The 71,609-nt window shown below is 47.8% G+C and overlaps 3 protein-coding genes across 5 annotated transcripts; 1 reads left to right on the top strand and 2 right to left on the bottom strand.

The window, feature by feature from the left end:
• The first annotated feature begins 27,152 nt into the window (after positions 1-27,152).
• On the top strand, positions 27,153-31,565 carry LOC123062283 (pentatricopeptide repeat-containing protein At1g69290). 3 transcript variants are annotated; one of them, XM_044485736.1, is made up of 3 exons: positions 27,153-29,596; positions 30,685-30,832; positions 30,901-31,243. In XM_044485736.1, the coding sequence occupies exon 1, from the start codon at positions 27,270-27,272 to the stop codon at positions 29,304-29,306; it is 2,037 nt and encodes a 678-aa protein (XP_044341671.1). In that variant the 5' UTR covers positions 27,153-27,269; the 3' UTR covers positions 29,307-29,596; positions 30,685-30,832; positions 30,901-31,243. The 3 variants fall into 3 exon arrangements, with proteins under 3 accessions (XP_044341671.1, XP_044341672.1, XP_044341670.1); XM_044485737.1 differs by lacking the exon at positions 30,685-30,832 and having other exon boundaries at positions 31,227-31,565; XM_044485735.1 differs by having other exon boundaries at positions 30,685-31,243.
• LOC123062281 (homeobox-leucine zipper protein TF1) lies at positions 31,565-36,738 on the bottom strand. Its single transcript, XM_044485734.1, has 12 exons — positions 36,542-36,738; positions 35,274-35,413; positions 35,076-35,193; positions 34,651-34,836; positions 33,953-34,294; positions 33,771-33,872; positions 33,405-33,599; positions 33,142-33,307; positions 32,789-33,048; positions 32,593-32,694; positions 32,074-32,489; positions 31,565-31,988 (listed from the first exon to the last, which is right to left on the bottom strand). The coding sequence occupies exons 1-11, from the start codon at positions 36,575-36,577 to the stop codon at positions 32,085-32,087; spliced, it is 2,052 nt and encodes a 683-aa protein (XP_044341669.1). The 5' UTR covers positions 36,578-36,738; the 3' UTR covers positions 31,565-31,988; positions 32,074-32,084.
• A 2,354-nt stretch (positions 36,739-39,092) lies between these two features.
• On the bottom strand, positions 39,093-40,576 carry LOC123058673 (early nodulin-like protein 1). Its single transcript, XM_044481379.1, has 2 exons — positions 40,308-40,576; positions 39,093-39,658 (listed from the first exon to the last, which is right to left on the bottom strand). Exons 1-2 carry the CDS (start codon positions 40,489-40,491, stop codon positions 39,228-39,230), a joined length of 615 nt encoding a protein of 204 aa, XP_044337314.1. The 5' UTR covers positions 40,492-40,576; the 3' UTR covers positions 39,093-39,227.
• Positions 40,577-71,609: the final 31,033 nt, after the last annotated feature.

The following is a 71,609-nucleotide window of genomic DNA, read 5'->3' as shown; positions in this document are numbered from 1 at the left end:
GAACAGTCTGTAGTAATATGTGACTAACACAAACTTATGGGACCCCAATAAATCTAAAATAAATTGCTAGACTTTAGGAATTTATCTATTAATCATTTGAAAAAAGAATTAACTAAATATCACTCTCCAATAAAAAATGGCAGCAATTCTCGTGAGCGCTAAAATTTCTGTTTTTTACAGCAATATCAAAAAGACTTTCCCCAAGTCTTCCCAACGGTTCTACTTGGCACAAACACTAATTAAACACAAAAAACACAACCAAAATAGAGGATAGATAAATTATTTATTACTAAACAGGAACAAAAAGCAAGGAATAAAAAATAAAATTGGGTTGCCTCCCAACAAGCGCTATCGTTTACCGCCCCTAGCTAGGCATAAAAGTGAGGATAGATCTAAGTATTGCCATCTTTGGTATGCAATCCATAAGTGGCTCTCATAATAGATTCATATGGTAATTTAATTTTATTTCTAGGGAAGTGTTCCATGCCTTTCCTTAATGGAAATCAGAATCTAATATTCCCTTCCTTCATATCAATAATTGCACCAATCATTCTAAGAAAAGGTCTACGAAGAATAATAGGACATGAAGGATTGCAATCTATATCAAGAACAATGAAATCACGGGCACATAATTCCTATTTGCAACAATAAGAACATCATTAATTATTCCCATAGGTTTCTTAATGGTGGAATCCGCAAGGTGCAAGTTTAAAGAACAATCATCAAATTCACGGAAACCTAGCAAATCACACAAAGTTTTTGGGATCGTGGAAACACTAGCACCCAAATCACACAAAGCATAGAATTCATGATCTTAAATTTTTATTTTAATTGTAGGTTCCCACTCATCATAAAGTTTTCTAGGGATAGAAACTTCCAACTCAAGTTTTTCTTCGTAAGATTGCATCAAAGCATCAATGATATGTTTAGTAAAAGCTTTATTTTTTACTATAAGCATGAGGAGAATTTAGCACGGATTGCAACAAGGAAATACAATCTATCAAAGAGCAATTATCATAATTAAATTCCTTTAAATCCAAGATAGTGGGTTCGTTGCTATCTAAAGTTTTGACCTCTCCAATTCCACTTCAATTTTTGTATCAAGATCTAAAAACTCCAAATTTTTGGGACGCCTTCTAACTAAAGTTGACTCATCTCCAGTCCCATCATTATCAATATTCATATTGCAAAACAAGGATTTAATAGGGGACACATCAATAACTTTTAGATCTTCATCATTATTATCATGGAAACTAGAAGAACATGCTTTCACAACGCAATCTTTTTTTAACACGCATCCTAGCGGTTCTTTCTTTGCACTAATCAATGGAAATTCTCATGGCTTTGAGAGACTCATTGATATCATGCTTAGGTGGAATGGATCTAAGTTTCAAAGAATCAACATCAAGAGAAATTCTATCCACGTTCCTAGCCAACTCATCAATCTTAAGCAATTTTTCTTCTATCAAAGCATTGAAACTCTTTTGCGAACTAATAAATTATTTAATACTAGATTCAAAATCAGAGGGCATCTTATTATAATTTCCATAAGAATTGTTGTAGGAATTACCATAATTATTAGAGGAATTACTAGGAAATGGCCTAGAATTAAAATTACATCTATACGCGTTGTTACCAAAATTGTTCCTACCAACAAAATTCACATCCATAGATTCATTATTATTCTCAATCAAAGTAGAAAAAGGCATATCATTAGGATCAGTAGGAGCACTCTTATTAGTAAACAATTTCATAAGTTCATCCATCTTTCCACTCAAAACATTAATCTCTTCAATTGCATGCACCTTTTTACTAGTAGATCTTTTAGTGTGCCATTGAGAATAATTAACCATAATATTATCTAGGAGTTTGGTAGCTTATCCTAAAGTGATTTCCATAAAAGTGCCTCCCGCGGCCGAATCTAAAAGATTTCTAGAAGCAAAATTCAATCCGGCATAATTTTTTTGTATAATCATCCATAAATTCAAACCATGTGTAGGGCAATTGCGTATCATTAATTTCATCCTCTCCCAAGATTGTGCAACATGCTCATGATCAAGTTGCTTAAAATTCATAATATTGTTTCTAAGAGAGATGATCTTAGCGGGAGGAAAATACTTAGATATAAAAGCATATTTGCACTTATTCCATGAATCAATACTATTTTTAGGCAAAGACGAAAACCAAGCTTTAGCACGATCTCTAAGCAAAAACGGAAATAGCTTAAGTTTAACAATATCATTATCCATATCTTTCTTCTTTTGCATATCACACAAATCAACAAAGTTGTTTAGATGTGTAGCGGCATCTTCACTAGGAAGGCCAGAAAACGGATCTTTCATGACAACATTCAGCAAAACAGTATTAATTTCACAAGATTCGGCATCGATGAGAGGAGCAATCAGAGTGCTAATAAAATCATTATTATTGGTATTGGAAAAGTCACAAAATTTAGTATTATCTTGAGCCATCGTGACAAGCAAGCAATCCAACACACAAGCAAGCAAGCGAACGGAAAGAGAGGGCAAAAGGAAAAGATGGCGAATAAAACGGCAAGGGTGAAGTGGGGGAGAGGAAAACGGGAGGCAAATGGCAAATAATGTATTGCGAAGGATAAGGGTTGTGATGGGTACTTGGTATGTCTTGACTTGGCGTAGATCTCCCCGGCAACGGCACCAGAAATCCTTCTTGCTACCTCTTGAGCATGTGTTGGTTTTCCCTTGAAGAGGAAAGGGTGATGCAGTAAAGCAGCGTAAGTATTTCCCTCAGTTTTTGAGAACCAAGGTATCAATCCAGTAGGAGACCACGCGCGAGTCACCTCGTACCTACACAAACAAATAAGAACCTCGCAACCAACGCGATAAAGGGGTTGTCAATCCCTTTGTGGCCACTTGCAAGAGTGAGATCTGATAGAGATAATAATAATAAGATAAATATTTTTGGTATTTTTATGATATAGATTGAAAGTAAAGATTGCAAAATAAAATAAATTGGAAACTTGTATGATGGAAAATAGACCCGGGGGCCATAGGTTTCACTAGTGGCTTCTCTCAAGATAGCATAAGTATTACGACATGTGAACGAATTATTGTTGAGCAATTGATAGAAAAGCGAATAATTATGAGAATATCTAGGTATGATCATGTATATAGGCATCACGTCCGTGACAAGTAGACCAACTCCTGCCTGCATGTACTACTATTACTCCAGACATCGACCGCTATCCAGCATGCATCTAGAGTATTAAGTTCATAAGAACAGACTAACACTTTAAGCAAGATGACATGATGTAGAGGGATAAACTCATGCAATATGATATAAACCCCATCTTTTTATCATTGATGGCAACAATACAATACGTGTCATTTCCCCTACTGTCACTGGGATCGAGCACCGCAAGATTGAACCCAAAGCAAAGCACTTCTCCCATTGCAAGAAAGATCAATCTAGTAGGCCAAACCAAACTGATAATTCGAAGAGACTTGCAAAGATAACCAATCATACATAAAAGAATTCAGAGAAGATTCAAATATTGTTCATAGATAATATTGATCATAAACCCACAATTCAACGGATCTTGACAAACACACCGCAAATGAAGATTACATCGAATAGATCTCCAAGAGAATCAAGGAGAACTTTGTATTGAGATCCAAAGAGAGAAAAGAAGCCATCTAGCTAATAACTATGGACCCGAAGTTCTGAGGTAAACTACTCACACATCATCGGAGAGGCTATGGTGTTGATGTAGAAGCCCTCCGTGATCAATGCCCCCTCCGGCGGAGCGCCAGAAAAGGCCCCAAGATGGGATCTCACGGGTACAGAAGGTTGCGGCGGTGGAATTAGGTTTGAGGGGCCCACGAGGAGGTGGAGGGCGCGCCCAGGGGGTAGGCGCTCCCCCCTGCCTCGTGCCCTCCTTGTTGGTTGCTTGACGTCCACTCCAAGTCCTCTGGATCACGTTTGTTCCAAAAATCACGCTCCCGAAGGTTTCATTCCATTTGGACTCCGTTTGATATTCTTTTTCTGCGGAACACTGAAATAGGAAAAAAAACAACAATTTGGGCTGGGCCTCCGGTTAATAGGTTAGTACCAAAAATAATATAAAAGTGTATAAATAAGCCCATTAAACATCCAAAATAGAATATATAATAGCATGGAGCAATCAAAAATTATAGATACGTTGGAGACGTATCATGAATCACTTGGTACTTGCAAACCATGCCTCATGGGCAAGATGACTAAAACGCCGTTCTCCCAAACAATGGAGCGAGCAACAGATTTATTGGAAATCATACATACTGATGTATGTGGTCCGATGAATATTGAGGCTCGCGGTGGGTATCATTATTTTCTCACCTTCACAGATGATTTGAGCAGATATGGGTATATCTACTTAATGAAACATAAGTCTGAAACATTTGAAAAGTTCAAAGAATTTCAGAGTGAAGTGGAAAATCATTGTAACAAGAAAATAAAGTTTCTATGATCTGATCATGGTGGAGAATATTTGAGTTACGAGTTTGGTCTACATTTGAAACAATGCGGAATAGTTTCACAACTCACGCCACCCGGAACACCATAGCGTAATGGTGTATCCGAACATCGTAATCATACTTTACTGGATATGGTGCGATCCATGATGTCTCTTACTGATTTACTGCTATCATTTTGGGGTTATGCTTTAGAGACGGCTGCATTCATGTTAAATAGGGCACCATCAAAATCCGTTGAGACGACGCCATATGAACTATGGTTTGGCAAGAAACCAAAGTTGTCGTTTCTTAAAGTTTGGGGTTGCGATGCTTATGTGAAAAAGCTTCAACCTGATAAGCTCGAACCCAAATCGGAGAAATGTGTCTTCATAGGATACCCAAAGGAGACTGTTGGGTACACCTTCTATCATAGATCCGAAGGCAAGACATTCGTTGCTAAGAATGGATCCTTTCTAGAGAAGGAGTTTCTCTCGAAAGAAGTGAGTGGGAGGAAAGTAGAACTTGATGAGGTAACTATACCTGCTCCCTTATTGGAAAGTAGTTCATCATAGAAACCGGTTGCTGTGACACCTACACCAATAAGTGAGGAAGCCAATGATAATGATCATGAAACTTCATATCAAGTTACTGCCGAAACTCGTAGGTCAACCAGAGTAAGATCCGCACCAGAGTGGTACGATAATCCTGTTCTGGAAGTCATGTTACTTGACCATGATGAACCTATGAACTATGAAGAAGCAATGGTGAGCCCAAATTCTGCAAAAGGGTTTGAGGCCATGAAATCTGAGATGGGATCCATGTATGAGAACAAAGTATGGACTTTGGTTGACTTGCCCGATGATCGGCAAGCCATCGAGAATAAATGGATCTTCAAGAAGAAGACTGATGCTGACGGTAATGTTATTGTCTACAAAGCTCGACTTGTTGCGAAAGGTTTTCGACAAGTTCAAGGAGTTGACTACGATGAGACTTTCTCACCCGTAGCGATGCTTAAGTCTGTCCGAATCATGTTAGCAATTGCCGCATTTTATGATTATGAAATTTGGCAAATGGATGTCAAAACTGCATTCCTGAATGGATTTCTGGAAGAAGAGTTGTATATGATGCAACCAGAAGGTTTTGTCGATCCAAAGGGAGCTAACAAAGTGTGCAAGCTCCAGCGACTCATTTTATGGACTGGTGCAAGCCTCTCGGAGTTGGAATAAACGTTTTGATAGTGTGATCAAAGCATATGGTTTTATACAGACTTTTGGAGAAGCCTGTATTTACAAGAAAGTGAGTGGGAGCTCAGTAGCATTTCTAATATTATATGTGGATGACATATTGCTGATTGGAAATGACATAGAATTTCTGGATAGCATAAAAGGATACTTGAATAAGAGTTTTTCAATGAAAGACCTCAGAGAAGCTGCTTATATATTGGGCATCAAGATCTATAGAGATAGATCAAGACGCTTAATTGGACTTTCACAAAGCACATACCTTGATAAAGTTTTGAGAAAGTTCAAAATGGATCAAGCAAAGAAAGGGTTCTTGCCTGTGTTACAAGGTGTGAAGTTGAGTAAGACTCAATGCCCGACCACTGCAGAAGATAGAGAGAAAATGAAAAGTGTTCCCTATGCTTTAGTCATAGGCTCTATCATGTATGCAATGATGTGTGCCTTGCTATTAGTTTAGCAGGGAGGTACCAAAGTAATCCAGGAGTGGATCACTGGACAGCGGCCAAGACCATCCTGAAATACCTGAAAAGGATTAAGGATATGTTTCTCGTTTATGGAGGTGAAAAAGAGCTCGTCGTAAATGGTTACGTCGATGCAAGCTTTGACACTGATCCAGACGATTCTAAATCGCAAACCGGATACGTGTTTATATTGAACGGTGGAGCTGTAAGTTGGAGCAGTTCTAAACAAAACGTCGTGGCGGGATCTACGTGTGAAGCGGAGTACATAGCTGCTTCGGAAGCAGTAAATGAAGGAGTCTGGATGAAGGACTTCATATCCGATCTAGGTGTCATACCTAGTGCATCGGGTCCAATGAAAATCTTTTGTGACAATACTGGTGCAATTGCCTTGGCAAAGGAATCCAGATTTCACAAGAGAACCAAGCACATCAAGAGACGCTTCAATTCCATCTGGGATCAAGTCCAGGTGGGAGACATAGAGATATGCAAGATACATACGGATCTGAATATTGCAGACCCGCTGACTAAGCCTCTTCCACGAGCAAAACATGATCAGCACCAAGACTCCATCGGTGTTAGAATCATTACTATGTAATCTAGGTTATTGACTCTAGTGCAAGTGGGAGACTGAAGGAAATATTGTCGGTGTCAAAACCGGCGGATCTCGGGTAGGGGGTCCCGAACTGTGTGTCTAAGGTGGATGGTAACAGGAGGCGGGGGACACAATGTTTACCAAGGTTCAGGCCCTCTCGATGGAGGTAATACCCTACTTCCTGCTTGATTGATCTTGATGATATGAGTATTACAAGAATTGATCTACCAAGAGATCGTAGAGGCTAAACCCTAGAAGCTAGCCTATGATTATGATTGTTCTTGTCCTACGGACTAAACCCTCCAGTTTATATAGACACCGGAGGGGGCTAGGGTTACACAGGGTCGGTTACAAGGGAGGAGATCTACATATCCGAATTGCCAAGCTTGCCTTCCACGCAAAGGAGAGTCCCACCCGGACACGGGACGAAGTCTTCAATCTTGTATCTTCATAGTCCAACTGTCCGGCCAAAGGATATAGTCTGGCTGTCCGGGGACCCCCTAATCCAAGACTCCCTCTATAGCCCCTGAACCAGGCTTCAATGACGATGAGTCTGGCGCGCAGATTGTCTTCGGCATTGCAAGACGGGTTCTTCTCCAAATTCCGAATACCTGTCGAGTAGTGTTCGGCTTCCCATGAATGTTGCACTCCTTGGCTTCTGTGCCTAATAAAGGCTATCCTCCACATGTTGAGCGAATGAGAGAAGTCGGGGCATTTTTACACTTTCCACCCTAACCATGTGAGTAAATTGTCTATTTAAAGATACGGGGATCCTCAGATCCAGATCACACCATCCTCCCACAGCGAGTATCCATCTGAGCGTGCCCGGAAAAGTCCATCCCATCATGGCCGGCCATCGCAGCTCCTCTTCTCGCTCCCGTAGCCCTAAACCAAGCAATTGGAAGAAGTGTTCCGTCCCCCACAACCAATTAGTAGAGTTACAGACCCAGGGGCTTCTCCCTCCAGCGTATATGGTCCCCGTTCGAGCCGGACTTGCCACTTACAATGGCGGGGAGCAAGCGGAGAGCTTTCCCAACCCATCCATGGGGGAGCGAGTATGCCTTGTCCCTTACTTATTAAGGGGGCTTGGATTTCCAACCATCCGTTCCTCCGCGGGCTCCTGGAGTTCTACGGCCTCCACCTGCATAACTTTACTCCCGCCTCCATATTACACATTGCTAGCTACGTCGCCCTTTGTGAGCTGTTTTTGGGCTGGGAAGCTCATTTCGAGCCATGGAAGAGGCTATTCTGCCTCATACCCCGTACATAGGAGGGGTCAATATATCAAGTGGGCGGAGCCAAGATATGGCGCATCACCAGGACCGGATACCTGCTGGTACTCTGAAGAAGACATCCGAAGACTGGCCTTCAGAGTGGTTTTATATGGAGGACGTCCCCCTTCCGGACCTTATTCGGATGGGCCTTCCTGAGTTCAATAACGCCCCTTTGAAGAAACGCCGCAACTGGCGCCCTCGGAGCCCCCAGGAGGAAGATAACAGAGAGGTCCTTTACCTGATGGGCCGGATAAAAACGCTGGCCAAATCAGGATTGACAGTAATCGAGGTTATGTCAATATGTATAATGCGAGGGGGGGTGCAGCCACTTCAATATCGGGGACAACCCATGTGGCACTTTGGATAAGACGATGCCACCCGTTGCGGTCATAAGGGACCGACTCCGTCGCTGCTCTAGCGACAATACTGCCCGATTTACATAAAGGAGAGGAAGATGAGTTCATCCTCATTAAGCCACGGGATGGATTCTCCATGTACAACCCCCCAAACTGGGTGAGCTGCTACTTTGTACTCCAGACCTTCCTGCATTCTTCGTCATAAGTATTTACCTTGCTATTTCACAGCAGGAACTGCGAAAAGCTGTGAGGGAGGTTCGCAGCCCATCTCCACAACCAGAGGACCCTGACCGGGCCCTCGACCCCAGACTCAAAGATGATCTAGACACATTTGTGGAGCTCATCGATAGGACGTTCTATCAGTTAAGCTGCAACGGTGCCCTGGTGTCCATCATAGCCGATTATCCTGGACTGCTCCCTGCATCGCATGTAAGTAAAACCAGAGTCCCAACTTGCGAGAAGGATCCCTTTTTCGCACTTCACCTACGCACACATATGGTGTCTTACAGGGAAGGCCCTCGGGACGCCATGCCGAACCTGTAGTGACTCACCAACAAGGGGCACCGAAGCCGGGTAGGCTTAAAAGGAAGGCGGTCAAGACTGAGACGCCATCACAGAGGTATGAAAAGAACCCCGCTCCGTGGTTGTCGTCTTTTAAAATATAATAACGTCCATGGTTCCTGGCAGGAAAAACGCTCGCTGGACCATATCCGGAGAGCCTGCTGGCCAAGCCTCCACCAGCTGGGCTCCAGAGCCAGACTTAGAGGCAGACGCTAACGTGGGGCCAACACCGGATGTTCCTCCTATAGAGGATGTGGATAGGATGTCCTCTACGAATTTCGAATTGGAGAGTGCCATGAATCACAGGCGTCGTCGGGTCGTACTCTGTGATGCTTGTTTCTCTGAAGAGGCGTTCGATGCCTTCAACTCAGGAGACGCGTACATCTGAGCTGCTCAAAATGGTCTTGCCCGAGCCACAGACTAGTATGTAAAGGATATACAGGTAAGAAAATCTAATAATTATGTATATCAGTAGCCCCTGAGACTTGAAATAGTTGGCACAACTGATTTAAGGATCATTATTTGCGTAGGTTCTTACGGAGAAGAATACCCAGTTGTCTCAAAAGCTGGAGGAGTGAAAAGCCCAGCTACGGGCCGCAGTTGCCGCAATGAAGGAGTCCGAGAAGGCCCCATCTGGTAATAGTTGTTTCTATCTAAAAGAGTGACATGTACCAGTTAGTGTTCGGCATGCATGCAAATCTAACAATAGATTCTGCAGATGATCCCGGAGTGAATCCAGAGGTCGTGCGAGGGGATGAGCAACATGCTTAACGACATCTAAAGGCTGGCGAGCGCGTGCTTATGCAGGTTAGGCGGGAGAAAAACGATCTCCAAGATGCCAATACCCGGCTGGGCGTTGAACTGAAAGATGTTCGGGCCCAGCTTGCCGACTCCGTAAAGGAGAATAAGAGGCTTCGACGTGACATTTTTAGTAAGTGCTTGAATGAACTTTTATAGAGTTCGGCGAAGAAACTGGCTAACAGAGTTGTATCTGTAGGTATGCTGACGGGTCGTCCCGCAGAGGAGATGCCCGGGTCTACGGGTGATCTTCTGCCAGAGCTCTCACAACTGCACGAACAAGTTCGGCCGGTGATGCAAGGCATTGCCCAAGCCTTGTGGCCATCCGCCTCCCTGCCAGGAGGCATGGGGGAGCTTGTAGAGATGCTCAAGGGAGCGCGACGGCACTTCCGATTATGGAAGATATCAGCCTGCCGACTAGGTGCAAGGGAAGCCTGGGCCATGGTGAAGACGCGATATACCAAGGCTGACCCGAACCACATGGCCGAGGTTGGACCTGCAGGGTCTGATGGGAAAGAGATCCCCGTCAGTTTGGTGTATGACCAGGTGAAATTAGCCGCAAAGTATTCCCAATAGGATTGTAGGCTAGACAGCTTGTTGGATGGTATAGAAGAAGAATTTAGTCAGTCTAAGTGACTGTGTACTTCAAGTGACATATATTGTCCCTAGCCAGATTGTAAATCATTTGTCATGGCAGACCTTTTCGCTTCGACCTCCGGACCCGACAGTCCAGGGTGTATTCGAATACCTGCTCAGTTATGTAAAAACCGGGGTATGCGTGGAAACTAGGCGTAGGGGTCATAAGTGCTTGAACACACAAGTACCCAACTAGCTATGTTATATTACATGGATAGTAAGAAACATCTTCCAGGGAGAATAGTTCCATTAAGGGTTCCTTTCCCTAGGTACGCATGCGTTAATGTGCATGTCCGAAATGCGAAAAGAGACGCAGGATATAAACATCTGGGGGCATGTATTACAATAAATAAAAGTCATTTTTTGTTCACCGACCGAATATTCCCTTAAGAACGCTAGCTTTCGGCTTCACCCAGTCTGAGGTACACATCCGGCTGACCCGGCAGTAACAATCGCAGAGGTGCTCCCCTTATGCCCTAGCCGAATTAATGGGAACGTAGGGCATAAACACAAGAGCCAGGCAACCCAGCTTGGCCAAAACTTAAGTCATATCGATGCATATAATGGCGAAGAAAAGGTACATGTGGAAAAGTAACACATGTGCTGGGGGCATAGAGCCCGGAACATAGTTATGTTAAGCTTCTGTATAAGAAGCCCCCAGGTATAATGAGCACGCCTAGCGTGTCAAGATTGTGTAGTCAAGACACATTTTAACCTTTTAAGGCCGTGAAGAAAAAGGGAAGAAAGAAAGAAAGAAAAGACAGATAAAGGATATATATAAAATTGACGGAGGTAAGGAGACGAACACAGAGTCCGACACTAGGCGTAGAACCTTCGGAGTCTGGTTGCGTTCCATGGGTTTGGCTCGAGTCGATTGTCCGATGCATCCCGCAGACGGTACGCTCCACCGGTTAGAACTTTGTCAATAATGAAGGGACCTTCCCATTTGGGCTTGAGCTTGTTCTTTTTCTTCTCCGGTAGGCGTAGAATGAGTTCGCCAACATTATAAGTTTTGGCCCGTACTTCTCTACTTTGATACCGCTGAGCCTGTTGCTGATAGAATGCGGAGCGGGCTTTTGCCACGTCACGCTCCTCCTCCAGGGCGTCCAAACTGTCCTGCCAATCAAGCTCGGTTTCTTTCTCTTCGTACATGCGCACTCGAGGTGAGTCATGAATGATGTCGCAGGGCAGTACCACCTCTGCGCCGTACACCATAAAGAACAGTGTGTATCCGGTAGTGCGATTCGGCGTCGTCCGCAACCCCCATAGTACGGAGTCAAGCTCCTCCACCCAGTGCGTATCTGATTCCTTCAAGGATTGCACTAATCTGGGTTTAATGCCGCTCATGATAAGACCATTTGCTCTCTCGACTTGACTGTTAGTTTGCGGGTGATAGACAGAGGCATAATCGAGCTTAATGCCCATGTTGCTGCACCAAGTTTTTACATCGTCGGCTGTAAAGTTCGAGCCGTTATCGGTGATGATGCTATGGGGGACGCCATAACGGTGTACAACCCCGGATATGAAGTCTATTACTGGTCCGGACTCGGCCGTTTTAACTAGTTTGGCTTCTATCCATTTGGTGAATTTATCCACCATGACCAATAGGTGTTTTTTCTTATGGCTTCCCCTTTAAGGGGTCTGGCCATATCAAGCCCCCAGACCGCAAAAGGCCAAGGAATGGGGATTGTTTGGAGAGCAGTAGGTGGCATATGGCTTTGGTTTGCAAAATGCTGGCAAGCGACGCAATGTTGAACGAGGTCCTGTGCGTCTGCTCGGGCCGTCGGCCAATAAAAACATGTACGGAAGGCCTTCCTTACAAGGGCCCGAGCTGCGGCGTGGTGGCCGCCAAGTCCAGCATGAATTTCTGCCAAAAGTTGTCGTCCTTCCTCTTCGGAGATGCACCTTTGAAGTACTCTGGTAGCGCTTTTCTTCACTGTTCAAGAACTTGGCCGAAGTACCATTTAAATGCCCATTTAATCGCTACTTAGTGCCTAACCGAGGAGAATAGCACATAATTTGATCGATGCGGGGGAGGGGGAAGGGATCCTTGGGGCAAGCCTTGTTAAGGTCCTTGAAATCGACACATAGGCGCCAGGATTTGTCCTTCTTTGGTACCATCACCAGGTTTGCTAGCCAGTCCGGATATTTTATTTCTCTAATGAATCCGGCCTCGAGTAACTTGGCTAGCTCTTCTCCCATGGCTTGTCGCTTAGGCTCAGAGAAACACCGAAGAGTCTGCTTGACCGGCTTGAACCCCTTTAGAATGTTAAGGCTATGCTCGGCCAGCCTGCGTGGGATTCCTGGCATGTCTGAAGGATGCCAGGCGAAGATGCCCCAATTCTCGCACAAGAACTCCCGCAGTGTGGTGTCTGTTGTGGGGTTCAGCTATGCCTCGATGGATGCTGTTTTTGTAGGGTCCGTTGGGTGGACCTGGAATTTGACTATTTCGTCCGCTGGTTTAAAAGAGGTGGACTTGGGTCTTTTGTCGAGTATCACGTCGTCCCTGTCCACCATGGAGCGCAGCGCAGTTAGTTCTTCGGTTGCAAGGGCTTCGGATAACGCCTCGAGGGCTAGTGCGGTGGTTTTATTTTCGGCGCGGAGTGCTATGTCTGGATCACTAGCCAGAGTGATGATTCCATTGGGCCCGGGCATTTTGAGCTTCATGTACCCGTAATGGGGTATAGCTTGGAAGATCGTGAATGCCTCCCGCCCTAAAAGGGCGTGGTATCCGCTACTGAACGGGGCCACTTGGAATGTGATTTCTTCGGACCAATAATTCTCCGGCGTGCCGAATACCACATCTAGTGTGATTTTTCTCGCACATCGTGCCTCCCGACTAGGGATGATTCCTCTGAAGGTCGTGCTGCTTTGCTCAATGCGGCTCTTGTCTATTTCCATTTTGCTAAGAGTTTCCTCATAGATGAGGTTTAATCCGCTGCCACCGTCCATGAGCACTTTAGTAAGCCGTAAGCCGTCCACAATTGGACTAAGGACCAAAGCGGCTGGTGCTCGGGCTGTTCGGAATTGAGGTTCGTCACTGGCATTGAAGGTTATGGTCGTGTCGTTCCATGGATTTATTGCTGCAACGTGGCAGACTTCGGCAAGGCTGCGGAGTGTTCGCTTGCGCCTATTATTTGAGGCGAAGGTCTCGAAGACTGTTAATACTATGTTGTTATTTTCCATGGGATGGTGCTCTGTTGTATTGTTGATGAGGATATCCTCACTGCTCTTGGCCACCTGCCAGAGTATCCAACATGCTCTAAGGCTATGTGTTGGCATGGTATCCTCTATACTGTGAATTTTGCATGGCCCATTGAGCCATCCCTCCAATACAGTTCTACACCCTGTAGTGGGCTTTTGTTTCTTTGTAATTGGATCGGGTGACTTACGAGAGTACACCCTTTTAGTTCAGACGGGGGGTTTAGTGAGAGCTGGAGGGTCCCAGAATTTTGTTTGGGTTTTCCAGGCGCTTTCCATCGCATAGTACTTCCGCACTATGGCCGCCAAGTCAGCAAAGTGTGCTATGTCACGACTACTTATGGCGTTAAGGATTCCCTTGTCCGTGCAATTTTTGCAAAAGAATGAAATTGCATCTTCCTCACGACAGTCCTTGCCCTTGCTCATTACAAGGAGGAATCTAACCCAATAGTGATGTACTGTCTCTTGGGCCTCTTGTCTAATGTGGGGAAGATCACTTGAGTCTGGGTGGGTGGGCAGATTTAGGTCCGAAACCTGACCTGATCTGAGACCCAGGGGCGGAGGAGTTTCCGAGCTTGGCAGTTCGGACTCCGGGATGTTGCCCAATAGTTCTGGCCCGCTGTCTGATTCTAGGTTCAAAGCTTGGGCCATGTCCTCCCATGGACGGGTATCCGGCTCGGAGAGCTCAGGAATCCGGACATAGTTTGTCCTCAAAATAGAGGAAGAATTGCTACATTGCTCCTCCACCACCGCTATCTGATGGGTGACCGGTGGAGAGTTAATCTCCCTTTGGTCGGGTTTAAGCCCGATCCGATCATAGTCCATTGCGACCCCTAGGGCGGCGATGCGATCCAAGAGCTGGTTCAAGGAAGAGAGCTCTATTGGATCCATCTGTTCGGCGAATCCCGAGCCGACGTGGAGGCTGTTTTTGATGACCCAAGAAGTCATCATCAGCGCGACGACCGAACAGGTGGTCATGACGAAGCCGCCTAGTCAAAGAGTTTGGCCTACATCCAGGGCTCCCCCCGAGGTAATGTTGTCCTTGACAACAAGACGAGCCATCAAGCCTTATCGTGGCGGCACAGTGGAACTCTCAATGAAAGCACCAATGTCGGTGTCAAAACCGGCGGATCTCGGGTAGGGGGTCCCGAACTGTGTGTCTAAGGCGGATGGTAACAGGAGGCAGGGGACACAATGTTTACCCAGGTTCGGGCCCTCTCGATGGAGATAATACCCTACTTCCTGCTTGATTGATCTTGATGATATGGGTATTACAAGAGTTGATCTACCACGAGATCGTAGAGACTAAACCCTAGAATCTAGCCTATGATTATGATTGTTCTTGTCCTACGGACTAAACCCTCCGGTTTATATAGACACCGGAGGGGGCTAGGGTTACACAGAGTCGGCTATAAGGGAGGAGATCTACATATCCGAATTGCCAAGCTTGCCTTCCACGCAAAGGAGAGTCCCACCCGGACACGGGACACGTCTTCAATCTTGTATCTTCATAGTCCAACAGTCCGGCCAAAGGATATAGTTCGGCTGTCAGGGGACCCCCTAATCTAGGACTCCCTCAAATATGCCCTAGAGGAAATAATGAAGTTATTATTTATTTCCTCATATCATGATAAATGTTTATTATTCATGCTATAAATGTATTAACCAGAAACATAATACATGTGTGAATACATAGACAAACATAGTGTCACTAGTATGCCTCTACTTGACTAGCTCGTTGATCAAAGATGGCTGAGTTTCCTAGCCATAGACATGATTTGTCATTTGATTAACGGGATCACATCATTAGTAGAATGGTGTGATTGACTTGACCCATCCATTATCTTAGCACGATGATCGTTTAGTTTGTTGCTATTGCTTTCTTCATGACTTATACATGTTCCTATGACTATGAGATTATGCAACTCCCGAATACCGGAGGAACACTTTGTGTGCTACCAAACGTCACAACGTAACTGGGTGATTATAAAGGTGCTCTACAGGTGTCTCCGATGGTATTTGTTGAGTTGGCATATATCAAGATTAGGATTTGTCACTCCGATTGTCGGAGAGGTATCTCTGGGCCCTCTCAATAATGCACATCACTACAAGCCTTGCAAGCAATGTGACTAATGAGTTAGTTACGGGATGATGCATTACAAAACGAGTAAAGAGACTTGCCAGTAGCGAGATTGAGCTAGGTATTGAGATACCGACGATCGAATCTCGGGCAAGTAACATACCGATGACAAAGGGAACAACGTATTTTGTTATGCGGTTTGACCGATAAAGATCTTCGTAGGATATGTAGGAACCAATATGAGCATCCAGGTTCTGCTATTGCTTATTGACCGGAGACGTGTCTCGGTCATGTCTACATAGTTCTCGAACCCGTAGGGTCCGCACGCTTAAAGTTTTGTGACGATCGGTATTATGAGTTTTTGTGTTTTGATGTACCGAAGGTATGTCGGAGTCCCGGATATGATCACGGACATGACGAGGAGTCTCGAAATGGTCGAGACGTAAAGATCGATATATTGGACGACTATCTTCGGACACCGGAAGTGTTTCGGGAGGTTTCAGACATATACGGGAGTACCGGGGGATTACCGGAACCCCCCCCCCCCCCGGTGGATGTACTGGGCCTATTGGGACTTAGTGGAGAAGAGGAGGGGTGGCCAAGGCAGGCCGCGCACCCCCTCCCCTCTAGTCCAAATTAGACAAGGAGGGGGGCGGCGCCCCCCTTTCCTTCCTCCTCCCTCCTTCCCTTTCCCCTTCTCCTACTCCTGCTAAGAAAGGAGGAGTCCTACTCCCGATGGGAGTAGGACTCCCTCCTTGGCGCGCCCTCCTCCTGGCCGGCCGTCTCCCCCCTAGCTCCTTTTGTATATGGGGCAGGGGGCACCCCAGAGACACACAAGTTGATCATTGATCTCTCCCAGCCATGTGCGGTGCCCCCCTCCACCATAATCCACCTCGGTTGTACTGTAGCGGTGCTTAGGCGAAGCCCTGCGACGGTAGCTTCATCAACACCATCACCATGTCGTCGTGCTAACGAAACTCTCCCTCGAGCTCTACTGGATCGTGAGTTCGCGGGACGTCACCGAGCTGAACGTGTGCTGAACGCGGAGGTGCCGTACGTTCGATACTGAGGATCGGTCGATCGTGAAGACGTACGACTACATCAACCGCGTTGTCATAACACTTCCGCTTAATGGTCTATGAGGGTACGTGGTCGACACTCTCCCCTCTCATTGCTATGCATCACCATGATCTTGCGTGTGCGTAGGAATTTTTTTGAAATTACTGTGTTTCCCAACATGTATCTCGGAAGGTTTATCCTTAGCTGGATCTTCCTTGTCATCGCAGCTATTCTCCCTTGGTGCATCCACCATGTATACATCATACAAGGAAGTGGTCGTCCAGCGTCCAGTGAACGGCGGGTTTTGGCCCTCCTCTTCTCCGGCATCGTCGTCCATACCGTCGATGTTGTCGGAGCCGTAATCGAGCATGTCAGTTAGGTCTTCGACAGTGGCTATGAAGTGGGCAGTGGGTGGGAAGTGAAATTCTCCATCATCAGCCTCCGGTTCGAGCCGGACATAATTCGGCTGTGAGCCTCCCGCTAAAGATAGTGCTATTAACGAGTTTAGCACATCGCCCATGGGCGAGTGCCGAAAGATGTCCGCAACACGGAATTCGGTGATCGATGTCCGATCATGTTCGACATGCGCAGATGCACATAGTTCGGAACTTATAACCAGAAACGAGTCCGTAGCTTCGGAGACACAGATGTTACTTGAAGTTAAGTCTATGTGCGGCTCCAACGCCGCGGAGTCTGCGGCCTCCGTGGCGGGGTTGAGCTTCCCGTCCTCGGATGGCGCGACCTGCTCCGGATCTAAGGCCAAAGCGGTTTCAGGTGCGATTTCCTGGGTATGGCCCCATGACAGATCTAAGTCACGTTCATCGTGGTAGCTGGGAGCAGCTGTCGTGGTCGCGAATCCGTCGAAGATCAAGTCCCCACGGACATCTGTGATGTAGCTCAAGCTTCCGAATCTGACCTGGTGGCCAGGGGTTTCGATCTGCTCCAGATGGCCAAGCGAGTTGGCCCGCAGTGTGAAGCCGGCGAACACGAAGATCTGTCCGGGGAGGAAGACTTCTCCTAGGATAGCCTTGTTGTAGATGATTGAAGGAGCCAACAAACCTTTTGAGGACGACACAGTGGAACTCTCAATGAAAGCACCAATGTCGGTGTCAAAACCGATGGATCTCGGGTAGGGGGTCCTGAATTGTGCGTCTAGGATTGATGGTAACAGGAGACGGGGGACACAATGTTTACCCAGGTTCGGGCCCTCTCTATGGAGGTAATACCCTACTTTCTGCTTGATTGATCTTAATGAATATGAGTATTACAAGAGTTGATCTACCAAGAGATCGTAATGGCTAAACCCTAAAAGTCTAGTCTGGCTATGATTTTTCGGGTGATCTACGGACCTAACCCTCCGGTTTATATAAGAACAGGAGGGATCTAGGGTTACACAAGTTACAGAGAAAGGAATATTCATATTTGGTCGCCAAGCTTGCCTCCCACGCCAAGGAGAGTCCCATCCGGACATGGGTAGAGTCTTCGGTCTTCGTATCTTCATGGCCCATCAGTCCGGCCCATATCCAATAGGTCGGACGCCCGAGGACCCCTTAGTCCATGACTCCCTCATCGCCCTCTTTGGCTAGAACCCTAGTTCCCAAATCACCGCTTGTCGTCGTCTCTCTCTCTCCACCCCTGCCTGTGATCCTCATCTAGCCTGCTAATCGTCGCCCTTGTTTCTTCCACCATGTCCTCCTCCAGCTCGATTAGTTTATCTCTATGCGACCTCTCTGTGGTGGTGACATTGATCACTTGCTCTATGATGAGGTAGTCACGCTCTTTATTCCGCCATGCCCTCCTCCATCTTTATCCACCATAGAGCTTCCGGGTGACCTTCCCATTGGATTTGACGAATCTGGTCAGCGAGTTCCTCCGCTTCCCTGCCAACCGCTCTGCTCCGCGCACCGCACTATGCTCATGCATGACAATACATGAGGAATCGTACTGCTGAAGCACTGGTGGAAGCATCGATGCCAATGCAGCAGATCTGGCTATTCCACATCCGATGTCACCTCCTCCCTCAAGGGGAACCTGCGAGACAATCCGCCGGCACACCCGACTCCACTGCTACAGGCATGCAATGATCACAACCGAAGTAAAGTGCTCAGCTCAAAGAAAGAAGGTGGTGGGGCTTAACTAACGAAAGGAAGATGGAACCAGATGCTTCTGCTTTCAAATTAAGTTCTGAATTAGTAGATGCTACCAAAGGGAGTGGGGGCATACATCCGTAAGTAACTTGGTGCAACATGGAAAATTTCATATCTCTTCAGAGCAACCTCTTTTGGATTCTTAAGAGCACCCTTGCAGTAGGATACCATGAGAATGCTCGTCATAGCGTTGCGCCGTAATTTTGTGATGGGTCTTTCATTTTAAAAATAGGAGTTTTCCGCCAATATATTCCTGAAAAGTCGAAAGCTAAGCGATAATGGTTTTGTGAAATCTTCCAGAAACCAGATTTGAACTGGTGACACGAGGATTTTCAATCCTCTGTTGAGAAATTCCAAGCAATTGGAAGCCGCTTTCAATGACGATGCCACATTTTTTCTATCTAAAATATTAGAAAGAATGTACCTTTCTATCCAAATTCAATTTGCAAAAGCTATGTAGAACAACCCCACGTCTGGGGAGACCGGGATAGCCGTAGTGGTCCACTCTGCCACGTGCAGTGCCACCACTTCCGAGCCACGGGCCGGTTCAACCAAATGTCGTGTACCAAAATCTGACCAATGTTCAACATCGAACTGCAAACCAACCTGTGGTTAGATGTTTAGGAGGGCAGTGGTATCCTCAGTCCACCAGAGTTCAAGCCCTAGACTTGACATTGGTGTTTGCATTATTTCTGGATTTATTTCGGGCTTCCGATGACGTTCATTCAGTGGGAGGAGACTTTCCTGTGGACTATGAGGTGCCTACGGTGACTTCGTAAAATTTTAAGATTCTATGCTGGTCCAGTCTCTCGAAGGTGCTCATCTCTACTCCTAATGGAGCAGTTGGTAGGCTAGTATGGTTTATTTTCGTCCGGTTTTACTTCGTCCCACCTTCCATCACCCCCTCCCACTGGTTTTTCTCCTTCCCATTAAAAAACCAAATCCCATTAAGGGGGGATCTTGTTTCGTGCTTCCTTTGGTAGGTGCTGATTCAATTCAATTATGTAAACAAATAGGTAATTAAGAATTCAGAAAATGCATCATATATGTGAGATCACCTTCCTAAAAGACAAATGTAAGATTTTTCTTGATAATCTTTCATAATAAAATAAGATATTCCTTCATAACAAATCACTAATCCTGCGCGCTATGCTTGACAATCACAAGTTTCATATGGGTGTACGCATCCGCGCGCCCCTGCGGAGGGACGTCGTGCACGACACCATAAAAGATGTCATGGTTGGACCTAACGTTGGCGCAATGATCGAGAATGCCAGGGCATGAATCACGACGTCGAGGACGCCCGTGGCGGAAGGCGGGTCATCAGACCGCCATGTGGACGTGGCCATATTATATTTCTTGTCAGTCAAACAGAGAGTCAAACGGCTACATTCTCAAATCAAGTGTGTCGATTTAAATGTCAAGAAATTCGTTAAGGGCATGTGTCCTACGTTCCTCGGTAGTTGCCGTCATAGTCGTTTGTAGCAGCCATTCATGCGAAAATAATTTAGAAATCGAGCACTGAATCAGTTTGGAAATCAAACCATTGATGCAACTAATTAGCTAGACAGTTAATTACGTATTCAATTAATTAGGTCCATTTGAATAACAATCTTTTTGCACCAAATCAATTGAAAAATTGAGTCATTAATGTAATTAATTAATTTGTTAGACAATTCTTTATGCCAACACATAATTAGAAGTAGGGATTTTTTACCAGTTAGACAAATAATTAATTGATTTGGTTAGCAGTTAATTAGGCATGCAAAGAATTAGGTAGGTAATTAATTTTTTGTGTACTTAATTAATTAAGCAAGCTGTTAATCATGGTGAATCATTTTGAAAGTGCTCCTGGGCAAGAACGATCAACAGGCTCTCAACTACAATGCCCAAGCACCGAGCACCACCCACTTGCCAACATGTACAACGACCACCATCCACTCGCGACATGGGCGACCTAGCGTTCATCAAGATGGATGAAGTCTATGCTCTAAAGGATGTTCACACGCTGAAGGTTGTCGAAATGTTCACGGGTGAGGACAACATGACATAACACTAGCCAGGTGGTTCATGCTATAATAAAAAGGAAGAGTGTTCGAAGAACAAGAAGGAAAATGAACTAAAGCCACCAAGTGGTGCATGGTGTTGGAGAAAGAAAGAGTGTTTCAAAAAATAAAAGAAAAGCAGAAAGAAAGAGTATTCTAAGGAATAAGTAGGAACGAGAACTAAAGTTGGCGAGGAATGTGAAAGAAGAAGATGAGGCGTCGATGAGGAACACACTAATGTTGACGTGGTGCTGGTTGGCGCCAATGAAAAGGGTTGGCGGAGAGGTGAGGATTAGAAGATGTAGGGAAAGACGAGGAAGAGAAGGACGACAATTATCCCTTCTAGCATATGTGGGATGGAGGTGGAGCTTATTGATGACAAGGAATACATCCACGTTGTCAATCTCCTCCAATGTCAATTTGCATTTGAAAAGTTGAATGGACCTTTGAGAATGATCTATATAGTTTTTGTGTCAATAGTATGTGTTAGTTTAACTCACTCTATTATATTGTAAATATGAAAATCTCATCTTTATTGCAATGCACGATGAAGACGAGGTGGACGCCATCTTCTTTTAAAGGAGGTGGCTCCAGTGAGAAAAAAAGGAGAAATGTCCTGCTACGGCGGGAAACTGGTCGAGAATGAGAGGTTCCGATAGAAAAAAGGAAAGGTGCATCATGGGATATGTTTTTTGTGTTGAACCTAAATGTTACAGATACTGCGGATAGCCCGTAGCAACGCACATGCATTCTGCTAGTAGGGATAGGGTGTGTGTGTGGGCGTTTATACTTAGTGTATGCTCGTGTATGTGCGTGACTTTGATTCTAATCTGTTAAAAAAAGATTCACAAACCGTCACACGATGCATTGTACCGCGTATAAGCCACAGATTGACACACAACCAAACGACACACGATGCATTTTGGCTTAAGGCTAAAAACCTGCCATTCGTCACTTAGATTTTTCAAAAGACAAAGGGCGACACTACGCGTCGGCCGATAGATAATGTAAAAATATCCGTCGCCTCCTCGTTGATCATTGAATGAACACCCTAATGGCCGTTCAATCTACCCAAACAAACACCCACCCATTTTTTGCAATAAAGGTGGTGTTGTACAAGGCCTTCTACAATAGGATGTTTGTTGCAATCACCTCAAAGTGTTTATTTTTCTTTTGAAAAAACTTTGTAACAAAGGGAATGCTGCAAAACTATTTGCAACGCAGAATGTGTTGCAGAAAATGTTGTTGATCATTTTCTACCATAATTTTTGTAACAACTCGTGTTAGAGAAAACCTTGTGCAACATCGGACATGTTGCAGAGAGCATTCTAGTGGTAACTGTGTGCAGCTCACTGGAGAAGCTCGTCGCCATGCTTGCCGGCACCAAGCGCCGGCATCGGCGATTGGAGTAACACGGGGAGGCGACAGCTCGACGACGTAGCTCGGTCTCTCTAAATGCACGCCTTGCAACAGCATGCAGCTCGCCAGAGAAGCTCGTCGACGTGCTAGTCTGCAGCGAGCGCCGGTGGCTGCAGTCGGAGCTGTTGGAAATATGAGCAAGTTATTACGAGATTTAATCCGAATAATTAGAAGATAAATCATGACTACAGTAGCAGAGATTAAACTAATCATGCGAACTAGCATAGTAGATGAACAGATCACATCTAGAGCACATACTAGAAACATGAATTCTACCACGATCTCGAAAAGGAAGGATAGAATCACATACGGTGCAGCGGGAGCAGCACCGCCGGCGTTGACGTTGTCGCCCATGTCGTCGAGGATGAGATTGCCGAGGTCGGGGAAGAAGTCGTCGTTCGGGAAGTCGTCGCTGCCAGCAGTCGCGCGAGTGCGCTCCCCAAAAACCTGATCGCCCCTCTCCCGTACAGGATCACGAGAGGCGGGGTTCCGGAGGCCTGCTGTCCCTTCTCCCGGTGCACGCCGAAAGGAGGGATGGAGAAGACTTGCTTGGCAGCGCAATGATCTGGAACGGTGGTGAGAAACCATACGAAGCGGCGGCGGCTAGGGTAGACGTCTGCCTGACTATATAGTGCGGGCCGGGTAGGTCGTGGGAGTAAACCCCACGTCCGAGTCGTCACGATCCAAAAGAATCGGAAACGGTTTGGTAATTAATGCGTCGGCTAATTATTAATTAATTTTTCCCGAGCAGCAAAAATATAGACAACATGCATAGCTCTGTCCTCGGCTCGGCTCAATCCCGCAACCCGCGGCGCGGCGCGTCGTGACGAGGCATGGTGTGGCGAGGCGAGCGAGGAGGAGGAGCGCGCGTGTAGGTCTCCTCTTCTCATGCTCATACAAGTGGTAGAAGAGCTCACCTTATAAAGAGGTGCAACTCTCTCTCAACTTTCAGGGTGGGACTAAACTTTAGCCTCACTCACTCCACTCACATGTGTGCATGAATGGGCCAAGAGAATTTTAGAATTTTAGTTGGGTTTTGGGCCAAAGGCCTACTAGCAAAATTCCAACAATCTCCCACAAAGTCTCATTGGCACATCTCATCATTTAGTTCCAAAACATTGTTTATATGCCGGTGCTTAGTGGAGACTGTGAAGTTGAACTTCCACTTAGAGATTTATACTACACTAGATCACAAACTTGAATAGTGGACTATGCCTTGAACTACAAGTTTTCTGCGAGACTAGTTTCACACAAATTCTTGACCAATATTGGGCTGCCGCAAGGCTTCTCCGCGGGTGGAGCGTATACGTCATACTCCAGGGCCTTTTCATGAATTTATTAGAGAACACCCAATTCTCACAGACTGCGACGTTAACAGTCGGATTCATATAGGTGTGTTCCTCAGAAGATGTTCTGCAGGACAACATCTCTGCTTACCCGAATAAGCCACTTGGAACACATTAAGATAAGTATCAACCTGCCATGCAGATCAAGAGGGTATATCTTCATGGAGTGGGATAGGTAATATAGGGATACTCTCCTCCCACCTGACCAACAGCTTGTCTCCCACTTCTACTTCACGGGATCTCCGATCACATAGAGTGGGTTACCACTATGGACAACTCATGCGGTCGGTCTCAGACCCATCTCCATCGATACATTATCTATCACATTACATGATAGACCCTTACGACGAGCTCTTCCTCACCTCCATAAACTAGGAACATCTCTTTAGTCCTTTTCAGATACTTCAAAATAGTCTTTACCGCTGCCCGGTGACTCTCACCTGGGTTGGCCTGGCATCTACTTTTTAGGCTTATTGCAAAAGCAACATCGGGCCGTGTACATATCATGGCATACATGATGGATCCGATTGCCGAGGCATACGAAATCCTACTCATCCTGTTTCGCTCATTAGATGTTGAAGGACTCTGAGTCTCGCTTAGCCTTATACCATGTGAGAGTGGCAAGAACCCTTTCTTTGCCTCACTCATGTTGAACCGCTTCAACACTTTATCTATGTACGTGCTCTGGCTTAAACCGAGCAGCCTCCTTGATCTATCTCTATAGATCTTAATGCCTAAAATGTACATTGCCTCACCAAGGTCCTTCATCGAAAACTTACAATTCAATGACTCCTTGACCGAGTTCAGCATCGAAATATTATTTCCAATCAGTAGTATGTCATCCACATACAAGATCAAAAACACTATCGAGCCCCCACTTAACTTCTTGTATAAACAAGAGTCCTCTTCGCTTTTGATGAAGCCGAAACCAGTGACGACCTCATCAAAACAAATGTTCCAGCTCCGAGATGCCTGCCTCAACCCATAAATGGATCTCTTGAGCTTGCATACCTTACTAGCTAGTGCTAGTCGGATCGACAAAACCCTCGGGCTGTATCATATACACGTCCTCAGTTAAATTTCCATGAAGGAAAGCCGTCTTGACATCCATCTGCCATATCTCGTAATCGAAATATGCAGCTATAGCTAGTACGATCCTCACCGACTTCAGCATCGCTACCAGCGAGTAAGTCTCGTCGTAGTCAACTCCTTGAACTTGTCCATAACCCTTAGCGACAAGCCGAGCTTTGTGGATCTGAACATTTCCATCCACATCGGTTTTCTTCTTAAAGACCCATTTGCAACCAATGGCCGTTACGCCAGGCGGCGGATCAACCAAGTCCCAAACTTGATTCTCATCCATGGACTTTAACTCGGATCTCATGGCCTCCAGCCATGCCTCAGAATCTGGGCTCACCATCGCTTCTGCATATGTGGCCGGCTCGTCGCTTTCTAGCAACAATACATCGCGCACTTTGCGCAATCTTTCCCACCTCCGTAGTTCCGGTGCCGCTTCCACTACGGGGTCCCTAACTGACTCCGGTATGATCTCATCACCAGTCGAGCCGTCCCCGAGTGGCCCTCGAATTTCTTCGAGTCGGGCCGTCCTCCCACTGGCCTCCCGACTGAGAAACTCTTTCTCAAGGAAAACCCCGTTCCGAGCGACAAACACTTTGTTCTCTTCCCGGTTGTAGAAGTTATATCCCAAGGTTTCCCTCGGATATCCCATGAGTATGCATTTATCCGACTTGGGTGTAAGCTTGTCTGACATAAGTTTCTTGACAAATGCTTCACAACCCCAAATCTTTAGAAAAGACAAACTGGGACTCTTCCCGGTCCACATATCATGTGGTGTCTTGTCTACGGATTTTGATGGTACCCTGTTAAGTGTGAAAGCTGCAGTTTCTAGAGCGTATCCCCAGAATGACAAGGGTAAATCCGACTTGCTCATCATAGATCGAACCATGTCCAACAAGGTGCGATTCCTCCGTTCCGATACACCATTTCTCTGTGGCGTACCCGGAGGTGCGAGCTGAGGTACTATACCTCTGCTTTTCAGATGATTATCAAACTCCTGGCTCATGTACTCACCTCCACGATCAGATCGTAGAAATTTTATAGTCTTGCCGAGCTGATTCTCCACCTCGTTTTGAAACTCTTTGAATTTTTCAAAAGTCTCTGACTTGTGCCTCATCAAATAGATATATTCATATCTACTCAAGTCGTCGGTAAAAGTCACGAAGTACTGATAGCCACCTCTGGCAGTTGTGCTCATTGGTCCACACACATCACTGTGTATCAGTTCCAACAGCTCGGATGCCCTCTCGCAACTCTTTGCGAAAGGAGACTTAGTCATCTTGCCGAGCAAGCATGATTCGCATGTCTCGAACGACCCAAAGTCGGTCGAAGTTAGGAGTCCATCATCATGGAGCTTCTTCATGCGTTTTAGACTAATGTGTCCAAGCCGGCAATGCCAGAAGTATGTCGGATTTATCTCATTGGGCTTATGCCTCTTGACATTCACGTTATAGACCGGTTCCTGTTCTAGATTCAATATAAATAACCCATCAACAATGGGTGCATAGCCGTGGAACATACCATTCAAATAAATCAAACAATAATTGTCCTTTAAATTGAATTCATAACCCTGACTCATCAAGCATGAGGCAGAAATAATGTCCCGACTAAGTGCAGGAATGTAATAACAATTATTCAATTTCAAAATAAATCCAGAAGGAAGCTGGAGCTGCATCGTGTCGACCTCCAACGCAACAACTCTTGCTTTGTTGCCGACCCTGATGTCAATCTCCCCTTGTGCCACACGCCTAGTTCTTACCAGCCCCTGCATCGAGTTGCAAATATGAACAACCGATCCGGTATCAAATACCCAAGAGCTACTAGGTATGTCAGCAAGGTAAATGTCTATAACATATGCAACAAGTGTACCTTTGCCTGAAGCAGCATTCCCGGCCTTCTTGCCATGCTCTACAAGCCACTTGCTACAGTTCCTCTTCCAGTGACCAGTTTCCTTGCAATGATAGCAAATGGTCTTTGAGTCCGGTCCAGACTTCGGCGCAACGGCGGAGGTTACCATCTCCGTGCCCTTTGCCTTATCCTTCTTCTTAGACCAACTCTTCTTGAACTTAGCCGATTTCTGTAGTCGGAGCAGCATGGGGAGGCGGCGACTCGACGAGGCTCGGGGCAGTCAGAGCAGTGTAAGGAGGCAACGACTCGACGGGAGCTTGGGAGGAGCACGAGAGACGACTTCTCTCAAGAATCCAGATTCTGTAATATAGTCGTTGTTGCGATGAGAGAAATTGTAACAATGAGCCATTTGCAAAATGATGATAATGGGGCACGTGGCGTACAGGGATGGCGACAGACACGGGGCTGAGATCCGCAGGCGATCTATATGGTTTTTCAAAAACAAATTGTCAGACTGATGTCCAACGCTTGTTGCAAAACTGACTCCAAAAGAGTTTTTTCATGTAAAAATCCCACGGCAATCCGCTGCAAGGCTGCAACTTCGCTGGCTTCCTTGGCAAACGCTCGAACACCTCTACGGCAAATCCTCTCCGCCGATGCGCGCCCTCCTCTCCGTCCGCCTCCGGCGCCTGCTCTCTCTGCCCCTAAGAGCGAGGCCCTCCTCCTCCTCCTCCTCCTCCTCCTCCTCTTCCTCCTCCGGCGGAACCCACGAGATCCCCACCCTCTATTCCTTCCTCCAGCCTAACATCTTCGCGCCGCGCCCCAGGCCCCAACCCCCGCCGCCACAACCACATCCCTCACCGGACCCCGCGCCCAAAGCCCTGCCCGTCGCGGACGCCGTCGCGCTCGAGGAAAGCCTGCTCGCCGCCGTCGCCGAGGGCCGCTCGGATGACGCGTGGCTCGCGTTCAAGTCCCTGGCGGCGGCCTCCCTCTCGCCGTCGCCTCCCGCCGCGGCGGCCCTCGTATCCCACCTCGTCGCGGACAACCACCGCCTTGGCCTCAAGCGCGCCTTTGCCGCCGCCGTCTTCCTGCTGGAGAAGAGCCCCCATGCCTCCCCCCTCCTGGAGGCCGCGCTCGGGGCTCTCTTCTCCTCCCTCGCCGCGTCGGGCTCCGCCGCCCCGGCGCTGGCCCTCGCGCGTGCTCTCCTCGGCTGCGGGCGCCGCCTGCCGGCTTTCTCCGCCTGGGGCCTTCCGCTGATAGACCTCACCCGCGCTGACACAGCCTCCTTTGCGGCCTTCTTGAAGGTGTTTGAAGAAGCCTGCAAGCTCATGGCGGAGGAGAAGTCTCCGGCTGTGGTAGCGGTCATGCGGCCTGATCTCGCGGCCTGCAATGCTGTTCTTGATGGATGCTGCCGCAGGCTCGGCTCAGTCGCAGATGCTGAGAAGGTCTTGGAGATTATGCCAGCTGTTGGGGTGTCGCCAGATGTGGAGAGCTTTGGACATCTTGCATTCTTGTATGCGTGGAGAGCTGTTCCAAGCCGGGTCGATGAGCTCGATAAGTTGCTGGAAGCTCTGGGCTTCAGCAAGAAAGGGTTTTTCAAGAATTTAGTGAGTGGGTATTTGAAGTCTTGCAGCTTTGAGTCAGTTTCCTCAATCATACTTCGTGCGGTGGAGGAGAGAAGAGTTGGGGATGGCAATCCATTTGATGATGAGTGCTACACTGAGGTCGCACAATGCTTTGTTGATAATGGAAGGATCAGGGAACTGGCTCAGTTGATCTTCCAAGCACAAGAGATTGAGTTGACACATCAATTGCCAGTAGTTGATGATTCTGTTGGGTTTGGGATTGTCAATGCTTGTGTCGGACTTGGTCTATTGAACAAGGCTCATAACATACTTGACGAAATGACTGCCCAAGGAGCCTCTGTGGGGCTAGCTATATACTCCCCAATCTTGAAAGCATATTGCAAGGAGCAGAAGACTGCAGAGGCTGCACAGCTCGTGGCGGAGATTAGCGCAGCAGGGCTACAGCTTGATGCTGGCAGTTATGATGCTCTTATTGATGCTTCCATGACAGCCCATGATTTCCAGTCTGCGTTTGCACTTTTCAAAGATATGAGGGAGGCGAGGCTACCAGATCTTAGGACAAGCTATCTTACTATAATGACAGGCTTGACGGAGAACAACCGGCCTGAGCTCATGGCATCATTCTTGGATGCAGTGGTTGATGACCCGAGAATAGAGATTGCTACACATGATTGGAACTCTATAATACATGCCTTTTGCAAGGTTGGGAGGTTAGAGGATGCTCGAAGAACATACCGAAGGATGCTATTCCTGTTATATGAACCAAACAATCAGACATACCTCTCACTTATCAATGGGTATCTCTCAGCAGAGAAGTACTTTAATGTGCTCATACTATGGACAGAAGTGAGGAGGAAGGGGGCTGATTTTAACCACGAGTTGATTGATGCCTTTCTGCATGCTTTGGTCAAGGGTGGATTTTTTGATATGGCAATGCAGGTGATTGAGAAGGCACAAGAGTTGAAAATATTTGTAGATAAGTGGAGGCACAAACAAGCCTTCATGGAAACCCACAAGAAGCTAAAAGTGGCGAAGCTGAGAAAACGCAACTTTAGGAAAATGGAAGCTCTGATCGCATTCAAGAACTGGGCGGGTCTTAACTCATAACATTTTAACCTATCATGCGATTCCTCGCTGAATTTGTGGCAGTTCAAAGTGGCGAAGCTGAGAAAGTGCAACTTTAGGAAAATGGAAGCTCTGATCATGTTAAAGAACTGAGCTGGTCTTATTTCATAAGATTGCAACCTATCATGTGATTCCTCACTGAATTTGATCACACATGCTTGTGTGAGATGACATTCCAAATAATTTTGAAGCTGTAGCAAGCAGCAAACCTTCAGAGATGAACAAGTGTAGGCGATATGCCAATATGTGATCATTGATATGTTTGCAACAAGGTTAGGAAGCTGGTGCATTTTTGTCCTCCTATTTTGTTTCTAGGTATAGATATTTTACTTTACTGGCTAACTTGACTTTGTACTACTTCGTTAACTAGCCTGTTAACCTCCAAATCCCATGTAAAATTCTTAAGTTAGTGAATAACAAGTTTCTCCTGAAATGCTTCTCATTGAATGCATTTACTGCTGCGGTTATAAAACTATGATATTTTCTGAAAAGTTTATGTTCGTTCGGTCCGTTAAGCTACCCTTGTAATGTTTTCACTCCTGCTTACTGTTACATGGAAGCGAGCTTTGTTATTTCAAGTCTGTTATTGAGCCCCTGCCTAAAGTAGTTATATAAAGTATGGACTGTAGTGCAATTGAGAACTGGGGTCTCCCTTAGTGCGGAAAACGGGAAAAGTGAAGGCAGGAATAACTACCTGAAATCAGAATTGGTTAAACATCCTGATATTAAAATGCTGATTATTCAAACTTGAAGTTGCCAGAGTTGACAAAACACCACAATATTAAGAACTGGGGTCTCCCTTAGTGCGGAAAACGGGAAAAGTGAAGGCAGGAATAACTACCTGAAATCAGAATTGGTTAAACATCCTGATATTAAAATGCTGATTATTCAAACTTGAAGTTGCCAGAGTTGACAAAACACCACAATATTAAAATTTGAGTTTATTCTAAAACTGAAATGTGAAGCATATACGGGTCACCAGTAGAACTTGTGAGATTGGGATTTCTCTATAGTACATCTAGCAGGGGAGCTGTATGCCAACTTTGTGTAGTTAAAGGTTCTCAAAACCCTAAAACAGTATCGTGCAATGCCAAATCAACAGGAAAAGTGGGGTTTAAAAACAGCACCCATCAAATAAAAGGCAAATTAGGTTATAAAATGGCATCCATTTGAACTGTTATACTCGAAAGAAGGGGCACTCTCCACTATGCCACGTTGAAGTTGTGCTAAGCAAACATTTTGTAGGATTACCTACTGCACTGTTCTGTACTGTTCTGATATTGAATAATTAATATCCCCTTAATTGTATGCTTGAGGTCATCGCAATTTCTATTGCTTTGCTAATGTTGGATCTTTTAAGGGTAATGTTGACTTGGAGCAGTTTCACACGGAAGACACCTATAGTACCAGGCACAATTGTAGAAAAGAAGGAACACAGTGCACATAACATAAACGGGTGTTCAAGTTATTGATAAATCTTCACCTTGGAAGATAACCCTTCCTGACAAGTGAGTGCAATGAGCTTATAAATTTCTGTTATTAACACCTAATGTTTAACTTTTGCTTTGTCAAGTAGGACCCAAATCCAAAAATTTACAGAAGAGCTAAAGAGTAAATGTAAGTAAGCACTGTACAGCCATTTGCTAAATCAGTTGCGAAACAACGCTTCATGCACACAAAAGAACATGATCAACTGCTCCGTGAATGTCAATGAGTTTCCATTATATTCTTAATTGATTAATCCATCTTTCTCTCTCTCAAGCTACCATGTCAAATCTTTCATCCATGATCTTTATATATGGATTTGTGAATCTTGTGACAAGGCCAGAACCTATATATACATAAATATGGATGTATATATATTGCCTGAAAAATCACTTGCTATCCTTTGGGGAGCTGCAGATGTACGAGACTTTGAAGAATACAGAAATGCTGGCAGCTTTATTGGTGGAGTACAAGCAAATATTATGCGATACACTTGGTGCCCGCCTTAAAATAGACGGTGACTTGCTTCAGCCCTCCAAGTTATTGAACTGGTGGTATATTCTATCTGATATGCATGCAATGGTAGTAACAATGTGCTATTGTGCAGAGTTTTCTTTTATGTTGCTATATGAAAACCTAAGCCTTAGTCTGTAGTAACCGAAAGAGAACCATTATGCTGGATCTGTATCATGTTCTTTTGAAAATCCAACACATTCACTGAACTGATGTTTTAACATGTCAATAAGAATTTCATGAACATATTATTAAAACAAGTTTTTATAACAACAACAACAAGAACAACAACAGCAACAACAACAACAACAACAGGTCTAGTTGTTGAACCATTATTACAACACAAGTTTTTAATATAAGCTGAAAGTTGCAGAGAGTAAAGAAAACCTGACCATACATAGGCCAGGGTCTTTTCTCGATAAAGACAAGTCTAGTTCTTAAACCATTATTACAGGTTCTTTTATTGTAAATAGAAAGTCGCAAGTAGTAAAGTAAATATAACAATATACTCCCTCGGTTCCATAGTAAGTGTCGTGGTTTTAGTTCAAATTTCAACTAAAACCATGACACTTATTATGAAACGGAGGGGGTATATTGCAGTAACGCCAGGAGATCGAAATGCAGTTTGACAGACTTGCACCAGCATCGCTTCTCCCCTTTCCGCCCCTGTGCAAATAACAGGCCGTCATCACCAAATTACCGGGAACTAGATAGGTGAGGACTAGTGGAATTTAACAGGAAGCAGAATTACCTGGGTACATTCTAGATGAAATTGTTGGGGGGCTGCCTCCTATAGAAGATGGGGTGGCTGCTGGTCAGAGTCTTCTTGATGGTAGCAATGTTTTCTGTCATCAGACCGACGGCCGTGGACGCGGACCTAGGATACAGGCCGGTGCCACGAGCGAGCTTGAGCATAATCTGGAACCCCACGGTCACAAGAGTTGCTCCACCCTCGCCGAGGCCAAGGGCAGTGTCCTCGACGGGGAGGAGGTAGAAGCCGGTGGGGTAGAGGGACACCTTGTTGCTCTCCGCCGTGTCGCTGGGGCTCATGATCTCATTCATCAGTTGGATGTTGACTGGGCAGTAGACCATGAACGCGCCTGACACATCGTAGCTGCTGTTCTGGAGGATCATGATGTTGTCCCTGTTCTCCCCGGTGGGCGGATCCTTCATACGTATGTATACTCGAGTTAGTCGAGTGAGATATGCAAGATTACTGGAGGAGAAAGTGGCGATTCTTGGAGGAGCTGAAATTGGATGTGTTGGGTACCTTGAGATGCAGTATGGAGACAACATCATCAATTCCTCCTCCTACGCCTTTGCATACAGCGACTTCCTCCCTCACCGAATTACCGTTCACCAGCACATCCCACTGTGTGAGTAAAACATAGCATTAGTACACTACATACATGGCTAGCCGCTGAGAGAGGAGAACTGCACATGCCAAACATAACATGAGTGCATACCTTTGGGCGCAACAGGTTGTTCTTGAGCAGATCAAACGTCACCCTGTGCGGCACTGGCAGATGGAACGACGCGCACACGGACACGATGGCGGTGTTGCTGTCATCGTTGTTCCTCCTGTACGAGATCCTGATGTCGTCTTCCGTGCCAGCGCCACGCAGGATGGTCCATCCGCCCCCAGGGACGGCGGCAATGCCGCTGGCGTAGCCCGCGAGCAGGCCGTCCGCTATCTTCATGAGGGTCTTCCTCCCATTTGTGTTGCCTGAAACAAACCAATAGAAAACTTGTTTGTTTCTCAGGACATGTTCAGTTACAGAGTTTCAGGACTGAATATTTGCAGGTTCTAGCTAATCACCGTTCGAGGCGCTTTTGCTGACAACGAAGAGATCTCTCATGCGTGCGCTTTGTCGCACGATGCTCGACACCCAGCGCCTAGCTCCGAACATCAGTCCGCTCAAGCTTGGGCGGTAGAGCTCGTGAAGACCAGTATCATTCACTTGGACATGCTCTATGACAGTGACCTGCCAAGAAGGTTTCGGAGCGAATCAAACACTGGGTAAGGTGCCGATATCATACTGGTAGAAATTCATTTTACCACTCAAGTCTTCTTTACCATACCTGGCTGGCGTCGGAATTCAGGCTCCGAACTAGCACTCCTGATGGCATTTTGTGGCATTTGACGGTGCCGTCACCGTTGTCCAAAGACACATCAACGATGATCACTGTCCCATTTTGCATATCCCTGCAGCACCTCACGAATGTGCATTTCCTAGATGGCACCAGTGGTGATGGGAACACCGTCTCGACGGTCACCTATTGTTTTCAAGCAAACAGAAAGAAGGCAAACAAACTGTGAGTAACGAGGCAAACTGATTTCTCCTCAGGATATGCTTGTTTTTGTCAGTAATATAATTTTGTATTTTCTTTGGATACTCATGCCAAACATCTCTTGGCTAAAACATAGAGAAATGAAAGCATACATACCAGATGCATAGCCCCATTGTAGCCTGCACTGGTAGGCCACTTGTAAATCTTGGTGGTATTTGCACTGGTCAGAAGTCCAGGACAGAAAGATGTGTAGCACTCCTGCAGTCATTCAACAATGGGATCAAATTGTGTGCGTGACTTGGAAATATCATCAGTGACAAGATTTATAGGCAACTTACAGAATCCATGATGTAGTCCACAATCTGCTTGGCGTCCATCATGACCATGTCATCAGCACGAGTAGCCTCGGTCATGAATCCTAGTATCACATTTGCACTGCTTCTTGCGCCAAATGTTTGAGCATAAGCCATCTTGTTCAGCACGTCAAAGGAACCACCAGGGACAGGCATCCACAGAGGTCCGCCGGCTTCGGCCAGAACGACAAACTCGTGCATTGCACTTTGAGCGAGTTCAGCAATCGCATCCATGTCATTCTCTCTTCCAGTGATATTCTCCATGGATGGGTCAAGTTGAAAAGGACGGCTTGAACTTGGATGCGCTTCAGCACGCAGCTGTGAGAGCTGCCAAACGAAGAACACAAGATCAGTGTACATCGAGGTGCAATCATCTCGAAAGAGGACGGAAAATTAACTAGAGATGCAATCTTTGTAAGACTAGATTCCACCAAAGTTACTCCCTCCGTTCCGAATTACTTGTCACAGGTATGGATGTATCTAGATGTATTTTAGTTCTAGATACATCCATTTCTGCGACCGAGTAATTTGGAACGGAGGGAGTACTTCAAATATAGGTACGTCTAGCAGGCATTGCTTTTAAGATACTAAAACTGGAACAAAATCTGCCGAATATTTCGAAGTTTAGAGAGAGTTGAGCTGATTGAAAATGCTAGAAGGGCTTGTTTATAGGTTTTATTTACCTGTTGCTTCAGTTGCTCGTTTTCCTGCCTTAGCCTCTGCACCTCCCCAGAGGGACTCAGTCCTGGTAAAGCAACGCAGGAGGGGCAAAATGAAGTCTTGGCTGCGGATGCAAGCCTCTTGTTCTCCTCCCTCAGCATCTCATTCTGCGCTTTCATCCTGTAGGTCTCTTCTTTTCCAGTCACATGCTGCAATTTGTGCCATGGAACAACTAGTTAGAACGATCACCACCATAAGCCTTCTGCATGTCAGGTCCTACCGTGCTACATGCAGTAAGTCTGTAGCTAATGATGTGAAGACATGACAATGTTTGCGTTCAAAAAAAAAGAAGACATGACAACGTACAGTAGCAATAGTAGTTGATAGATGCATATATTGACCAACTGTGTCACTGAGATTTCACAAATTGAAGTGTTTTAGAACAGACCTTCATATGTGTCCTCTTGTTCTGAAACCAAAACTTGACTTGCTGCATCGTGAGACCTGTCGACTCGCTCATCCCCATCCTTTGATTCTCGTCAGGGTGCGCGCATATGCCGAAAAACCTGTTCATTCAAGAGAGGAAAATGAAAAAAAGAGGGATGCGATAAATTCATTAAACTAAATTTTTTGGTGGGAACCATACCCTTCAAGCACTTGGGTTTGCTGGGGGGTGAGCCTCTGCAGGCGCCTCTTGGGCTGTGACCCCTCGGCGCCATCTTGTCCATCGGAGTTGCCTTGTGATATGTCCAAGTCATTGTCGCGTGCTGGACGGTCCTGTTGCGGCTGTGGCATGCCGCATTCAAAATGGCAAAAAATTACGCTCCGTTGTAAATATTAAACAGCTTGGAAAAAGTAAATTTGGAAGATGCCAATTAGTATTTCTTGGGGATTTTGTCCGATGTGGGGCCTCATCATGCTTTGAATTGCCTCGGAATTTTCAGGTGGCACAGCACCATGAAATATGCTCTACAGTACCGCCAATCTTAACAGAGCAAGTGGGTCCAAGCTCCGGACATACGTGTATGCAAACATGTCTTTATGTTTGAAAACATCTGCAACGCATGCATAGTGCATCTAGACTCTAGTATCTATCCTTGCATAAAGGCAAAAACAAAAGAATGAAGTAGACTTTGGCTCGTAGGGAGCATGGTGAACGAAGCAAGGAAAACTCAAGCAAAGCACGATACTGGACAGACAAATTTCCCAATTTTTTCGAGGATGAATATTATTGATTTGTTATTTCTTCAGTACTACAAAATATGAGCAAACAATTGCAAAGGATGCAGACAAGATACGCCGTTATGTTTGGATGTAATTTTTATGTACCGCCTTTTCCATTCCGTGCATGTAGATCACCAGATCTGTAAAGTGTCTCCCAAGGAAAAGCTTTTGATTAAGAACTTGTTAGAACAACAAATGGGCTACAATAACCTCGATGACTGGATCTAGGAATTTACATAATTAGTGAATTGGTTACATGAACGATTCTCGGAAAAAAGTACATGAACATGAAGAACCTGGATTAGAATGCGAATGCATGTCAAAACAGATGATGGTTATTTGCTGTAACGAGCAGGATTGCACCCCCTCGCAAAAAAAAACCAAAAAAAAACCCGAGCAGGTTGCACCTCTAGCCAGGAAAACTTCATTCATATTATGTAGATCTATGGAAAACATGTCCTAGTTGATGTAAAATACAATAACAGATAATCCGAGGTAGCACTTCTGCGAAACTAGATGGAGGATTTGCAAGATATATTTCAACATCTCCTGAGAAATTCAAGCCCTTATCTACTCATGTTTCGTTAGATAATTTTTCTAAGAGCAAGACATGTTACAACTCTTTGGAGTAGCAAGAAAGCATGCAAGAAAACTTCCAACTAGTATCAGAGATGAGGGAAACAATTATACCGCCTTTCTCCTACGCCCACCATGATTGCCAGTCATCTTGGGCTCGAAAGATCAGACGCCCTCGCCAAGTTGATCTATCGACCAAATCAGAATCTATCCACACCCTATAAATTTCTCTAGTGTCTACTTCACTCGAATGTAGAGCACTGATGTGTTGTTTCCCCTTGTCTTTGCCACCTATATATAGCCATCCATATGGGCCTTACCCCTGGCCTGCACACTTTTTTTTTTGCTCCAGTAGCTATTAACGCCTGTAAAAAAGAGTAGCTAATACAATGCTCCTGAATAAAGCGAATATATGGAAATCTTTTGGTTTAATTTTTGTACAATAAATTAGTGTGCTTATAATTGCACAGCCTTGCATGAGATATAATATGAGGAAAACAATTAATTGTTTCCAAATATACCCCTACCTCATTAAAATACAGGGTGGGGGAGTGGGCAGGGAGCAAAAAGGATGAAAATAGCCTAGGTGGTTACTATCTCTGGGTTTATTAGTCCCCATCATATTTTGGGTCAAAGTTTGACCGCGTATTTGACTAGCAAAATGTTAATACATGTCACAAAAAAATTATAGTGTTGGATTCATATTTGAATGTAGTTTTCAATGATATATTTTTTCTACGTATAACTTATATTTTATTAGTTAAAATCATGGTTAAAATATGACCCAAACAAAAGGACTAGTAAACCAGGACATATATTGCACATTAAAGGCACACAAGGCGGTGTATATTCTATTATTTCATGAACATCCATTTGACCTTCAACACATAAATTTGTGAATGGTGAGATGCAATGGTTAACAAAAGCAGACTTTGTAGTCAATAAAAGTAAACTAATGTAGACACACTTATTGAAGATAACAATTAGGGAATGATTAGCTAGCCCCACTTCACCCTTAGGATAACATCCATATTTGCAATAGAAGATGGTTTACATAAATCACTTTCCACTATCCTAAACTTCTAGCTTGTGTTTACACTCACGCCTGAGTAGGAAATTTGTGTGCACATGACATGCGAGGTTATAGAAGGAGATTATATGTTCAATCAAAATACCCAAATTGATCAAGCAAAGGAAAAAAAAGGTGATATGCACGTTATATTGATAATGACACCACATATTTATGTACTTATAACCCGTTGATAATAGAAATTTTGGTTGTGGCTTGCTATGGTACACGAATAAACTTGCATCGATAAATCTATATTTATTGATGATACCATAGTCCTACTTTGTTAAATTTTTTTAATTTAAATTAGCATGGCTATGATATGATAGAGTTGCGCCCGGCCACCATAGCACAATGATATTAGTAAGTTGTTGGGGTTGGCCCAGTGTGGGTGCGCCGACGCGCGAGGGCGGTGGGGAGGGGGGATTTGGATGGGGCTAATGTGGGCTACAGAGGGACCGGGAAGAGGGGTGGGGGAGGCCGAGGGGTGAGATCAGTGTGGGGCTTGGACTGGAGGATTCGAACGATGCTAATGTGGGCCGCATGGGGTAGGCAGGAAGGGGGAGCGGAGGCCGAGGGGTGATTCGAAGGGAGGTCAGTGTGGGGCTTGGGATGGGGCATTCGGACTGGGCTAATGTGGGCCGCAGGGGGTGGGGCGGGAAGGGGGAGTGGAGGCCGATGGGTGATTCAGAGGGAGGTCAGTGTGGGGCTTGGGATGGGGCATTCATAAGGGGCTAATGTGGGCCGCAAGGGTGGGGGCCGAATGGAGGAGCGGAGGCCGATGGGTGATTTGGAGGGAGGTCAGTGTGGGGCTTGGGATGGCGGATTTGGACAGGGCTAATGTGGGCCACATGGGAGGGGTGGGAAGGGGGAGCGGAGGCCGAGGGGTGAGTCGGAGGGATGCCATTGTGTGTCTTGCGATGGAGGACTCAGAAGATGCTAATGTGGGGTGCAGAGGAGGGGCCCGGGAGGCCGGGGAAGGGAGGGAGAGTAGGAAGGGCCGACGGGCTAACAAAGGTGCATATGATTTTTTTTTTGCATTTGGGCTAGTCGCTGAGAATATACTATGCAAAGAGCCGTACTAATTGGGCTACAATTTAAGGAAGACACAATATTTATATCAATCATGCAATGTCAAATATAGTATCTCCGCCAGACATACTACAATGGCTTTTATTTAGTGTATGGCTTTGAGCGGAAAAGTGCCACCTATTTGGGCTATGCTGTAAAACTAAGCGTGTTGCTTTTCATAATTTTATATTAAACCATACTATATATTTACTTATATAAATTTGTCGTGAACAAAAAGAAATACTTGTACAAACACAGCCGGCATGTGTCATATATATATATATATATATATATATATATATATATATATATATATATATATATATATATATATATATATATATATAACATGCTTAAATGTGGACCGATAAGCCGCAGTGTTCTCTAGGGTTAGTTGCGCAATTTAAAGTTTTGCGGTATTGTATACACTTGTTATATCACAATGATCATTAATATTTTCAATAAACATAATCATCTTTGTATTTCATCACTTTGTCAATGGTAAAAAGAAAAACAGTACCAGCATTTACATATTATAGATCAATTGCAATGGTTCAGCCACACTGTTTACATGAAATGTTGATACAACATAGTATTAAGAGCAAGCTTAATCAAACCAATGGTACATAATTTGGACAGTAAAAGCAAAGCCGTGATTATTCAAACAAGCGAGTAGAGCATGGTCCCGATGATGAGCGCGGCCGTGCCGGCAATGCCTGCCGCCTTGCCGGCCGCGGCGTTCTGCTGGTCGGGGTTCCCCGTGGGCGAGATGTTCATGCCGAAGGGAGGCGGCGGGGACGGCGGCGAGAACTGGCCGCCGTTGTCGCCAGCCGGCGAGGGGGCTAGCGCGCCCGCGTGCGTGGAGGTGCCGTTGGTGGCGGCGCGGGGGCCCATGACGACGACGACCAGCTTCTCGCCGCGGTTGCAGTTGTCCTTGTTGCCGCTGATGAAGTAGAAAGGCCCGGAGACGGTGAAGGTGAAGACGGTGTTGCCGTCGGAGAAGGTGTCCACCGGCGAGCCGGTGTCGCAGGCGTCGTACGCCTTCTTGTCGACGATGAGCACCGAGTCGCTGCCGGGCTGGTACGTGAAGGCTGCATGCATGCACAGACGCGGTTAAAATTCGACTAGCTTTATTACTGCACAGTTGAAAGTGGAGAGTAATTAATTAATGCCATGTTGTTACGGCTTCATTAGTTAGTGCCAATCAAGTGGCAGGGCTGGTAATATTGACAAAGTCGGGTGTCTAGTTTGGTCATTTCCGGCGTGCCCGATGCGGACAAAAGAGGCTGCGGCCGGGGAGGCGCCTTCCCCGGTCTACCTTGCCAGTGCGTTCGAGATAGGGAGGCCGTCGTCACTTCTATCTTGAAGCCGTAGAGATAGCCGTTACAGGTTGAACAAGAGATATACAAAAACTTTAAGTAACGACGGCGCCGAAAGCAAACACGTTTGTGCAGATACATGCTGATTAATGCTTAATGCAGATATATATCTTGCCAGTGAGTTGCATCCGACGCCGAAATATATATGCTGATTAATGCACAGCCTGTGTGCAGGTATTGAGATATATCACCAAATATACGCGTGTGGACGGATACCCATGCATTAGTGCAGTGTGCTGTCGATCGGTGCTATGAGTAATGCGCGGTATCCGGGCGAGAGGCGGAGCCCCCCTCCACGGATATGCACGCATTAGTCGATGAGATTAGATTAGGAGTGGTAATAGTATATGTGTACACTTGCCTATTGCGTCGCCGACGCGGAAGCGGGTGTGCTCGGCCCACGTGTTGTAGGAGGCCGCGTTGCCGTTGCCCGGCACGCGCCACTGGCCCGTGCCCCCGGCCTTGAACACGAACGCGGACGCGGCGGGCATGCACACGGCCATGGCCAGCGCCAGGCACGCCAAAACCTGCTGCACCCGTGCCATCGCGCGGCGGGAAACTCGAATTTTGTTGTTGGTGTGGGTTTGCTCGTGATTGACGAATGATCAATGCTGTTGTTGTTTGGGCTCGATCGATCGAGATGGTTATATATAATGCGTGCGTGCAGAGTGATTGAGTGATTGTGATCGAGCGAATGTTCTTTTCGTGCGCCTTAGAATGACGCAGGCTGTTCTTTTCGTGAAAGCTAGGGGACGTGACCGCCGGGAGAGGCATATTTCCGCTGGACGTCCATGATGTGAACGAACTTGAGCTGGCTTTTCGGTTCCCACCTTCTTTTTCTGCTGCCATGAGAGCTTTCGGAAGCTATGCTTGATGCCTCCCTTCCTACGTGCTGTGCAATATTCGTGCCTTGGGAGCTGGTTCACGGCTTCTCTTTCTTTTCTTTCCGACGCAACAAGTTCACGACCCCTTTTCTCAGAAAGAAGAGAGGATTCATGCCTTTTCAGGTGAGGTCTGTGCAGTGTGCCTCGACCGGCTAGCGTACTTTTGTTTTTAGGACCCTCGGTATCGATCTGACGTTCCATCTACGCCGGCCTTGGAGCCAACAAAAGGTTCGCTGCTACCACTTTTCCATTTATAAGGCTTGCACGTATTTTTAGGCTGACAAATAGACCAACGTATTGCAAGTTATATATCACAAAATATATGTCATTAGAACTTCAAATCGTCTACTTTCGAATGGTATATTTTTAAATTATACAAATCATCTTATGTAGGTTAAATTATAGACCTAGTGATAGGCGCAAGCCTTATAAACTGGAAATGAGGTAGTATGAGGGAACTCCCGGAGCGACTGTTTTCGTTCGGTCTGAATCCGCTAGGGTTATATGTCGTGGGACCTCCATGTTAGAGTATACGTAGCATACACTTTGTATAGGCAGTGTATGCCGGATCGAGTTTCTTTGCGACCTCCCTCTCATATCTCTCTCCTCGCCGCTGCCGGACGACGCCGGCGGGCAAAGCCCGGGCGGCCGACGGTGGCGGCGGGGCCCTGATGGTTCCACTGCGGCACGTGAAGTGAACAGCAGTGATTGCGATGGTAATTCATGACGGCGCGGCATCAACCAAGGTATAAGGAAAGGGCGGCTGTACGTACTGCTAATTTGCTTTGCAGCGGCTATGGCTGCAGCAGTACGCAAGATGCAGCAGCGGCCATGGCTGGGTGAGGACCAGCGAACATGGGCGGCACTGCAGTCCGGAAGCCGGTTCTCACATAATCGAAGTGGCTGAGAGTCAGTGGAACGCACCTCGCTGCCTCGCTGGCAAGATGGAGTGGAAGGTCGCGCCACTGCGCTCACCGACGGGATTCCTGTGCGCTGGAAGAGGGAGAGAACTCGATCTGGTGCACACGTGTAGTGTTGCCCTGGACCTGGAGCACCTCCCTGGTACTCCATCCGGTCCTTTTTAGTTCGCATATAAGATTTGACTGAAGTCAAGCCTAGTAAAGTTTGACTAACTTTGTAGAAAAAAGTGCCAACATTCATAATCTAAAATCAATACCACTAGATGTGTCATGACTTAAAGTTTCATATTATATAACTTTAGCATGACAGATGTTGATATTTTTTCATATAAATACGATCAAACTTTATGAAGTTTGACTTCAGAGAATTATAATATGCAGAGTAAAAAGGACCGGAGGGAGTACATGTTGTGACTCTGACTCTGACGACCTATTCGACAAAGATCTGTTTACGTCGAAGGCCATGATCCCGTGATCTGAGGTTCGCCGGCAGCAACCATCTGTGTACCCATTAGGGGGTTCTCCGCTCGGACCCGCAGGTGATGCACTGTGGTCCTACACTACAGCAAGGGCGGCGAAGCAAGAGGCAGCGCATGGTGGTGTCGCCTGATAGATCTATCACCGACTGTCACTTGTGAGGATGATGCGGTTCTGCCAGAGCGTCCTAAGGGATTTTGGCAGTGCCTATAACATTCCTCCATTGTCGACTTTATTGCGTGTGCAACGTCGTTCGAATAGCGGAAAGTGAAAGTGGCAACACAAGTTTACTTCGGTTTGGTGGTGCTTCTCGAGTACCTCGTCTCGAGCTCTGGGGTGAAAACATTAGGTGTTATCCTAGTTGGTTATACCTGGCAATGGCAGTATTTTTTGCCGCTACCTTGTTGAAGGCATTGCTTGGAACTAGCTCGGTCCTTATCTTCAGGGTGAAAACCCATGATCTAGCCTTCATTGGTTGGATCCGGCAATGGCGGCGCTTCAACATCGTTTCTTTCGTGAAGGCGTTGCTTCTGAAGAACCGTTCTCATGGTCCTTGTGTTGTAATAAGAGAAGGTTGGTGACCATGGTCATTGTTTTTCCTCGTCCACTGTTTTGTTCGCTTTGTTTTTTCATTTTATTTTTATCCTAGGTATAGCTTTGGTCTTGTATGACTTTGCTATTTGTCAGCAGGATTTTTTTTGTCTGTGTTAGTGTTGGCTGTGTGCATTTTAATTGAGCAGAGGCCGGATGTGTATTTATTGTGTCTGTATCCTCTTGATGTTACATTATGAATCAATAAAAACTGCCCTTTATTGAAAAAAGGCAGTGTATGCACCATATAATCTAGGCACGTATGAAGTAGGCACGACGATAGCCCACGATCTGTCTTGGTAATGGCACACAATCACTTTGTAAACCGTATATCCTCAGCCGCAAAGCTAATCGACTTGTGTTGATTCCCATAGTTCTTCTCCTTTTATCGTGGTATCAGATACCCCGGACCAGATCGGTCCTTTTGCACCGGTCGATGATCCCGCTTCCGCCGCTATGGGCGACACCTCTGACTCCCCTCGCTCTCCTGCTGATGGCGGTCCCTTTAGTGCCCAGTGTCAGTTTTTGTTTTTCCTATTTTATTGTTTCGTAGAAAAACAATACCAAATGAAGTCTAAACGCGATGAAACTTTACGGTAATTTTTTCTGGACTAGATGGGACTCAGGAAGCTTCGAGGGGAGATCAGATGCATGAGAGGGCCACAAGCTCAGGTGGTCCGCCCCTAGGGGGCGCCACCCAGGATTGTGGGCCCTCACAACTCCATTGTACCTAATTCTAAGCCTATAAATTCCCTAAAATTCCAAAATCACCAGAGCGATACCCAAAACAATTATTCCGCTGCCGCAAGTCTCTGTTCTTCCGCGATCCCATATGGAGGCCTCCGTCGGTACTCTGTAGGAGGAGGAATCGATCATGGAGGGCCTCTACATCAACCTTGCTGCACCTCTGATGATGTGTGAGTTGTTCTCACAGGACTTACGGGTCCATAGCAGTAGCTAGATTGCTTCCCCTCTCTCTTTGATCTTCAATACAATGTTCCCTTCGAAGTTCTATTCGATATAATCTTCTTTTGTGGTGCGTTTATTGTTTGTTTATGATCAGATTATTCACTGAAAGTAATTGAGTTATTTCTGAACTTTATTATATGTGATTGTTATAGTTATGTAATGCCTTCCGATCTATGAGTTTTGTTTGGCCAAGTTGATGATTAGATCTTCAGTGGAAGTGATGCATAGTAGGTTCAATCTTGCGGTGTCCTCACCTCGTGGTAGAAGGGGTAGCGAGGCATGGATTTGTATTTTGCTACTAAGGATAAAACTACAGGGTTTGATCATATTGGTTGGCCTTATTTTGTCTATATTATGTCATCATGCTTCAAGCATTACTCTGTTTGTTATGAACTTAATATGTAGAGAGGCAAGCATCGAAGCGCTCTCGAAGTAGAGTAATAGTAGTAGATGCAGATGGATGTCAGTCTACATGTCACAGACATAATGCCTATGTACCGATCATGTTGAACAACATCATAATTGTTCTCTTTTCTATCAGTTGCCCAACAGCAATTTCTATACCCACCACTTGCTATGTTCTTGAGAGAGATGCCTCTAGTGAAAGCTATGGCCCCTGGGTCCGTTCACTTCATATTAAAAAAACAAAAAACATTGCTCAATTTATTATCTTTTATTTAGTTTTGTAATTTATATATCTACCATTATCAGAACTAATCCTTGCAATTAACGAGTACAAGGGGATTGACAACCCTCTTGCCCGCGTTGGGTGCAAGTATTTGTTTGTGTCTGTGCAGGTACTGTTGACCTTTGTTTGCGTGAATCTCCTATTGGTTCGATAACCTTGGTTCTCTACTGAGGGAAATACTATCTACTACTATATTACTTCACCCTTCCTCTTCGCGAAAATCCCAACGGCTATCACAAGTAGCACTACACTACTTCACCCTTCCTCTTCGGGAAATCCCACGCCTATCACAAGTATCACCCCGCGTCACATGGTGACACGTGCACATGCCGACATCTTCAGGCCCAATCCAAAACACTACAATGTTGCCACTGCTTCATCTCATCAGCCCTCTCTCCGTTGCCAAGCTCTGTGCGAGTCACCATGCGCTATCCCAACTGGCTTCTTGCAATGCGCGCAGAGTTCGCCATGCTCATCGGCAAAAACACCTAGAAACTAGTTCCTCGACCACCGGGAACCAACTTGATAACATGCAAGTGGGTCTTCAAACACAAATTTCACACTGATCACTCCCTCAAGTGCTACAAAGCGTGGTGGGTCCGCGAATTCCGTCAGCGCACCGACGTTGACTATGGAGAAACATTCTCATTGGTGGTTAATCGAACCACCATACGCGTTGTTGATGACCCACAAGTATATGGGATCAATCCTAGTTCTTTTGATAAGTAAGAGTGTTGAACCCAACGAGGATCAGAAGGAATCAATAATAGGTTTTTAGCCAGGTATTCTCTACAAATGTTGTAAAGTAGTTGTGAAAGATACTTTGATAGCAAGATAATTCATAGCAAGTAACAAGTAAAAAAAGTAACAAGGTGTAGCAAGATGGCCCAATCCTTTTATTGCAAAGGACAAGCCAAAGGTACTTATTATAGTGAGAAAAGCATTCTCGACGACACATGGGAATGTTGTCTTCTTATCTTCATCATGGTTCATTGACTCACGTTCACTGCTTTGATGAGTTGTTATGTGGGTGGACCGGTGCTAAGGTATTTTTTTACTTGATCAAACAACCTACTTATGATTACTCCCTCTCGCAAGCATCCACAACTATGAAATAAGAATTAAGATAAATCAAACCATAACATCAAACATATGGATCCAAATTAGTCCCTTATGAAATAGTGCATAAACTAGGGTTTAAGCTTCGGCCACTCTCGCAACCCATCATCAACTTACTAATCCCATAATGCCTTCCCGTAGGCCCAAGTATGGTAATGTGTTATGTAGTCGACGTTCACACGACACCACAAGAGGAAGAACAGCATAACACATCATCAAAACATTGAATGAAAACCAACTTCACACGAATACTTATTACAAGACTTCTCACATGTCCTCAAAAACAAATGGAACTACTCACAAATCATTTCATGTTCATGAATAATGATTAGAGGAGATAAATATATGATTAACAACATGAACATATGATCTTCCACAAATAAACCAGCATATCTTAGGTGACGAACCAAAAAATGTCACTGATGGACGTTTTCAATGACAGCCCATAATGTCACCTCTGCTAATTTGTCACCTAAGGTCGTTTTTCGTGACGATAATCCGTCACCAGTGATTGGTCTGCGGGTTTGACCAGTCAAAGACTCTGACAAGTGGGGCCAGCAATTTCTGACGTGGCTACTTCCATGTGGGTTCGTCATTGGTTTTATCACCGATGGTCCCATCAGTAATAAGTAGGGCTTCAGTTTTGACAGGTCAAGCTACTGACATATGGGACCAGAAGATGGTGACGTGGTGGCTTACATGTGGGACGAGGCACTATTTTTTTGGTGATGATGTGTCATTTAACCGGTCAAAGATTCTGACATGTGGGCTCATTATGGGGCACACGTGGATGCTACCAAGCAGGTCCATTCATGGGTGACGTGGCTTCTCACATGTGGGTTCATACCATTGTGACAACATCTATAATCATCACAGTTTGTAGGCGTAGTTAATATGTTTTATATTGCAAAATTGGCGTCCATATTTGATACAAAAACTATAATATTTGACAAGGTAATATGAATCTATGCAAATTTTGAATTTGAATGCAAATTGAGCTACTGTTGCTTTTATTAGACCGCAAACTTGAGAATTGTCAAACAGGCTCACTACTGCAGGATGCCCAGTAGTGGCGGGCTCAAAAAGCTCAGCAGTGGAGGCTCGCCCGCCACTGACCTCCCGCCACTTCTATAATGGTATCCGTGGCGGGTGGGCACCCTGCTACTTCTTGAGCTTGCGTTGATTTTTACCTTGAAGAGGAAAGGGTGATGCAGCAAAGTAGAGATAAGTACTTCCCTCAGTTAAGAACCAAGGTATCAATCCAGTAGGAGGAACAAACAAGTGCCCAATAGATGCACCTGCACAAACTAACAAACACGTGCACACAATGCGAAAAAGGGGTTGTAAAACCCTTCACGGTTGAGGGAGTCCTGGATTAGGGGGTCCTCGGGTGTCCGAACTACTTGATATGGGCCGGACTGATGGGCCGTGAAGATAAAAGCAGAGGACTTTTCCCCGTGTCCGGGTAGGACTCCTATATGCGTGGATGGCAAGATCGGTGTCCGGATATGTTATTCCCTTCCTTTACAAACCGACTCTGTACAAACCTAGGCCCCTCTGGTGTGTATATAAACCGGAGGGTTTAGTCCGTAGAGGCTATAAGAATTTTCATAGGCTAAACAGCTAGGGTTTGGCCATTACGATCTCGAGGTAGATCAACTCTTGTAACCCCTATACTCATCGAATACAATCAAGCAGGATGTAGGGTTTTACCTCCATTAAGAGGGCCCGAACCTGGGTAAACATTGTGTCCCACTTGTCCCTTGTTACCATCGATCCTCAGTCGCATAATTCAGGACCCCCTACCCGAGATCTGCCGGTTTTGACACCAACATTGGTGCTTTCATTGAGAGTTCCACTGTGTCGTCAATAGAAGGATCTATGGCTCAACCTGTCATTGGCGACGATGCTGTTTCCGGGGGGAATTTTCTCCCTGGTCAGCTCTTTGCGTTTGGCGGCTTCACTCCACGTGCCGATTCAACTAGCCACCTTGAGCAGACCGACAGCTACGCCCCTGGTCACCAGATCAGGTTTGGAAGCTTGAATTACATTGCTGATATCCAAGAAGACTTGATCTTCAAAGGGTTCTCGGCCTCGGTCGCCCCTCACCTACATGAAGGGGGCCCATCGGATTCGTCATCAGATTCCGTTCAAGGATCAACTCTCATGCCTGCCCTCACCCTAAATCCAGAGCGGACCACTCTATCTGAAGACAGGAGGATAAGCACCTCCGGACTCTCTCCCATTACGGAGCTTCTTGTCGGAGACCCGGAGGTGACCATTCAGCAAGCCCGGAGTCAGACAGGACTCTCCTTGTCATCAGGAAGCCAGACTCATCTCTGGGAGTCAACTCCGAACTCTCAAAATCTATGTCCACCGAGCATGGTCAAGTAGTGATTACCGAACCTAGATCCACAGATCCTCGGTCACCCGTACAGCTTTCGCTTCTAAACGAGGCTCTGGACCTAATGCGATCTATCACCATCATGGAAGTGCCACTTCTGAACTACGCCCAGCCTGAACTGGGGGCTGAGAGCGGGGAATTTTACGTCCCACCCACCACCCACTTAATAGCCACTGTTGAGGACCTAACTGACATGCTAGACTACGCCACCGAAGAAATCGACGGTATGGACGACGATGCCGGAGCCGAACCAGGCCAAAAACCACCCATCACTGGGCGTTGGACGGCCACCTCTACTTATGACGTATACATGGTGGATATGCCCGAGAAGAAGGACGGCGATGGCACTCAAGATCCAATGGAGGACAAAGCCCATCAAGGCACCACCAAAGCGCCGATGTCAGCGGCGCCACTCACGATCACGTTGGGAGAAGGAAAGCAATACCGGTACCGGGGACAATGATACTCCAAAGAATGCCAAAGACGCCGACCAACCCGTTGAACCTGCGTTCGATCAGGATGAAAGGGAAGAAGGCCAATACGGCCCCAAACACGCCGATCGTGAAGATTCAGAAGACAATAATTATTTACCTGCCTCCGAAGAGGATGTCAGCCTCGGCAACGAAGATTTCATTGTGCCAGAGGAACCCCTCTAACAAGAATGCTTCAAGTGACAGCTAATCGCCACTGCAAGGAGACTGAAAAAGAAATAGAAACAGCTCCAAGCCGAACAGGATACACTCAACGACAGATGGACCAAGGTCCTGGCTGCCGAAGAATACAGCCGCGAGCGCCCAACAAAGAGCTACCCAACACGCAGGCTACTACCACAATTCGACAACGAGGCCCTTGAGCCAATATCGTCAAGATACAATCATGTTGACGAACCAGACCGACCACCACATGGACGGGACAAAGCGGCCAATTACGCCAAACACTAGCCCGCGCCACCTCGCCGTAGAGGCAAAGAGGCAGCGGCCCCGGGTTACACATACGACTTACGTCAGGACCTGGACAGTAGAGCCGGCCAGACTAGAGCAACCTATGGATCAAGGGGACGTGCTCCAACACGAGACGATGGCCATCAAGCCTGGAGCGACAAGCATAACCAAGTACGGGCCGAGAACCGAACACGGATGTCATCCGAACTCCATCATGATGTCGCCTGATACAGAGGCGCCGCACACCCCCTATGCTTTACCGATGAGGTAATGCAACACCAGTTTCCGGAAGGGTTTAAACCCGTAAACATCGAGGCATATGATGGAACGACAAATCCCGCTGTATGGTTTGAAGATTTTCTTCTCCACATTCACATGGCTCGCGGTGATGATCCCCATGCCATTAAATACCTCCCCTTAAAGTTAAAAGGACCAGCACGACACTGGTTGAATAGCCTCCCAGAGAACTCCATTGGCAGTTAGGAGGACTTGGAGGATGCTTTTCGAGACAACTTCCAAGGCACTTATGTCTGGCCATCAGACGCTGATGACCTTAGTCACATAGTCCAGCAACCCGGAGAGTCAGCCCGCAAACTCTGGACTCGGTTCTTAATTAAAAAGAACCAAATCATCAGTTGTCCGGACGCCAAAGCCTTAGCGGCCTTTAAGCACAGCATCCGTAATGAATGGCTCACCCGACATCTCGGTCAGGAAAAGCCGAAAACAATGGCAGCTCTTACAGTGCTGATGACCCACTTCTGTGCGGGTGAAGATAGTTGGTTGGCTCGTAGAAGCAATAACGCCAGTGACCCCAGTACCTTTGAGGCCAGGGATGGCAATGGAAGTCCAAGACGTAACAAAAATAAGCGTCGGTACAACAACGAAGAAACTGAGGATGCGGCAGTAAACGCCAGATTCAGTGGCTCCAAACCTAGTTAGCGGAAGAAGTTGTTCAAAGGAAATAGAGATGGTCCATCCAATTTGGACAAAATACTAGGTAGGCCTTGCCAGATTCATGGCACCCCTGACAAGCCTGCCAACCACACCAACAGAAACTACTGGGTTTTCAAACAGGTCAGTAAAATAAATACCAAACACAAGGGAAAAGGACCTCAAAGCGAGGACGATTATGAGCCTCGCCCTCCGAGCATAGGGGGACAGAAGAAGTTTCCCCCTAAGGTAAAAACAGTGAACATGATATATGTCACACACATCGCAAAGAGGAGCGCAAGCGCGCACTAAGGGACGTTTACGCCGTAGAGCCGGTTGCCCCAAAATTCAACCCATGGTCGGCTTGTTCAATAACCTTCGATCGTAGGGACCACCCAACTAGTATCCGTCATGGAGGTTCGGCGGCCCTAGTACTCGATCCCATCATCGATGGATACCACCTCACTAGAGTCCTTATGGACGGCGACAACAATCTAAACCCGATCTATTAAGACACTGTCCGTAAGATGGGTATTGACCCGTCAAGAATCAAGCCTAGCAACACTACCTTTAAAGGAGTGATACCCGGCGTGGAGGCCCGCTGTACGGGCTCCTTAACATTGGAAGTAGTCTTCGGTTTTTTGGAGAACTTCTGAAGTGAAGACTTGATCTTCGATATTGTCCCTTTCCGCAGTGGTTATCACACGCTGCTTGGACGAACTGCTTTTGCCCACTTTAACGTAGTCCCGCATTATGCCTACTTGCTCAAAATGCCCAGACCGCACGACATTATCATAGTTAATGGAAATATGGAGCGCTCCCTTTGCACTGAGGAGCACACTGCGGCCCTTGCAGCCGAAGTACAGAACGGCCTCATCAAGCCAAACAACTCATCGGTCATTAAGACCCCTGACACTGCCAAGCGAGTTCGATCCACATTACAGCACGACAGCTCGGTTGATCCAGAGCTTGAATAGCAATTCGGCCTTCGCCTATAAGGTTGCGGCATATGCACCGCGCGTGCATCATCACACACTTAAAATACCTTGGGCAGCGCCTGAGGCATACTACAGAAAATGTCTATAGTATGGCTTGACCCTATTCGGACCTTAACCTTTTTTCTTTCCTTTTTCTTTTTTGTACTACAGGTTCATTAAAAACCTACCTACTCTACCGTGGTAAAGGGGCTCCTTCCCAGATTCCCCTTTCTTATAAATGACCATCGACTCTTCCTCTCAAAGTATTTCTCACCAAGGAGAAATGGTGCAGACGTGCGGTAGGGCACCACTAGGATCTTCAAAACCATTGCTTTTAGGCCCTGTGTAAAACTTTCCCTTGTGTAAACTCTTGGCATGTAAAATAGCCACGATATTCATGGAATTATCTATAATAACACATCTTGACATATCAATAAGGGTATAAAGAAAACAGTTGATCACCACTTTCATTTGGTATTGATTTATCTCACATTACCACCTGTATTCCCTCCTTACGTCAGATTGTCGCGCGTGCTTTAGTCCGGCCTTAACACCGGGGGGCTGTATTCAGGCCCACACGATCTCAAGTCCGAACACCTATAGGGTACTCTTCAGTGTCCCGGATATAGCATTATATGCATCGGCTCCGAGTCATGCTGAGGGAGACCTGGATTAGGGGGTCTCCGAACAGCCGGACTATATCCTTTAGCCGGACTGTTAGACTATGAAGATACAAGATTGAAGACTTCGTCTCGTGTCCGGATGGGACTCTACTTGGCGTGGAAGGCAAGCTAGGCAATACAGATATGTATATCTCCTCCTTTGTAACCGACCTTGTGTAACCCTAGCACCCACTGGTGTCTATATAAACTGGAGGGTTTTAGTCTGTAGGACAACAGACAATCATACCATGGGCTAGCTTCTAGGGTTTAGCCTCTCCGATCCCGTGGTAGATCAACTCTTGTAATACTCATATCATCAAGAATAAATCAAGCAGGACGTAGGGTTTTACCTCCACCAAGAGGGCCCGAACCTGGGTAAAACATCGTGTCCCCTGCTTCCTGTTACCATCCGCCTTAGACGCACAGTTCGGGACCCCCTACCCGAGCCCCACCGGTTTTGACACCGACATTGGTGCTTTCATTGAGAGTTCCTCTGTGTCGTCGTTAGGCTTGATGGCTCCTACGATCATCGATAGCGATGTAGTCCAGGGTGAGACTTTTCTCCCCGGACAGATCTTTGTGTTCGGTGGCTTCGCACTGCGGGACGACTCGCTTGGCCATCTGGAGTAGATGAAAAGTTACGCCCCTGGCCACCAGGTCAGGTTTGGAAGCCTAAACTACACGGCCGAGATCCATGGAGACTTGATCTTTGACGGATTCGAGCCCCTGCCTTGTGCGCCACGCGGTCACGATGAGTACGATTTAGCTCTACCATCGGACCGTATTTAGGAGATCGCACCGGCAGCCGCTCCGACCCTCGATTCGGAGCCAGTTTCGCCATTCGTGGACGGGTGGATTGACCCCGTCACGGAGGCCGTACCCTCTGCGGCGATCGAGCCAAATATCGCCCTTACCCTTCACGAGAGCCATGTTGCTAAACTACCTGATCCTTCTCCAGCCATGGACTCCGAACCGCTTGCGCCCGTTTCTATCGAATCCGATTAGGCGCCGATCATGGAATTTACCTCCGCGGATATTTTTCAGCACTCGCCCTTCAGCGACATACTGAACTCATTAAGGTCTCTTTCCTTGTCAGAAGGATCCTGGCCGAACTACGTCCGGCAGGATGGGGATGCGGATGACGAAGAAATTCGCCACCCACCCACCACCCACTTAGTAGCCACTATCGATGACTTAACCGACATGCTCGACTTCGACTCCGAAGACATCGACGGTATGGACGACGATGCAAGAGTTGAAGAGGAACCACTGCCCACAGGGCACTGGACAGCCACCTCATCATACGATATATACATGGTGGACACACCCAAAGAAGGCAATGGCGACGAGACAATGGAGGATGACCCCTCCAAGAAGCAACCCAAGCACCGGCGTCAGCGGCGCCGCTCTAAGTCCCGCCAAGGCAAAAGTGGTGATACCGGCACCGGAGATAATAGCACTCCGGATAGTGCCGAAGACAACAACAATCCCCTCCATCAAGATTTAGAGCAGGAGGATGGAGGAGCCAGCCCTCCTGAGAGAGAGGCAGATGGAGAGGCGGAGGATGATAATTACATGCCCCCCTCCGAAGATGAGGCAAGCCTCGGCGATGACGAATTCGCCGTGCCAGAGGATCCCGTCGAACAAGAGCACTTCAAGCACAGGCTTATAGCCACGGCAAATAGCCTTAAGAAAAAGCAGCAGCAGCTTCAAGCTGATCAAGATCTGCTAGCTGACAGATGGACTGAAGTCCTGGCGGCCGAAGAGTATAAACTCGAACGCCCCTCCAAGAGTTACCCAAAATGCAGGTTGCTACCCCGACTGGAGGAGGAAGCACCAAAACCTACATCCCCTGCGTATGACGCAGCTGATCGACCACCTTGTGCCTGCGACAGAGAGACATTCCAGCCAAAATCTTAGCCCGCACCCCGACGTCATTCAAATAAAAAGGTATGTGGAAATACGCCATACCTGTGAGACGTATTGGAAGACAAAGCAAAACATGCAAGATCAATCTACGGATCACGAGGGCGCGCCACTATGCGAGACAATAATCATCACACCGGATACAGTAAAAGTAAGTCCGGCCGAGCCGAACACAGCGGGCAAGACTCATTCGAGCTGCGTCGCGATATAGCCTAGTACAGAGGCGCCGCACACCCCTTATGCTTCACAGACGAAGTAATGGATCATCAAATCCCAGAGGGTTTCAAACCCGTAAATATAGAATCATACGACGGCACAACAGATCCTGCGGTATGGATCGAGGATTTCCTCCTGCACATCCACATGGCCCGCGGTGATGACCTACACGCCATCAAATACCTCCCACTCAAACTCAAAGGACCAGCTCGGCATTGGCTCAGCAGCTTGCCAGCAGAGTCCATTAGTTGTTGGGAAGATCTGGAAGCCGCATTCCTCGACAACTTTCAGGGCACTTACATGCGACCACCAGATGTCGATGACTTGAGCCACATAATTCAGCAGCCAGAGGAATCGGCCAGGCAATTCTGGACACGGTTCCTAACAAAGAAAAATCAAATCGTCGACTGTCCGGATGCAGAGGCCCTAGCAGCTTTCAAGCACAACATCCACGACGAGTGGCTAGCCCGGCACCTTGGTCAAGAAAAGCCGAAATCTATGGCAGCCCTCACGACACTCATGACCCACTTTTGCGCGGGAGAAGACAGCTGGCTGGCTCGTAGTAATAACATATCAAAGAACCATGGTACTTCAGATACCAAGGACGGCAATGGCAGGTCAGGTCGCAACAAGCATAAGCGCCGCATTAACAATGACAATACCGAGGATACGATAGTCAATGCCGGATTCAAAGGCTCTAAGCCTGGTCAGCGGAAAAAAGCCATTCAAAAGAAGCACTCCGGGCCTGTCCAGTTTGGACCGTATACTCGATCGTTTGTGTCAAGTACATGGCACCCCCGACAAGCCAGCCAACCACACCAACAGGGACTATTGGGTGTTCAAGCAGGCCGGCAAATTAAATGCCAAAAACAAAGATAAGGGGTCACATAGCGATGACGAGGAGGAGCCCCGGCAGCCGAGCACCAGAGGACAGAAGAGGTTCCCCCACAAGTGCGGACGGTGAACATGATATATGCAACTCACATCCCCAAGAGGGAGCGAAAGCGTGCGCTCAGGGACGTATATGCGTTGGAGCCAGTCGCCCCCAAGTTCAACCCATGGTCCTCCTGTCCGATCACCTTCGATCGCAGGGACCACCCCACTAGTATCCGTCATGGCGGATTCGCCGCACTGGTCCTAGACCCAATCATTGATGGATTTCACCTCACTCGAGTCCTAATGGACGGCGGCAGCAGCCTGAACCTGCTCTATCAGGACACAGTGCGCCAAAATGGGTATAGACCCCTCAAGGATCAAACCCATTAAAACGGCCTTTAAAGGCGTCATACCAGGTGTAGAGGCCCATTGCACAGGCTCAGTCACACTGGGAGTGGTCTTCGGATCTGCGGATAACTTCTGAAGCGAAGAGTTAATCTTCGACATAGTCCCGTTCCGCAGTGGCTACCATGCACTGCTCGGGCGAACCACATTTGCAAGATTCAATGCGGCACCGCATTATGCATATCTCAAGCTCAAGATGCCAGGACCTCGGGGGGTCATCACAGTTAATGGAAACACAGAGCGCTCTCTCTGCACGGAGGAGCATACTGCGGCCCTCGTAGCAGAAGTGCAAAGCAGCCTCTTAAGGCAATCCACTAGTTCGGCGATTAAGGACCCGGACAACTTCAAGCGCACCCGGAGTAATCGGCAACTGGACCGCCTGGCACATCCCGAGCTTGCATAGCAATGCGGCCCCCACCCTGGCCCCAGCCAAATAGCGAAACCCGTGCCACACATACATAATTACGCATTAAAAATACCATGGGCACAGGCGGGGAGGGGGGCACGACGGCGGCACGCCCCAAGTCGCGGCTTAAACCGCACTAGGGGCTTCCCGCTTTGTTATTTTTCTCTTTCAGGACTTTAATCTCTGGAAACCCTGTCCGGCAGCGTGATTGCCGAACACATGATGCAGCAACCAAGGAGGCAGAAAGCTACGTCACACCACGGAACTCCCAGGTGGATTACGATAACGAGTGAAATATTTGCTTTAATACTATTCCTCAGCTTGCCCTTGGAAGGGACATGTCAAACAGTCCTACTTTTTGCTTCTCGCACTACTTGTATCATTCTGCTTCAACGCACCTTTTCGAATAAAAAATGCATAGCATTAAGACTATTATTGCATTCTTCCTTTTTATATATATGTTCATTCATGACATCCAGCACCCGTACACTCTGGTATGGCCAATACGCTAGGGGCTTAAGCATACCCCATAATACGGCGTGAGAAGTCCGAACACTTTCGAAAGTGCGGCACCCCGAACTTATAGCATTATATGCATCAGCTCCGAATCATGTCTTGGGTCAATAGTTGGGTTTGCCTGGCTCCCATGTTTTGGTACCTTACGTTCCGCTATATCGGCTAAGGTAGCACTGGGAGAACTACTACGATTGTGCCCCGGTTCTGCTGGGCTAAGCACCTTAGTAGAGAAAGCTAAAACTAACTGTCATGATAAGGCGAGAGACTAGTCGCTGTTCGAGAGGTTTCGAGTCCCTAAAGGATTATGCCACTTAGAGGGAGGAGTCGGCCCTGTCCAGCTTAAGGCGTGTATCGCGCCCCTAATTCGGCCTTCTGAATACTAGGGGCTTCGCCGAAATTTAAAATTATAGAATTCTATGGCTAAGTGAGAGTGATAACGCATTATAGTCCGATTGCCTTGTTCGTTGTGCTGAGCACCTCCCTCGAAGGACCCAACAATGGGAACAAGAGTGCTCAGGTTTATCCAGAACACCCCAGCACTCGTGGCGTGGGGGCGGAAGCCGACGACAAGCCATCTCTTAGATTTGATAAACAACCGAACAGAAGGTAATATTTTAAATTCAAACAAGCGTTGCATAGCGCATATGAACAAGTTTTCATAAATACAGGATTACATGAGCGAGTTTACTTGAATATTATATCTTTCATACACTCGTCCGCTACGTGATGAGCACCCTTGAGGACACCCTCATAGTACATCTCGGGGTGGCGATGCTCCTTGCCCTCCGGCGGCCCTTCCTTAATCAGCTTCACGGCGTCCAGCTTGGCCCATTGCACCTTCACACGGGCGAAAGCCCGGCGTGTACCTTCGATGCAGACGGACCGCTTGATTACTTCCAGCCATGGGCAGGCGTCCACAAGCCGCCTTACCAGGCCGAAGTAGCTGTTGGGAAGGGCATCGCCAGGCCACATCCGGACTATAAAGCCCTTCATGGCCTGTTCGGCCGCCTTGTGCAGCTTGACCAGTTGCTTCAGCTGGTCGCTCAGAGGCATCGGGTGTTTGGTCCCAGTATACTGAGACCAGAACAACTTCTCCATTGAGCTTCCCTCCTCGGCCTGGTAAAACTGTGTGGCATCCGACACGCTGCGGGGCAAATCTGCGAATGCCCCTGGAGAGCTCCGGATTCGGGTAAGTAACAGGTAATTTACTTTCACACGCTTGCTTTGCATATAGAATGCCTTACCCGCCGCTACCTTCTTCATCGCATCAATCTCCTGGAGGGCCTTTTGGGCTTCGGCCTTGGCATTCTTTGCGCTCTCGAGGGCTGCGGCAAGCTCGGACTCTCGCATCTTCAAGTCAAGCTCCAACGCCTCGTGCTTCATCACGAGAGCGTGGAGCTCTTGCTGCACCTCTCCCACCTGTGCCTCATGCCTTTCCCGCTCGGTGTGCTCCTTGGCCGCTTTGTTTTCGGCCTCGGATAGCGCTTGCTTCAGGGTCGCCACCTCGGTCGTGGCCCCTGGTAAATTTACGATGATCGTGTCATTTGGCAATCACATTCTCTTCATACATATCCATAGACTAGGTACTACTTACCTTTGTTCTCCTCGAGCTGCCTCTTGGCAAGGCCGAGCTCGTCCTTGGACCCTTTAAGGTCCTGCTTCAGTGCGGCGACCTCCGTAGTTAGTGCGGTAGAGGCCAGCAGCGAAGCCTACACACACATATTGACATACTTATATTAGACTCCTGCGATATTGTTTGATCCTCCGTTCAGCTTTTCTTTGTGAACACCGAACAGAGCATCAGGGGCTACTATCTATGCGGTAATATTTTTTCCCATATTTCAAAAACTTACCTCAAAGCCTGTTAGAAGACTGGCACATGCTTCAGTCAGTCCGCTCTTGGCGGATTGAACCTTCTGGACCACCACACTCATAATAGTGTGGTGCTCTTCATCGATAGAAGCACTGCGAAGCGCTCCCAGCAGACTGTCCGGTGCCTCTAGATGGACAGAGGTCACCGGCACAGGCGTCTTGCCCCTTTTGGAAGGAGGCCGCCTGCCTGAGTTCGGAACCACTGGAGGTTCCGGGGCGGTGTTCAGCTGAGGGCCGAACTCGGAGCCCTCGGGAGCCTTGCTCCCTCTGCTCCCGGAATCCGGAAGGTCGCCTTGAGGCGCCTCCGGGACTGTCTCCCCTCGACCCGGTGCCTCTTGAAATAATACCTCGGCATTGTCTGTAGGGCAAGGGGAGGTGGCGGTCGGAAGTGGATCGCTATCCATATCCGACGAGCCCAGGGAGCCGTCCGAAGATACGTCGATACGGGCTCGTGGCGGTCTGCATAATCACAATTTGGCGTTAGGAGAAGCAGTGTGACAAAGGTATGCTATGAGTTATTCTGGCATCAGAATACTTACGACTTCGCCAGGGGCTTGGACCTAAGCAGCCACTCGTCTTCGCCTTCGGCGGTGGTGGTGGAGTAGTCCGGAAGGAGAGTCCTTCCTTTCTTGGACCCTTCGGCCCCCCGGTTGGGGCGGCCTTCCTTTTCTTGTCTCCCCCGACTAGAGGGGGAGCATATTCATCTTCCTCCTCGTCTTCGGGGGAGGGGTGCGTCGCGGAGTTATCAGAGGATGACTCTGATAACACCTGGCGTCGGGAACTCTTTCGGGTTCCCTTGGCCTTGTTGGTCTTCTCCGGCACCTGGTAAGGAGCCGGAGTCAGCATCTTTGTCAGGAGAGCGTCCGCGGTGTCTTTGGGCAGAGGGGACGGACAATTAATCTGCCCCGACGTCTCCACCCAATCCTGTCAAAGGCATGGAGCTCAGACCCCGCACATGGTTAAGCTAGGGGAAATAAATATCCTACCGGATGTATAGAACTCACCGAATGCGCTCGGCGCTTCGCGCTTAGCCCCGGATCCTCGGTGAGAGAGGGAGGGACCTCGGCGCCCTTAAACAACACCTTCCAAACGTCCTTGTGCGTCGTGTCAAAGAGCTCACTCAGAATCTGGTGCTGGGCCGGGTCGAACTCCCACAAGTTGAAGTCCCGTTGTTGGCACGGGAGGATCCGGCGGATGAGCATGACCTGGACTATGTTGACAAGCTTGAGCTTCTTTCCTGCCATATTCCGGATACATTTTTGGAGTCCGTCCAGCTCTATCGATGAACCCCAGGACAGGCCCTTCTCTTTCCAGGAGGTGAGCCGCGTGGGGATTCCGGATCGAAACTTGGGGGCAGCCACCCATTTGGCGTCGCGCGGTTCGGTGATGTAGAACCACGTCGATTGCCACCCCTTTATGGTCTCCACGAAGGAGCCTTCAAGCCATATAATGTTGGGCATCTTGCCCACCATGGCTCCATCGCATTCTGCTTGTTGGCCGCCCACCACCTTCGGCTTGATATTGAAGGTCTTTAACCACAGGTGTCGGTGTCAAAACCGGCGGATCTCGGGTAGGGGGTCCCGAACTGTGCGTCTAGGCCGGATGGTAACAGGAGGCAAGGAACACGATGCTTTACCCAGGTTCGGGCCCTCTTGATGGAGGTAAAACCCTACGTCCTGCTTGATTAATATTGATGATATGGGTAGTACAAGAGTAGATCTACCACGAGATCAAGGAGGCTAAACCCTAGAAGCTAGCCTATGGTATGATTGTTGTATGATGAAGTTGTCCTACGGACTAAAACCCTCCGGTTTATATAGACACCAGAGAGGGTTAGGGTTACACAAAGTCGGTTACAATAGTAGGAGATCTAAATATCCGCATCGCCAAGCTTGCCTTCCACGCCAAGGAAAGTCCCATCCGGACACGGGACGAAGTCTTCAATCTTGTATCTTCATAGTCCTGGAGTCCGGCTGAAGGTATAGTCCGGCTACCCGGACACCCCCTAATCCAGGACTCCCTCAGTAGCCCCCGAACCAGGCTTCAATGACGACGAGTCCGGCGCGCAGATTGTCTTCGGCATTGCAAGGCGGGTTCTTCTCCAAATTCCGTGTACCTGCTGAATAATGTCCGATTTTCGTAATGTAGCGCACCTTGGCTTCCACGCCCAATAATGGCCGTCTTCCACGTGTTAAACGAATGCGAAAAGTCGGGGTGTTTTTACATTCACACCCCTAGCCGCATAAACGAGCCGCCTATTTAATGGGATGGGGATTCAGATCCAAACCACACCTTCTCCTCTCCGCGAGTAATCATCAGAGCGCCTCCAGCAAAGGTCCATTCCAACATGGCCAGCCGTCGCAGCTCCTCCTCTCGCCCTTCCAGTCCTAAACCTGGAGACTGGGAGAGGTGCTCCATCCCGCACAGCGAGCTAGTGTCGCTTCAGGCCAAGGGATTTCTCCCTCAGGCCTATATGGTCCCGGTCCGAGCCGGACTCGCCACCTATAATGGCGGAGAGCAAGCGGAGAGCACCCCCAATCCCTCCAAAGGAGAGCGGGTGTGCCTCGTCCCTTATCTAATAAGAGGACTTGGATTTCCAATTCATCCATTTCTCCGTGGGCTTCTGGAGTTCTACGGCCTCCAGCTGCACAATCTCACGCCCGCCTCTATATTGCATATCGCGGGCTTCGTCGCCCTTTGCGAGCTATTCTTGGGTGTTGAGGCTCATTTCGCGCTGTGGAAGAGGTTATTCTGCCTGGTGCCCCGCTCTCAAGAGGGGTCTATATATCAAGTGGGCGGAGCCGAAGTGTGGCGTATCGCCGGGACCGGATATCTATCCGGAACCCCAAAGAAGGCGTCCGAGGACTGGCCTTCGGAATGGTTTTATATAGATGATGTCCCGCTGCCGGATCCTATCCGGGTCGGTCTCCCCGAATTCAACAGTGCTCCCTTAAAGAAACGCCTAAGCTGGCGTCCGCGGAGCTCTCAGAGAGAAGGCGACAGGGACGTCCTTCACCTGATGGGTCGGATAAGACTATTGGCTCATTCCGGACTAACCATGATTGGAGTCATGGCCGCATGCATTATGCGGGGGGTGCAGCCGCTTCAATATAGAGGCCACCCCATGTGGGATTTTAACGGGGAGGATGACGCCACCCGTTATGGTCGTAAGGGGCCAGCCTCAGCTGCCGCTCTAGTAAAGATCTTATCCTCTTTGTACAAGGGAGAAGAGGAGGAATTCCTCCGCGTCAACCCGCAGGGCGGATTTACTATGTACAACCCTCCGAGTTGGGTAAGTGGACAATTGTGCTTGCCCATCCGTTTTATATTCCCATGATTAAATATGTAGTCTAACGACTTCAACGCAGGAACTGCGTCAGGAAGTAAAGGATATAAACAGCCGTCCCCCACAGCCCGAGGATCCAGAACGGTCCCTCGATCCGGACTCCGAAGAGGATCCGGACATATCGGTGGAGCTGATCGACGGGGTGTTTCATCAGCTAAGCAAGGACAATACCTTGGTGGCCATTACGGCTGATTACCCAGGGTTAATTCCGGCCTCCCAGGTAACAGAGAGCGGAGTCTCATCCCCTTGAGAAGGAATCCATTCTCACGCATTTCAGTTTTCCTGACAACGACCGTGTTTTGCAGGGGAGGTTTCCGAGGCGGGAGGCCGAACCTGCGGCGGCTAGCCAACGAGGGGCCGCAGGGCCCCGTGGGGTAAAAAGGAATGTAGTCCGGACTGAGACACCGGCGCAAAGGTATAGCGCACCCTCTTTTTCCCTGGTGTTATTCCTTCAGGGCATATTAACGTTCGTGCTATCTTCAGGACGAAGAGACCTCGCCGGACTACATCCGGAGAGGTTGCCAATCGCGCCTCCACCAGCCAGGCTCCAACGCCTGGCCCGGAAGCGGAAACGAACACAAGGCGCGCACCGGACGCTCCTCCGACAGAGGATGCGGACAGGCTGTCTGCCACCAATTCCGAGGTGGAGAGTGCCATGAACCACAGGCGTCGCCGGACAGTTCTTCGCGATGCTTGTTTCTCCCAAGAGGCATTAGATGCCTTCAATTCGGGAGATGCGTACCTCCGTGCCGCTCAAAATGGTTTAGCCAGAGCCACGGAGCAATATGTAAAAGACATACGGGTAAGAATTTTTTTGGTAAATATATATATATATATACCAGTAGCCCCCGAGACTTGAAACAGTTAGAGTAACTGATTTAAGGATCATTTGTTATGCAGGTTCTCACAGAGAAGAATACCGTACTGTCCCAGGAGCTGGAAGAGTGCAAAGCCCAACTGGAGGCCGCACTAGCCGCGGCAGGGGAGCCCAAAGAGACCCCCTCTGGTAAGATACACTTCGAAAGATTAGTATCTTGCGAAGTGCAGCGTGGGTGTAAATCTGGCAAATCATATTGCAGATGGCGCCGGTCTAGATCTGGAGAGGCAACAACTCTTATGCCGGCTAAAGGCCGGTGAGAGTATGCTGACAAGGGTGAGGCGGGAGAAGAATGATCTTCACGATGCCAACACCAAGCTGGACGTTGAACTTAAAGATGTTCGTGGCCAGCTGTCGGACTCCACTAAGGAGAATCAGCGGCTTCGACGCGGCATATTTAGTAAGTGCTTAAGCGAATCTTTGAAAGAAAAGAGTTCGGCGAGGAAGTCGACTAACAGAGTAATGTCTGTAGGTATGCTAACGGGTCGTCCTGCAGAGGAGATGCCCGGTTCTACGGGTGACCTTCTTCCCGAGCTCTCGCAACTGCACGAGCGAGTTCGGCAGGCGATGCGAGGCGTTGCCCAAGCCTTATGGCCTTCCCACTCCATGCCCGAGGGCCTTGGAGAGCTTTCGGAGAAGCTTAAGGGAGCTCGGCGGCGCTTCCGGTTGTGGAAGATATCGGCCTGCCGACAAGGCGCTAGGGAGGCCTGGGCCATGGTGAAGACGCGGTACACGAAGTCTGACCCAAACCACATGGCCGAGGTCGGACCTGTGGGGCCTGACGGGAAGGAGATCCCTGTAAGCTTAGTGTACGGCCAAGTAGAATTGGCCGCCAAGTATTCCCAGCAGGACTGTAAGTTAGACAGCCTGTTAGATGGTATTGAAGAGGAATACAATCAGTCAGAGTGACTATGTAATTTTTAATTGACATGTGTAATGCCTTCTAGCCGGATTGTAGATCGTTTGTCGTTGCCGACCTTTTCGCTTCAACCTCAGGACCTGACGGTCCGGAGTGTGTCCGAATACCCTACCGGTTATGTAAGAACCGGGGTATGCATGGAGACCAGGCGTAGGGGTCATTAGTGCTTTATCAGACAAGTGCCCAACTAGTTATGTTATATTACATGGTTAGTAAGAAACATCTTCCAGAGAGAATAGTTCCATTAGGAGTTCCTTTCTCTGGGAGGCATGCCCTAAAGTGCATGTCCGGACTGCAAACGCAGGAAAATCATCTGGGGGAATATATATAAATAAGTAAAAAAGGTCATCTTTTAGTTCACTGACCGAATATTCCCTTAAGAACGCTAGCTTTCGGCTTCACCCAGTCTGAGGTACACATCCGGCTGATCCGGCAGTAACAATCGCAGAGGTGCTCCCTTTACCACCTAGCCGAACAATCGGGAACGTAGGGGTAAGCACAGGAGCTAGGCAACCCAGCTTGGCCAAAACTTAAGTCATATCGATGCATATAATGGTGAAGAAAAGGTACATGCGGAAGTTTGACACATGTGGTGGGCATGAAGCCCGTATAAAATAAGCTTCTGTTAAAGAAGCCCCCAGGTTTAATGAGCGCGAGTAGCACGTCACTTGAGGAGCCTTTAAGGGCTATAAAAGAAAAGGGGGGAAGGAGAGAAATGTAAGACAGAAAATGTAAAAAATGGACAGAGGAAGGAGACAAACACAGAGTCCGGCGCTAGGCATAGAATCTTCGGAGACGGGCTGCGTTCCATGGGTTCGGCTTGAGTCGGTTATCCGACGCATCTCGCAGGCGGTATGCTCCACCAGTCAGGACTTGGTCGATTATGAAGGGACCTTCCCCCTTGGGCTTCAGCTTGTCCTTTTTCTTGTCCGGCAGGCGTAGAACTAATTCGCCAACGTTGTAGTTTTTGGCCCGCACTTCTCTGCTTTGATATCTTCGAGCCTGCTGTTGATAGAATGCGGAACGGGCTTTTGCCACGTCGCGCTCCTCCTCTAAGGCGTCCAAACTGTCCTGCCGATCGAGCTCGGCTTCCCTTTCTTCGTACATGCGCACTCGAGGTGAGTCATGAATTATGTCGCAGGGCAAGACTGCCTCTGCGCCGTACACCATAAAAAATGGTGTGTATCCGGTGGTGCGATTCGGCGTGGTCCGCAGCCCCCAGAGTACGGAGTCGAGCTCCTCTACCCAGTGCGTGTTAGATTCCTTGAGGGACCGCACTAATCTGGGTTTGATGCCGCTCATGATGAGACCATTTGCACGTTCGACCTGACCGTTAGTTTGTGGGTGATAGACGGAAGCATAATCGAGCTTGATGCCCATGTTTTTGCACCAGAGTTTTACCTCATCGGCCGTAAAGTTCGTGCCGTTATCGGTGATGATGCTGTGGGGGACGCCATAACGGTGTACGACCCCGGATATAAAGTCTATCACAGGTCCGGATTCGGCCGTCTTAACAGGCTTGGCTTCTATCCATTTGGTGAACTTATCCACCATGACCAGTAAGTATTTTTTCTTGTGGGTTCCGCCTTTAAGGGGTCCCACCATGTCAAGCCCCCAGACCGCGAAAGGCCAAGTGATGGGGATAGTTTGGAGGGCGGTGGGTGGCATATGGCTTTGGTTTGCAAAAAGCTGGCAACCGGCGCATCGTTGGACCAAGTCCTGAGCGTCCGCCCGGGCCGTCGGCCAATAAAAGCCTGTACGGAAAGCCTTGCTTACAAGGGACCGGGCTGCGGCGTGATGGCCACCGAGTCCGGCATGAATTTCAGCCAGCAGGTTCCGCCCTTCCTCTTCGGAGATGCACCTTTGAAGGACTCCGGTAGTGCTTTTCTTATAAAGTTCTCCCTCATGGACTTTATAGGCTTTAGATCGCCGCACTATACAGCGTGCCTCGTTTTGGTCCTCTGGGAGTTCCTGCCTAGTAAGGTAGGCTAGGAATGGTTCTGTCCACGGGGCGATAACGGCCATTAGTACGTGGGCTGAGGTTGTGATTTCATTGGCAGAGCCTCCGATTATGTCAGATTGTTCGGCGTCGGACAGTGCGGTTGGGTCCGGGCTAATATTGCCATGTTCCCCTTCCCATACTACGGATGGCTTGAACAGCCTTTCCAGGAAGATGTTGGGGGGGACCGCATCGCGTTTTGCGCCGATGCGTGCCAGGACGTCTGCCGCCTGATTGTTTTCTCGGGCTATATGGTGAAATTCGAGCCCCTCAAACCGAGCTGACATTTTGAGGACGGCGTTGCGGTAAGCTGCCATTTTTGGATCCTTGGCATCGAAGTCTCCATTTATTTGGGATATCGCGAGGTTCGAATCCCCGCGCACCTCTAGGCGTTGAATGCCCATGGATACTGCCATCCGGAGACCATGTAAAAGGGCCTCGTATTCGGCTGCATTGTTGGAGTCCGTGTACATAATCTGGAGTACATATTGAACTGTGTCTCCTGTGGGGGACGTCAAAACGACGCCGGCCCCAAGTCCGGCCAACATTTTGGAACCGTCGAAGTGCATGATCCAGTTTGAATATGTGCCGTACTCTTTAGGGAGTTCGGCCTCCGTCCATTCTGCGACGAAGTCGGCCAAAACTTGCGACTTGATAGCTCGCCGTGGCCTATAAGTTATGTCGAACGGGAGGAGCTCGATGGCCCATTTTGCAATCCGGCCCGTTGCGTCACGGTTGTTTATAATATCGTTGAGTGGTACTTCCGATGCTACTGTGATTGAACACTCTTGAAAGTAGTGTCGTAGCTTCCGGGATGCCATGAATACCGCATATGCAATCTTTTGATAATGTGGGTACCGTGATTTGCATGGGGTGAGGACAGTGGACACATAGTAAACCGGCTTTTGAAGGGGGAATTTGTGTCCGTCCGTTTCCCGTTCGACGACGAGTACTGCGCTGACAACTTGATGGGTTGCTGCAATGTACAATAGCATTGGTTCGCCGATGTTTGGCGCGGCCAGGACGGGGTTTGTTGCCAATATGGCTTTTATTTCCTCGAGTCCGGCCGTGGCGGCATCCGTCCACTCGAAGTGTTCGGTGCGCCGAAGGAGGCGATAGAGGGGTAGCGCCTTTTCTCCCAACCGGGAGATAAAGCGGCTTAGAGCCGCCACGCATCCGGTTAATTTTTGTATTTGTTTGAGGTCCTTTGGGATATCCAATTGTGACAAAGCTCGGATCTTGGCTGGATTTGCTTCGATTCCTCTACCGGATACAATGAAGCCCAAGAGCTTTCCGGCTGGAACGCCGAAAACGCATTTTTCCGGATTTAGCTTGATGTCATATGCTCGGAGGTTGTCAAATGTAAGCCTCAAGTCGTCTACTAGAGATTCGACATGTCTTGTTTTTACGACCACATCATCCATGTATGCCTCTACTGTTTTGCTGATCTGGTTTGCCAGACATGTCTGAATCATGCGCTGATATGTTGCGCCGGCGTTTTTGAGCCCGAAAGGCATTGTGTTGAAGCAGAATGGGCCGTATGGGGTGATGAATGCTGTTGCGGCTTGGTCTGACTCGGCCATCTTGATTTGATGGTAACCGGAGTATGCGTCGAGGAAGCACAACGAATCGTGTCCTGCAGTGGCGTCGATAATTTGATCGATGCGGGGGAGGGGGAAGGGATCCTTTGGGCAAGCCTTGTTAAGGTCTTTGAAGTCAACGCACAGGCGCCAGGATTTGTCCTTCTTTGGTACCATCACCAAGTTTGCTAGCCAGTCCGGATGTTTTATATCTCTGATGAATCCGGCCTCCAATAGTTTGGCTAGCTCCTCTCCCATTGCCTGTCTCTTGGGCTCAGAGAAACGCCGAAGGGCTTGTTTGACAGGTTTGAATCCTTTTAGGATATTTAAGCTGTGTTCGGCCAGCCTGCGTGGGATTCCTGGCATGTCTGAAGGGTGCCAGGCAAAAATGTCCCAGTTCTCCCGTAGGAATTCTCGCAGTGCGGCGTCTACATCGGGGTTTAATCGTGCCCCGATGGAAGCTGTTTTATTGGGGTCCGTTGGATGGACCTGGAATTTGACTATTTCATCCGCTGGTTTAAAAGAGGTGGACTTGGATCTTCTGTCGAGTATCACATCGTCCCTGTTTACCGTGGAGCGCAGCGTAGTCAGTTCCTCAGCCGCTAGGGCTTCGGACAGTGCCTCAAGGGCCAATGCGGCTGTCTTGTTTTCGGCGCGGAGTGCTATGTCCGGATCACTAGCGAGAGTGATGATTCCGTTCGGCCCGGGCATCTTGAGCTTCATGTACCCGTAATGGGGTATTGCTTGGAAGATTGTAAACGCTTCCCGCCCCAGCAGAGCGTGGTATCCGCTACTGAACGGGGCCACTTGGAATGTGACCTCTTCGGACCTATAATTATCCGGCGTGCCGAACACCACATCTAGTGTGATTTTTCCTGCACAGCGCGCTTCCCGACTGGGGATTATTCCTCTAAAGGTTGTGCTGCTTCGCTCAATGCGGTTCCAGTCTATTTCCATTTTTTGAAGGGTTTCCTCATAAATGAGGTTCAATCCGCTGCCTCCGTCCATGAGTACCTTGGTGAGGCGAAAGCCGTCCACTATAGGACTGAGTACCAATGCGGCTGGTGCTCGAGCTGTTCGGAATTTAGGTTCATCACTGGCATTAAAAGTAATAGCCGTGTCACTCCATGGGTTTATTGTTGCTACTTGATAGACTTCGGCGAGGCTGCGGAGTGTTCTTTTTCGCATATTATTTGATGCGAAAGTCTCGAAGACTGTTAAGACTGTACTGGAGTCCCTGAGGTGGCTTTCTGCGGCCTCCGGAATTAGGAGATCTTCGCCCCTTTTGGCCACCTGCCGGAGTATCCAACATGCTCTAAGGCTATGAGTTGGTGTGGCGTCCTCTGTACTATGAATTTTACAGGGTCCATTAAGCCATCCCTCCAGTACGGTTCCATGCCCTGTAGAGGGTTTTGGTTTTTTGGTTTTTAACCCGGGTGTCTGATGATGATGCACCCTTTTATTTCGGACGAGGTTTCTATTCAGGGCCGGATTGTCCCAAAATTTAGTTTCGGTTTTCCGGGCGCTTTCCATCGCACAGTACTTTTGTACTATGGACGCCAAGTCAGCGAAGCGTGTAAGATCACGACGACCTGTGGCGTTGAGGATTCCCTTGTCCGTGCAATTATTGCAGAAGATTGAGATTGCGTCTTCCTCGCGGCAGTCCTTTATCCTGTTCATAACCAGGAGGAACCTTGCCCAGTAATGATGTACTGTTTCTTCGGGCTTTTGCCTGATTTGGGATAGATCGCTTATGTTCGGGTGGGTGGGTGGAATTAAGTCCGGAACTTCACCCAATCTAAGACTCAGAGGCCAAGGAGTTTCCGAACTCTGAAGTTTGGATTCTTGGATGTTGTCCAGTGAATCTAGCCCGTTGCCTGATTCTAAGTTCAGGTCTTGAGTTACATCCTCCCCTCCGCGGGTATCCGGCTTGGAGGGATCGGGAATCCGGACGTAGCTAGTCCTTAAGATAGATGAAGAGTCGCCGCACTGTGCCTCTACCACGGCAACGTGATGGGTGACTTGGGGAGAATTAATTTCTCTTAGATCGGGTTTAAGCCCAACCTGGTCATAATCCGTAGTGACCCCCAAGGCGGCGATGCGATCCAAGAGCTCGTTTACGGAAGAGAGCTCCATTGGATCTAACTGCTCGACGAGTTCCGAGCTGACGTGAAGATTGCTTTTGATGACCCGAGAGGTCACCGTCGGCGCAACGGCCGAACAGGCGGTCATGAGAAAACCGCCTAGCCGGAGAGTTTGGCCGACAGCCAAGGCTCCCTTAGTAACGGCGCCGTCTTTAAAGACGGGAAGAGGCATCCTTCCTGATTGCGACGGCACATAGGAACTCTCAATGAAAGCACCAATGTCGGTGTCAAAACCGACGGATCTCGGGTAGGGGGTCCCGAACTGTGCGTCTAGGCCGGATGGTAACAGGAGGTAAGGAACACGATGTTTTACCCAGGTTTGGGCCCTCTTGATGGAGGTAAAACCCTACATCCTGCTTGATTTATATTGATGATATGGGTAGTACAAGAGTAGATCTACCACGAGATCAAGGAGGCTAAACCCTAGAAGCTAGCCTATGGTATGATTGTTGTATGATGAAGTTGTCCTACGGACTAAAACCCTCCGGTTTATATAGACACTGGAGAGGGTTAGGGTTACACAAAGTCGGTTACAATAGTAGGAGATCTAAATATCCGCATCGCCAAGCTTGCCTTCCACGCCAAGGAAAGTCCCATTCGGACACGGGACGAAGTCTTCAATCTTGTATCTTCATAGTCCTGGAGTCCGGCTGAAGGTATAGTCCGACTACCCAGACACCCCCTAATCCAGGACTCCCTCAACAGGCCAAAGTGGGGCCGGATGCGGAGGAAAGCCTCACACACGATGATGAACGCCGAAATGTTGAGGACGAAGTTTGGGGCCAGATCATGGAAGTCCAGCCCGTAGTAGAACATGAGACCACGGATGAATGGATGGAGGGGAAACCCCAGTCCATGGAGGAAGTGGTGGAGGAAGACTACCCTCTCGTGAGGTTCAGGGGTAGGAACGATCTGCCCCGCAGCGGGCAGCCGATGCGCGATATTCGCGGCCAAGTATCCAGCTCCGCGCAGCTTCTGGATGTGTCCCTCCGTAACGGAGGAAGCCATCCATTTGCCTCCCGCTCCGTACATGATTGGAGAAGGTTGAGGGGAAGGATGTGGGCTTGGGCGTTGGAGCTCGAGTGCGCAAGAGAGGATGAGTAAGGAGGAAGAAGGCGTGGGTAGAAAAAGGTTAAACCTTGTCCCTTTATAAGGGCGGCCGAAATTACGCGCCCCCACTAGCCTGGTAAAACTCGCTTATCCCCCAAGCGTCGTAATCGATGGCGCGGTTGGGTTACCCATGCCCGTATTGATGAGAATCCCGTAATAAGGGGGACACGATCTCTGCTTTGACAAGACGTGTCAAAAAACTGCCTCGCGTTATGTGCGGGGCTAGTTAAAGGAAACGGTTCGAATAATCACCGGGCCATGGCATAATGTCATGTTGCCAACACGTATCAGCAGATTAGATTTGTGGAAATATTATTCTCTCTACGGTGGTATGTGGAACTTATTTTACAGGGTCGGACACTATCCTTGTATTCAAATTCTTCCGTGGTGTATTCGGAGGAGGAACCCGCCTTGCAATGCCGAAGACAATACTGCGCGCCGGACTCGTCATCATTGAAGCCTGGTTCAGGGGCTACTGAGGGAGTCCTGGATTAGGGGGTCTCCGGACAGCCGGACTATATCCTTTGGCCGGACTGTTAGACTATGAAGATACAAGATTGAAGACTTCGTCTCGTGTCTGGATGGGACTCTACTTGGCGTGGAAGGCAAGCTAGACAATACGGATATGTATATCTCCTCCGTTGTAACCGACCTTGTGTAACCCTACCCCCCTCTGGTGTTTATATAAACCGGAGGGTTTTAGTCCGTAGGACAACAGACAATCATACCATAGGCTAGCTTCTAGGGTTTAGCCTCTCCGATCTCGTGGTAGATCAACTCTTGTAATACTCATATCATCAAGAATAAATCAAGCAGGACGTAGGGTTTTACCTCCATCAAGAGGGCCCGAACCTGGGTAAAACATCGTGTCCCCTGCTTCCTGTTACCATCCGCCTTAGACGCACAGTTCGGGACCCCCTACCCGAGATCCGCCGGTTTTGACACCGACACATGCCTTTCGTCTATAGTTGGGTTGCCTGGCTCCTGTGCTTACCACCTTACATTTGGCTAAGGTAGTAAAGGGAGAACTACTGCGATTGTATTTCCGGTTCGTCCGGTCAAATACCTCAGTGGAGAAAGCCAAAAACTGACTGTCATGATAATGCGAGAGCTGGTCAGCAATTCGGCGACTTAGACTTATACGACAAATCTCTAGTGATTTATCCCGTGTTATACGAGGGGCTGGTCTTTGCCCAGCCACGTTGTAAGGGCACATAATCTAGATTTCCGCACACGCACCAGGGGCTAGTACTTAGCCCCACAGTAAAACTCCTATGGCTAAGTGAAAGTAATAAAGCCGCATAGTCTGATTGCCTAGTTCACCTCGCGGACACCCCCTTCACGGGCCAAGACGTTGGATAAAGTATGGTCGTGCGCTACTTCAAACACCCCCATAGCATCTATGTGGGGGCTGAAGCCGACGACCGGCAACTTTCAAAATTAAAATGGCCGCAGAGGAGGAAAATCGCTTAAAGATAAAAATCATGAATATATTACAAGCAAGGGATCATAACATAGTTTTTACAAACCGCACAGATCTACTCAAATATCACGTCCTTAGAGCACTGGCCCTCTACTTCTCGGGCCCCTGCTAGCACGTCTTCAAAGTATCTCTCCGGCTTGCGGTGGTCCTTGCCTTCGGGTGGACCTGCGGTCGCCATGTCAATGGCCTTCATCTTTGCCCAGTGCATCTTGATGCGGGCAAAGGCCATTCGAGCACCCTCTATACAGGCCAAACGCTTTATAGCGTCAATGCGGGGCCGCACATTGATGAGCCGTTTCACGAAACCGAAGTAGCTGCCGGGGATAGGTTCGTCCAACCAGAGTTGGACTATTAAGTCCTTCATGGCCAAGCCAGCCACCCTATGCAGCTTCATCATCTTCTTCATCTGATCTTTATAGGCGTCGG

Source organism: Triticum aestivum, chromosome 3A, assembly GCF_018294505.1.
Source record: "Triticum aestivum cultivar Chinese Spring chromosome 3A, IWGSC CS RefSeq v2.1, whole genome shotgun sequence".
Classification (NCBI taxonomy): Eukaryota; Viridiplantae; Streptophyta; class Magnoliopsida; order Poales; family Poaceae; genus Triticum; species Triticum aestivum.
Note: the sequence above shows the minus strand (reverse complement) of the source record. Positions and strands in the feature narration are given on the sequence as shown.

Bases quoted from the DNA above. Each gene is read 5' to 3' on its own strand.
- LOC123062283 (XM_044485737.1), top strand. From the start codon at position 27,270: ATGCGCGCCCTCCTCTCCGTCCGCCTCCGGCGCCTGCTCTCTCTGCCC.
- LOC123062281 (XM_044485734.1), bottom strand. From the start codon at position 36,577: ATGACTGGCAATCATGGTGGGCGTAGGAGAAAGGCG. The intron at 35,194-35,273 runs GTATGGTTCCCA...TTGAATGAACAG, and splicing joins CAAACCCAAGTGCTTGAAGG to GTTTTTCGGCATATGCGCGC. The intron at 33,049-33,141 runs GTGATTAGCTAG...GGTTTGTTTCAG, and splicing joins CAGCAAAAGCGCCTCGAACG to GCAACACAAATGGGAGGAAG.
- LOC123058673 (XM_044481379.1), bottom strand. From the start codon at position 40,491: ATGGCACGGGTGCAGCAGGTTTTGGCGTGCCTGGCGCTGGCCATGGCC. The intron at 39,659-40,307 runs GCAAGTGTACAC...GCATGCATGCAG, and splicing joins CCGCGTCGGCGACGCAATAG to CCTTCACGTACCAGCCCGGC.